The sequence below is a fragment of the Perca flavescens genome, chromosome 3 (assembly GCF_004354835.1).
Source record: "Perca flavescens isolate YP-PL-M2 chromosome 3, PFLA_1.0, whole genome shotgun sequence".
Taxonomy (NCBI): Eukaryota; Metazoa; Chordata; class Actinopteri; order Perciformes; family Percidae; genus Perca; species Perca flavescens.
In genome coordinates, this window is record NC_041333.1 from 34,278,641 (window position 1) to 34,346,393 (window position 67,753).

The window sequence follows — 67,753 nt, forward strand, 5'->3', positions numbered from 1 at the left end:
TCACCAAATGTGGAGAAGATGCAGTACATGGTCAGGAAGGGGATGAACAACTGGACCTCTGAGATGTAGTGGAGTAGAAGTATATAGTAGCATAAAATGGAAGTACCTTCAATTTGAAGTACAGTTGAATATGTAAATGCACTTAATTGCATCCCAGCACCTCCATCATACTGGATCTCTTCAACCAGTTTAATTTTATGATGATACATATTACAGGACACACACAAGCTTAAAGCTTCAGCTTTAATGTTTTAATAACAGATCTCCATATACAAACTGGATACAGTGACGTCACTCTGCCGTTATAACTTCCACCAGAACAGGCGTAACGTGAGTGTAAGCGTGTGTGAGTGTGTGTGTGTGTGTGTGTGTGACACAACAGAGAATGCATATTCTACACACAAACACACAGAAAGAAACGTAAGTAAAGGGTCTTGTTTGAGCCTGAAATGACACATAAATATGAACCACATATTTGGAATGATATTTGTTCCCTTGGTGCTTAACGCTTGAGTTGTGACAGAACGAGGCATTAAGAGCTTGAGGTTTTCATCGTACAGTTGCTATATACTGTGTCAACCGCCTGGACACAGCGACGCACCTTTTGTTCAGTTTCTGTGAGATTTTAAACAGCACACAGCTAGACTTAATCCCAATGCTTCTACAGCCACGTTGCCCCTGACAAAATACACCTGAAATAACTAAATAAGTCAATATAATCACATTCCACGTATCTGGTAATTATTACCTCTCTCAGTTGGCTCTGGCTCGACAGGAATCAGGCTAAATGAGTGCTTCTCTGACAGAATGAAGCACAACATTCACACAAAACGCAGTCGTTTTAAAAGGCGCAGAAAGCAATGTAACTCCTTGGATGACAAACTGAAAGCACTACGGAAGCCCTGAGTGAGAACTCAGTTTTTCTTCTGGTGATCTATTGTCTAAGTCCGATCTCTTCTGTGTTTATGACCTAAGAATATGTGGAAAAAAAGTGTTGGCAGGTGTAAATTCTCTTTTGTCTAATCTGTTGCTGGTATTTTGTTGTTGTTGTTGTTGTAATACTCATTTCGGTCCCCAAGAGTGCACCATTACCCCAATTTCTGTATTTATTATTTTAAAGATTATTTTTTGGACATTTTCGGCCTTAATTTATAAAAGGACAGCTGAAGACATGACAGGGGAGAGAGAGAGAGGGGGAATGATATGCAGCAAAGTGCGGAGTTGAACGTGCGGCCGCTGCGTCGAGGAGTAAACCTCTATATGGGCGCATGATCTTACAGGTGAGCTACCCAGGCGCCCTCATTACCCCAATTATTTTATCACCTGCCAAAACCTTTTCACCTGTTTTCACAGATGAAAAAAAACCCTGTACTGTAGGTACATCGTGAGAAGAATCTAGGGCCACGTTCATGCAACCTGGTATCTTTATTCAAATACGATACATCTGGATTATGTCTAAGACACCTGCATTAAAACGTGCAAATACACATACACACTTAGATGTACTGTAGAGCTAAAGAAGAGGACCGTGAGCAGAAAAACTAGACAAAAAAACTGATGACATGATGAGAGAGAGGGACAATGAGAAGATAAGACAAGATAACTCACTCGGAGTTTGAAAGGTGTTGCATGCTGTATGAATTTTAAATATACCAACTTCAATGCAGCCAGGATCACATTTGCATTCAACCAACAAATGTGGACACATTTATCCGATAAAAACACTCTGAATTAAGCTGCACATACTCAAAAGAAATCTGTTCCTGTTAACTTCGATATTTTTAGGAGAAGGTCGACATTTTGCGGTGAATTATTCCTTTAACAGATCACGTTGTTTTTGCATCATGATAAAGCATTAATTGCCGAGAGCCCATGAGCTCATTCATGACACACTCGGCAGCAGAGATGGGTTGCAACCAGGGCTTGACATTAGCACCCGCCCACTCACCAAATACGGGTAGAATTTGGCAGTGGCGTGTAACTTTGGCGAGTGGCATACAGGCCTTTATAACTAGATTATTCTAACACTGGTCACGGTTACGCTTTTATTCTATTAAAGTTGACTACGGTGTGCTACAATTTACTTGAAGAACTAGATTTACAACTCTTTTAAATGTAAATGTCCACTGTATACTCACTCAAATCAAGGTGTCATCGCTAAGGTTAAAGTTCCTTTTTTTTTAAAGATTTTTTTTTTTTTTGGGGGGGCATTTCTGCCTTTTAATGGATAGGACAGCATGGATATGAAAGGGGAGAGACATGCAGAGATATCACAGGTCGGACTCGGACTGCCAGCTGCTCCACTTGATTGACACGCGAGCTCTTGCTCCAAACCACTTTGAATGAATCTTCTACACCCGTGCACCACTCATGCAATAGCAGTAGGACTCTTTTTATTTAGGCCATAATCAGTTGCATGTTTTCATACAAATGGAGCGTTACATGTGGCCGGGTTAGCTCAGTTGGTAGACCGGGCGCACGTACGTAGAGGGTTATTTCCTCGACGCAGAGGGTTCGAGTCCAACCTGTGATATCTCTGCATGTCTCTCCCCTTTCATATCCATGCTGTCCTATCCAGTAAAAGGCAGAAATGACTTTAACCTTATGACACCTTGATTTGAGTGAGTATACAGTGGACATTTACATTTAAAAGAGTTGTAAATCTAGTTCTTCAAGTAAATTGTAGCACACCATAGTCAACTTTAATAGAATAAAAGCGTAATTTCCCAGATAATTGTGGCTAGCGACAATGCTGAGTGGCTATATAGTAACTTTGGGAAACCACTAGGAGCCAAAAAGTCAACGTGAAGCCCTGGCTGCATCCAGGCCCTCCCACCGGCTCCGACACGGCGCTAGGAAACCTGAAGCTTGTGCTTCCTGCAGGGCTGGAAGTTGCTCTGCTATTTTTTTTAGGATGTAATGTCACACATGTAGCTCTAATCACTCACAACAGGCTGATAAAAACCCTGGCCGCTTGTGGAACTGTGAGCTTCCAACTGAGCGATCACAGTTGTATGTCGGTAATTTGTTAGGGCCCAAAATAAGACAAAAAACAAAAACGGACAGATGTTCAGAAAGCGGGCAGAAGTGAAAAGAAATAGTTTGGAGTGCAGGTTATCAGCGAGGCATCGAGAACTAGTTAACCAAATTATTATCAATCCATTTTTCGTTATTTGGCGTGCTTTTTCAATTCAGCTAATCGATTCCTGAAAATAACACGTGGATCCACAGTGCCATCACATATGCATCATGTTTACAACACGGCAGACAGGAGCGTCACAAAAGACACCCGACTACATTTACCTGAACACTAATATCTCAAAATAGATACGGGTCATGTAAACAGCAGATTTCCGAATTAGGCCTTATTCCAAATGCAGCATTTTATGATTAAGACGTGGGATATGGTGGTATTATTCCGGTTTTAGGGGCATTCTTTGTGTACAGCGCATTTGGAATATGTGTTTTTTACTGCAGTTTGTGACAGTTTACGACCTGTTGCCTCTTTGCGGTCAGCTCTGTGTGCTCTACACAAACCAACAAGCCAACAGTTTGCAAGGCTGTTTACCACGTTCGTCTTAGTTCAGCATGTTAGCATGCTAACATTTGCTTAGTACAACTGAGACCGATACGGAGGTTATTAGTTTTGCAGGTATTTTATCATAAACCAAAAATGTTGAACAAATTATAATTTTGACCTGATGATGAGTAGGATGCCTTCTCTAAGAACCATGACTGTCTGTTCAAACTGACAGACAGTCGCTGAAAACTCTAAAATTGGGAAAGGTGAGAAAAAAAATGAACTGCTCTTATAAACCACCACTGCAGCCACTGTGTGGAGAAAATAAAATAAAAAAGACATGTGACCAGACCAGTCTGAAAAACAACAACACAATGTCCGAATGAGTAATGAAGTTAAAGAGAAAACATTCCGTGTGATTATTAGGCCAGGAAGTAGAAGAGTTTTTTGTTTTTTTATGTCTACCTGTCATGTTTATAATGCCTCAAAATCAGCTAATCTTTGCACGTCAGACTCCAGTCAAAACAAATTTAAAACGGCAAAAACTTATTAAAGAATACTTTTATCTTTATTTTACCTTTTAATCAAAAAATAATCACAAAACACCTTTTTGGCAGGTTTATGGCAGGCAGCCCAGAATCTGCAAACAAAAAAATAAAAAAAAATAGGCGTTTTTTGCGTCAAACATATTTTTGCTTTCTTTTCTTAATGAAATATTTCAGGAATCTGAGCAAAGACTCAATAAGCACTGGAATTCGATAAGCAGAATCAAAAGAAAAAGAAAAGAAATCCAAATCTTGACGTAGAAGATGTACACCTTTTCAATCCTCTGCCACCCAACATATCCAGTGAAAGGAGGGAGCTTTTTCTGCACAGGGCAGTTCAAAATGTACTTTTTCATCCAGCAGCCAAAGGGCTAGTGAATGATTACATTTAACCAGCCACTCAATAGATCACCAGTGTTCTTTTTGATTGGTGGGTAAAGAAAATCTACCAGCCACTTGCATATTTTACCAGCATTTGGCTGGCAAATGGTGCTAATTTTGAACCCTGGGACAGGAGTTAGATCAGACAAGACAATAACATCCCTTAAGTCACTCATCAGGCAGCTAAGGATGGACTGTGGATTTATTGTATGTGCAAATTCTTGCAAGAGGCAATTCAGGTGCAACAGGAATGAAGATACAGTATATGTGATGCTACACCTTGAGGGGAATGTGTGTGTGTGTGTGTGTGTGTGTGTGTGTGTGTGAGAGCCTGCTTTATGTAGGGAATGTGCAACAGTGTGTGTGTGTGTGTGTGTGTGTGAGCCTGCTTTACGTAGGGAATGTGCAAGAGTGTGTGTGTGTATGTGTGTTCGTTATTCATTAAGTCGCTGTTTGTCCAGGAGAATTAACATTATTCAGAGCCATTAACTCGGTCAGTCAGCTGTACAGCCAGCAGCCTCTCTGTGCTCGACTCGTCTCTCTAAAAGGAGTCCCACTGGACCCGAAAATGCTTCCGCCAGCTTGCTTTCAGGGACAAACTGGACACACTAAATAAAAACCCATTGACATCTTCAAGTTCCCTAAAACAGCAGATGTTCACTTTTTTCTTTTTTTTTTTTTTTTTTTTTACTTGTGGTTGCCATGTACAATAGAAGGATCTTCATATATTAATATTCTTCATCTTTCCGTTTTTTTCCCCTTCCTTGTCGTCGAGTCATCATTTCCATACACGTTTGTCCTTTTTCATATTCGTAGAGTATTTTCAGTATTTACATTATAAATTATTACACATTGATAAAATAAATAACTTAAATACAACGGCCGTGGCTTTTGCTGTGTCTTTTGCATGAATGGGACAACGGGAGGGATCAGATGTGAGACGGATGGAGCCTCGCTCCTTGGTGCTTCAGGGCTGCAGACCAGGAGGAGAGACAATCTCCGTTTGTTTGATGCAGGTCTTTCTGCGGAGAATCACGGAGGGGTGAGGTGAGACGGGCAGGGGGGAGGCGAAGCATCAGAGATAAACTTCCCACAAGGTGGGAAAGCCTCCCTAAAGTTTGACGATTCGGGAAGTGTTTCCCACCGAACTGGCCGACATGTGAGCGAAATCCGTAGGGCCAAGGGTGTGGGTGGTGTCGGGTACGGAGGGTTATACTGGCGGTTTAATACTGCAGTGGTAGGTAGGGTACAGTGGCTGGTTGTTGGCCCTTAGCTTGACATATTTCAGGATCGGTGGAGAGATGGAGGGAGGGAGGGAGGGAGGGATGAGTGCAAAGCTTCTCCTCCAGCTATACCACCGTGCCGCTCGGAGAGTTCCCGTTCTGTGCTGTCAAGTTCTGATCAGAGAGACAAAACATGAAAAAGGAAAAGTTAGACACTAGAGACAATCAGACCGAGAAAATATTGATTATGTATTTCTTTTTTCCAACTTTAAATTTTTCTCAATTTCAAATTATGTCCCCAAAAGGAAACTTTGTCAACATCTTTTTAATCTAAAAAGACACATTTCTCTGTTTGTTCATCTCACTTCACTTTTATTGCTGCAAAATTGGATCGTCAAGCAGACAGACTGACCAACACATGTATAATAATAGATCAATACTTGGCGTCTTGTGTATCAATACAGTTTTGCAATTTAAAGTGATATTTTGCCGGCATTCAACCAACTTTGTATCATAACAATGATGGTATGTGTAAATCAACTACGTTACATTTCCCTCCATCTTACCAGCGCCCAGATCTCCTTACTCCCAGGCCAGCAGAAAAACACAGGATGACTCGGAGAGCTGTCGCTCGAACAGATTGTATTTTCGCATACGGACACAAACAGTATAGAAGTGAATCAAGAGAAAGCTGCCTCTCTCTCTCTCTCTCTCTCTCTCTCTGATTTCAATTGTCAAACTAGACAGTGCTGATCAAATATGCACCACGATTTGGTTACTGTATTGCCTACTTCTCGCCTGAAATGTTTTCAGAAACATTTTTGGCTGAAATACGATATCTTGTAAACAGGAAGCAAACTGGAGATACCACAGCCCCTTTTCTCAGTTTTCTCTGGCCATGTAGCTCCAATTTCAAAAATGTTTGCGCCATTCTACTGCATAGACATCCAATTTTTTAAAAAAAAAAAAAAAAAAAAAAGACCCTCTTTCCAGCGGTAAAATACTTCTTTAACTGACTGAACGATAAACCAACGAAAACGAAAAACACCATTATTCTCTAATCATGAATTTAACCATAATAATAAATAATTGTTAGTTGTAGCCAAAGCATTGACGTACTTCCTAATCCAATGTTTTTCTCCTGAAAGGGTTAACTGAAGACTTACCGCCTTCCCCGGCCGCGCCCAGGTGCAGATGAGACCCTCTTGGCAGGCGGTGATGATGCAGTCGTCCATGAACACCAGGACTGTCAGCCTCTCGTGTGCGATCTTCTTGCACACCAGCGGCTCCAGCAGGGGCACCTCGTGCATGCGTGGGCACAGCGTGGTGCCCAGGACCTTGGCGGCGTCCAGCCGGTTGCTCCTCGGCGCCACGTTGATCTTATCGTTGCTTTTGCTGATGTTGCCCAGGCTGTGGTACCTCTTGTGCTCCTTCTCCACCCCGCTGCTGCACCCGGACTTGTCCGACTTGCGCTCCTGGAGGGACAGCGTGGCGAAGCGGCCGATGCTGAACGGGGTGCTGTTTCCTCCTCCGCTGCTCCCCCCGCCTCCCCCGCCTCCCCCGCCGCCCTCCGAGGCGCCCTGGCCCTTGGAGACATTCGCCACGGCAGGGTGGGGCAGAGAGTTGGAGCGGGACAGGGAGCGAGGAAGCGGTAAGGGGAGGGTTGGAGGGTTGGTGGTGCCGGTGTTCGTGTTAGGCGGATGATGGTGCCCCTCAACCGTTGCACCTCCGCCCCCAACTGAGGTACTGTTGACCCCCCCGCTGCCCGAGTTGGACAGCGAGGGCCCAAAAGTGTTAGTAAAGGCGCGGGACAGCGGCAGCCGTGGGTATAAGACGTCATCTGTCAAGTCCCACAGACAGAACTGGGTGTCCTGGCCCACCGAGCCAAAGCGGTACGTGACCGACGCCGAACCGCCACCTTTAGAGCTGTGCCGAGAGAGACGCGACAACGTGCTGCTCGTTCGGACCCGGCCGAAGTGCATGGAGTTGTTTGGCGCTCCCTGGTGGAGGTCCTCCTCGCTGCCGCTGAGCTCCATCGGCTCCTCGTCCTCCAGGGAAGTCGTGAAGGGGTCAAACGCCACCACGTTGACCCAGGACTTGTGGCCGTGACCTCTTGCAACCACGCGGCTCTCTGCAAATGACCAGACAGTAACCAGGTCATCCTCTCCGCCGGTGGCGAGATATTTCCCATCGGGGCTCCAGGACACACACAGCAGCCCGCCGAAGTAGCTCTTCATCACCCCCTGCAGCTCCATCGAGTCAAAGTGGAAGACACGCAGGCAGCCGTCCTGGCCCACGCATGCCACATGCACGCCATCCGGGGAGAAAGCAAACTCGTTGAGGCCTCCGTCGCCCACGGCCCATCGTAACAACGGGTTGCGCGGCGTCTTGGTCTTGCAGGCGTAGACGGTGAAGCCTTCTCCCTGCCGCAGCAGAGAGTACTGCGGGGCCGTGGTGCCACACGAGTGGTCCACGTTGTAGAGGTAGAGGTGGCCGCTGGCATGGGAGGCCAGGAACAGGTTCTCAGACTTGGGAAGCCATTTTAGACATGTGACCTTGGATTTGTCTATCAACCTCTGTAAAACAGGAAGGAGGTGTAGAGAGGAAAGATAAGGAGAGAGATTTCGAGAAACATGGGAAAGCGGCAGCAATGGAAGAGGAGATGAAAGAGTGGAGGAATGGGAAGAGAAGAGTAAAAATTAAGAGATTACAAACACTTGTTTGTGCTTTGATGTGGACACCTCATTGCTAGCAAAATGTGTGACCAAAAAAAAAAAAAAATCTATTGAGAGAAGCAGAGAAACATGGGGAGAGAGAGAAGGTTTGCAGAGATCAAGAAACAAGCTGCAGCAGAGACAGACCAGCGGATGGAAGATGAGAGAAGAAAGATTTAAAAGAAAATCCCACAGAGGTGAACAGATTCAGGAGACACCTAAACACAAAGTCTATCTGCATGCAGTCGTGCACACATACCCCTTTAATCTCCTAATTGAATTGGGAATCCCATTAAAGAGAATCCCATTAAAAAGAAAGAGGCAGTTCAGGAGACGCAGTAAATGAATGTTAAAGGGATAAACGCTGAAGACGTCTAGGCTACATCACAGCATCCAAACTAGGGCAGAAAAGAAATCGATACAAGAATGACAAATGACTTCTGTTGCATTCAAGCAGCAGATTTTAAATCACGACAACACACAGAGCTGCAACCCCCGCGACTTTTTAACAACACAAGAAGAAAACAGACAAATACAATACCTCCTCATTGAAGAGTTTACTGGTCTCCTTCTTGATGGGGTCGAGATACTGGACCTGTCCGGCAGAGAAACCCACGATGAGAGCTACACTCTCCGCTGTGGCAGAGTACTGGTTGAAGTCGTGACATGTTGGCTGAGTCCCCTTGTAGATCCTCTTGTCTATCGGCTTACTGAGGTCTACAGCCTGCAGATGAGACAGATTGGAGAAAGAGAAACTGTGAAGCACGCCGAGAAGAGTCAAGTTATCACAAAGTGGGTTTCAGGGACGTTCAAAAGGTCCTCAAAGGGGTTTTATTTGTTCCACAGGATCCATTTAAAAGCAAGAGTCCACACAACAATTTATCACAGTTACAGACATCTGCTGACAATGTATCTTACATTTCTGGGCCAATTTAGCATTAGGCGATTTCTATTTCGACAAATGATCATCAAGCGTAGATGACAAAAAAAAAAAAAAAATTCCTTTGAGATAAATCCACAGCAGCTAGCTACAGCAAAGTTTTCTCCCGTACAGGGAGAAATCCATCAAACAAGAATCAGAGACCGATGAGGTTTCTATCCACCAAAAAAGACCAGAAAACAACATGGCTGCAGTAGTATTTCCAGAATGAAAACACTCTGATGCTCATGTTGTTGGTGTACCCATAGACAGCCCACCGAAAGGTCTCTGAGGGTTTGTTAAAGTCTATAGTCCTTGCTGCCAAGATTTAAATATACATGGCCTCACAGTGCTGGAAGGGGGTTACAATCAACCACGACACTAAAAAAAGAATCTACTCATCATGCCCTATAAAACACAATTTACTGGCAGAAAAACTGCAACGGCTGAGATCTAAACACTGTCCTCGTCTGTCTTAAAAACAAGGTGCCCATGTGAACATTGAAACAGGTTTTGCTTGTTGTACTCATGCGCTGCACATGTAAGTGATGGGGGACAAAATCCACAGTCCTCGTTCTGCGTGCAAAACAAACACAAAGTGGCAACTTCGATAGCTTCACATGAAATGATTAGATCAAGCTAAAAGTGGTTCAGTGTTTGTCAACACATTCTCACTCCCAACTCATCACATACGACCGCTTGGTCAGGACCCCTTGGCGTCATGTTTTTAGGTTGGCTGGGGTTAGGGTTAGGCAATAAAACAACTTGGTTAGGTTTGGGAAAAGATATTGGTTTGGGTTAAAATAAGTATATTTGTTAGGTAACGAACATACGTGACGTTAATTAAGCATGTAACCTACGTAAGTTAAGATAACATAAGCTAAAATAAGTCAGCGTTGACTTTTGGTTTCACATGAGACACGTACAGCCATCTCCTGGGTGAAGTCCTGTGATTGTTTGACCCATCCATCCACCCTGACCATATGTGGACTCACAGCGCTGCAGCAGAGCAGTTGAAAGCACGGTGCATCTCGGTCTTATAATACATCCATGGTCTTATAGATGCTATTCTGGATCAACGTTAGTACACTTCCAGGATAAAGCCTGACATTGATGCCCCCCGCCTTCCGCTTTCTGTGTATTGCCATTCTCAAAATCCCTTCGCTTCGGGAAGCAACAAACTTCGAGCTAGCAAGCTACATGCTAAAAATGGCAAGTTTTAAAGAAAATTTGGATCGTGCAACCAGGCCGGCCTGCTTGCTTCTTTCGGGGAAGGATTGTCAAGATTTACAAATATGTTTAAGGCATTTACTCTCTAACAAGGACCGGCTGGTGGGATTGCTGTGGACACACAGTACACACGGCTATACACTGGTAAGAGCAGAATATATTTAACCATGTAACCAGGTAATTTAAATAGCTCACGTTACTGTACTGTATGAACGGTTACCTTAATTTAATATTGTGTGGGCCGTTTCCTTTTGCAGTGGGCAAATGTTCCACCAAAACAAGTTTCCTGAGACCATTTAGCAGAGCCACCTTCGCTGAGTCCGGAGCTTAGTGCCGCCCAAGATGATTGGGATTGGTTTAAAGAAATGCAAACAACCCAGAGCATTTTTTACATTTGCATAGTAAATCCACCACTTCTTATACATCACTACATGGCAAATAGAGCTACAAAGAAGTACAAAATTGAGTGAGCTTCTTAAATGTGAATATTTTCTAGTTTCTTCACTTCTCTGTGACAGTAAACTGAATATCTGAGTAGTGGACAAAACAAGACATCTGAGAACGTCTTCTTGGGCTTTGGGAAACACGGATTGACATTTTTCACAATTTTCAGACATTTTATAGACCAAACAACTAATCGATTATTCGAGAAAATATTCAACAGATTAAATCGACAATACAAATAACCCTAGGTTGCAGCCCTAATGGCAGATGTTGGATCTGTACTTTGTATTGGCATCTTGATTTTAGGTATCAGAGTCAGTTGCAGGAGAGGAAAAACATGCTGCATCTGTGCGGATTAAATGTAAATGTGCCGGAGGATGATTTCATAGATAAATCATTAGTACAAACTTAAAAAACTAAATCTCTTCTTAATATTCTTTGACATAAATAAGATTTTGAACCCCTGAATTTTGAGGATATGGAATATAAATTAAATGTTATACTGCATGAATGCTGAATGTACAGTATGGCGATGGTGACATCATGACATGTAGCTTCAGTCTGTTGCATGTGAGCCAACTTAGCCATCTACATGTGTGCATCATCAGTCATAAAGATACAAATTCCTGGCAAATGAAGGCCATTTATTGTACTTTTGAAGTCATTTCATTATGACACAGACAAGATGAAATCATGAACAGTGGGCAGTGAAAGAAAACCCTTGACATTTAAGGAAGGTAGGCAGTTGCAACATTTTCCCTCATTGATCCATGTCACCTTAGAGGAGGAGAAGCTTTTTACATTTGTCCTCCAGTTCCTCTTAAGTGGGTTATTAGTATTCCTCATTAAGAAACAAGTGTTGCAGCTTGCTGCTTGCACTTCCAGCTCTCTAAAAACAATCCTTGGTGAAAGCTAGCAATGCTAAAAACAAGCTGAGTGAGGAGAAACTGGAGGACAAGTAAATATACAACTCCCTGACCTCTGTGAAGGGATGTATCACATCATGTGTGAGAAGTTATTTTTGTAACTCAGTAGGCCTACATTAAAATCATTGGCAATTATACAGATTATTCTAATAGTTTATTTAACGTTCTAAAACCATCCTTCAAATTATAAAAAAATCAATCAAAAATCACCAAATTTTGGAGATGCATGGTTTTTACTTGACAGGAAGGATGTGTAATCTGAAAAGGAACTGTCAGCTGTCAGACAAAAAGTACAATATTTCCCTCTGAGATGTATAATATACAAGTATAAAGTTGCATAAAAATGGAAATACTCAGAAGTCAAATGTACTCTGATACAACCCGCCACTGTTGAGGAGTAACAAATATGTATATTAAACATTCAGAGGAGAATAAACTACTTTTAGTTCACATGGTTTCATTGAGTGGGCTGAAGTCAGTGGCTTCCTGTCTCTGTTTCCTGCTCGTATAGTAACACTGTTGCCCCCCCCCCCCCCCCTGCAGCGTCCATTGAACTGTGCATCCGTGTGCATGATGCACCATTCACTGTTTGTTCACACGCACATTATCATGTCGCATTGCAAAGCAAATAAAGATGTCATATGTGACAAATGCTCGCCTGCCCTGTGCGGCACGAGCAGCCCCAGAACCTCCGTTTGAAAACATGATGAAATGGGAGCATCTAATTTGCGGAGCAGGTTAGCATGCTAAGCTAACCCTGACCATCCAATCTGTCATACAGAGGAGGAGGAAGAGGAGGAGGAGAACAGGCTCACCTTCTTGATGTTGGTGTACGTGTAAAAATACAGCTCCCTGCCGATGTTGAAGCACACCCTCTCCGAGTCCTCGCTCGGGTCTTCGGGCTGCAGCTTGACCATAGAGACCCGGACGGGCGGCAGGAAGCCCGCTGGAGAGGAGTTGGCTGCGGCATTGGAAGAGGAGGAGGCGGCGGCGGCGGCAGCAGCAGCGGCAGCCGCGGCAGCCGCGGCGGCGGCGGCAGCCCCCGGCCCCTGCAGCAGCCCGACCCCTCCGCCGGCTATCGGACCGGGTCCACCTCCAGGGCCCAGCGTGGCTCCAGCGGACGGACCCCGCGGCAGTCCGCCCCGCTGCTGCGAGTCCGAGAGGGTGAGCAGCTTGTAGAAGCCCTCTCTGGTCCGGAACTGGGATTTAATCTCATTGATATCCTTCAGAGTGCCGCCATCTCCGGCCATTTTTTTTAGTACAAACAAGCCGCACAGGAAACTGATTTTTTTTGACCTGGAAATAATAAACGCTACAATCAAAAAGTACTAGAATAAATATGTGAGAGGCGAAGCCGAGCAGCCGAGATCAGCTAGGCCGACCAGCACACCCGGTCTGTTCCAGTGCATTTTACACCAGTACCGGAGCCCAAACTGCTGCTGTCTGGCAAATAAACCCCGAGAGAAAGCCCTTCTGAGCCGGTGTAAGCATCATCATCGAGTCCTCGACCGGGTCTCTGCCTCCGTTCATCCAGTGTGCGTAAAGTAACGTTACGTTCAATAGGTAACGTTACGTGCGATGATGCGTTTACGGCGGCTGCTGTTTGCTGCTGCTGCTGCTGCTGCTGCTGGCCCGGCCTGGCACTGCGCACTCCCACTGATTTGTCGGGGGCAAAGAGAGGGCATCCAGCCCTACATCCATGATCCAGCCCCGGACAGCGTGTATCATTTAACCGCCCAGCAAATATGGAAGAAGCATTGATCCTTTACTTAAGAAAACGTACTAATAACACACTGTAAAAATTGCTCTGTTACAGGTAAATGTCCTGCATTGAAAATGTTTTTTGTATTATGTTTTTTATTTATTATTTTTATAGTAAGAATTTTGTGTCTCTGTTACTGTGATCCTTTTTTGCTGTATGACTGTGCAGCACTTTGGCTCAACTGTTACTTTTAAATGTACTTTAAAAATAAAGTTGGATTGCATTGAAAAGTATCATCAGGAAAATGTACTTAAAGTAATCAATGCAGAAAAATCCTCACCTTTTAGAAACTGGAAACGATCAAAACAGTTCTGTCAATCAAGTAAGTGTTAAATCGGCTAATCATTTCAGCTGTAGGCTACTTGTAGGCCTTCATATTATTGGGTAGTTTAGTTTATAATAAAACATCTTATTTTATAAATTACATGTGTTTTGTGTACCAAAAAAATCTCAATTTGTAAACTGACTAGTAACTAAAGCTGTCAAGATTAATGTAGTGAAGTAAAAAAGTACAATATTTCTCTCTGAACTGCCGTGGAGTAGAATAAGAAAGTGGCATCAAAAGAAAAGACTCAAGTACTTCAAATTTGTACTTATAAGTACAGCACTTGAGTAAATGTACTTAGTTATTCACCACTGCTGCCCAGTGACACCCAACAGGACCACATGATGTATGGTCAAGAAAAACAAGCACAAAACATTTTACTGCACAATGTTAAGTAGGCCTACATTTACAATACTGATATACTTAGCCACTAAGTTTTTGTTGGTACATCTTTAAAATGTAAAATTACTCGAGCATGTTCTTATGAAAAGAGATAAGTGCCACCAGATATGTCTTGATTTGAATTGCAGAAACAGGACATTGTCCTGTTCATATTCATCTGTTAAATATTTAAAAGATATTGCTGCCCCGGAGAAAATTAATTCAAATAAAAACAAATTATGCACAACCTAAAATGGAACGCAATGGCTTGAAATGAGATGCAAATATTATTATAATTTCCAGTATTTGCGTGACAACAAAAAGCAAAGAAAAACGGATTATGTGCGCCTTGAAATAGGATTGGTAACTATTTTTTCCTATTGTTCTGACACCACATGAATACTGCACAAATGCTTTGCAATGTTAACAAAAGTGAAAGGAAATGTGTGTATCTGCCCTGTGACTCAGATCCACTCCAAAATTGAATGGATTCTTCCTCGGCCCATGCTACACCCTTCCACCAAGTTTCATGACAACCAGTCATATAGTTTTTCTGTAATCTTGCTGACAAACTAACAAACAGACAAACCGAGCATATGTCAATAATCATATCCTCCTTAGCGGAGGTAATAACTTTCACCTCTCATTTACCATTTCTGCTCCAAGATCAGTAAAGTTCACTTCATCTTTTGTTAATTCATTTTATTACAGTGTAACGGCAGTGAGAAGTGTGTATATCTGAAATACAGACCTAGGTTACAAACTACACAGGCCATCCAGTCCTTTATGCTTGTATGTGGCATATTCTGGAAGCCACATTTTTCATTCCCTGCAGGCAGCTGCTGTTGCTGTGATCAACTGAGATACTCCTCTTAAGTATGAGAGGAGGACCTTCCTTCACTGTTTGTTTAGGGTTTTCTCATGTGTCTGAATACTGGAGGTTGTTCTGGATCTCACACGTTGAAATCAGCATAAATAAGAGCGGACTTTCCCAGATTGGAAGCAACAACACAACAATCCTCTTGGGTCAGCATGAATTTGCAACATCCTGCACATCACTTCTTTCTGACATACTGTATCTCCTCTTCTCCCATTAGAAAATAAAACACTGTGGCGTCCATGATCCCTCAGAGTTAATGATGGAAGTTCTGCATGGAGGCATTAGTGGGAGTTTCCCATGATGCCCTATGCCAGCAGACATGAGAGTCAGGGCAGCATGACATAGTTCTCAGCAATTTCCAGGACGTACAGGTTGGACAGCCCCACCGGGTCATCGGTCGAACGCGTCTCCAAGACGACCATCCTGCAGTGAGAAAGTTAGGGAGGTCAGAGGATGTCGAGCACTGATACAACCTGCATAAACTTCATGCAAATGTAAGTTATGATTGGATAGGGTGACGTGAATGTTTCTGTCCACGACGCAAATCTAGAATACAGGGTTACCACACATTTTAATGGACAACATTTAAAACCTTTTCATGACTTTTCAAGGACCATTAATACAATTTCCATGACTATTCACAATGGATAACCCAAACAGAACTGTATAGTATAGATTACTCTAAATGTTAATCATTGTGTAAAAATAAATAGCAACCTTAATCAATGTCCAACAGTTGTTAATGGTTGTTAAATTTGAAATGGATTTGATTATAAACTCTTTTCTGGATGCAAGTCTAAAAAACAATGCGGCAACAAGTATGTAGCCTACATACCACATACTATTTCATGGCTCTCTAATGGCCGATACGAGCTAATAAGTCGGCAGTAGCAACGGAAGGCACTGAACAGTAGGGGTGTGAATCTTCACTGGTCTTACGATTCGATTATGATTATCCTGTCAACGCTTCGGTTGACAGGAAGCGTTGATAGCGGTGATATCACGATGCATCCCAATGCGTCACCTTCTCAATATTATTATATATTGCTACACATGGTTTTCATCAACAAATTCAAGCAGTCGTATTTATATGAATTCCCCTTTTTATTGTTTCTGCTCTTAAAAAAGACAATTTCTGAATGTAGCGGAGTCTGAACACAGCAGACAAAAGAAGCAACAACCGGAAAATCAATAAGTAACATCAGTAGGCTGTAATCGATTATGATCTGAATGGGCCACGTCCGCATCGCGATGCATCGATGCAGTGATTCATTTCAACACCCCTAATGAAAAGAAAAATAATCGGTAAACACGAACACCACAGCAAAGAGTGACGAGGTGCCGTACCTGTCGGACTGCACCAGTCGGTAGATCTTTCTGGGGTCGGTGGTTTCCTCCAGCATCTCGGTAAAACTTTGTCTTATCCTCTGCCAGCCGTGACGCCACACTGCCAGCAGCGTCTCCTCAAAATACACTGGACCGGACAGACACACAGTAAATGGTGACTTTTAATCATCTACAATTTTAACCATCACTGGTTTGCAGTGGTGGAAGAAGTATTCAGATCATTCACTTAAGTAAAAGTACCAATACCACACTGTGAAAATACAGCACTACAAGTAAAAGTCTTGCATTCAAAACCTTATTTTACCCTATTATTAGTATTCATTGTGCAGCAGGGCTTTAAATTGACACCCGCCAGCCAACCCGTAACATTGTAAAGTTACTAGCCAATTTGGCTGGTGATCAATGTAGCGAATAACACTGCGTCTGTTTGAATCGGCCCGGTTGCCAGATTGGTCTGTTTTCCGCCAAGAAATTTGGGCGGTTTTGTGTGTATTTGGCTTGGAAACGTAATCTTTATCTGGCAGCACTGCTTGTAGTACTGATCCTACATTTCCCATGAACGCTATGTTGTGACGTTTCGTATAACCGGTGGCTACGTGCCTCGTGTGTGCAGTATTGATTACGAACTACGCTGAACCGGATAAGACTTTAATGTATATCTGCCATCGACCCAAATAAAAAAACAATTGAGAGAAACATGGATGCTTAAATAACTTCAGTGGCACTCATTATCTGGTTTAAATTCCTTGGAATATCTTCAATATGCCCCTAAATAATGGAAGGGAGGATCTGAATTTGGCTAGTGGAGAATCTGAATAGCTGGTAACTTTAAAAATCTACTAGCGATGTTGGCTGGTGATCAAAAAAGCCCTGTTGTGCAGTAAAATGTTCCTTGTTTTCCTATTATATCTGATGTTTGTGGATTAATATTCCTGCTGCATTAATGTGTATGTTGCATTTTATGGCTGTAGATGTTTAAGGTTGTGCTCCTTTATATACTGTTGGGTAGTTTAATCTACAGTAATGCATCATATTCTAAAGGGATCATCATATGTTTGTAGCATCGCTGTCCTGTGAGAACCACGTATCTCTAAAAAGTTTTAAAACTTTTCATGGTGTCAGAAAAACTGTTTTCAGCTTTGTGACGATGCATTTTCCAGCTGATCTGAGAGGCTTTTTAAACACTTTATTTAGATTAAGAAGTAGGAGAACTTTCTCAAAGCGTAAAGGAACACTTCATCCTTTAGTTTATCATAAACATTCAACATCAACAGATCTGGAGATACATGGTTTTCACTGGACAGGAAGGGGATGAAAAACTGTCATCTGTATTTATGAATATCTACCTCTGAGATGTAGTGGAGTAAAGTAGCAGAAATAGTCAGGTAAATTGCCTAAAATGTTAATTACAATTTTTACTTAGGCACTAAGGCCCAGTACTTGAGTAAATGTTACTGCTGGTTTGTCGCTGGATGTTCTCACCTATAGACTCAACATCGTGAGAGAAGGTGGTCTCATGTGTCAGAGGCCTGTTGCTCTTCAGCTCCCCCTCCAGACCGACTATATGTACCGACTCTGTGGAGGAGAGAGGCTTAGTGCTGGAATACCACAGACAGACGGATGCAGTCGAACTAGACAGAACATAATGAAGATTTTACACACGCTACTATAGTCCTATCATCACAGTTATGGGCAGAGCTGAAGGGAGTATTTTCGACACCTTAGCCACAGACGGAAACCCCAAACAATGTTAGGTCTGCTAGGTACAGACTTTAAAAGGAATTACTTACTTTCTATGAGGACGAGCAGGGAGTTGCTGTCCAACTGGTTTACTTGAACTACATTTGGGCAAGGTCTCTCTGCAAGGACACACACACACACACACACACACACACACACACACACACACACACACACACACACACACACAATCCAAAATTGGACCACTTTTACTCTGATTCTGGCTCTGACCATTGATGTTAAACTCAACAAATGAAATTATTTCTGCCGCCTAGAAAGGTTTTAGCTAGGCGTGCTATGTTTACATAGCTAAAACTACAATCTGTTGGTAGATTAGGACAGAATGAAAGCCTCACACTTTAAGGTAAAGAGAGAGAGACATTTAAAGGATTTATTAAATGCGGAACATATGCCGCGAAATTAGATCCTTTTGTTCGTAGCTACTGCACTCTAAAGCCCTTATAATGGACGTAATAATGCAGGATCAACCTACCCAGGCCAGAGTTGGTGAACCAGGACGTGTTGGAGTTCAGGTTGATGTATTCCACAGTGACGGGCACGTTGGGGCTGGACCCCCGAGAGACGCCGATACACACCAGCGGGTACTCCTGCTGGGGCACCACCACCATCTCAAACACCCGCAGAGGGTTGGGCAGGGGGAAGTCAAAATGCTGCAAAGCACAGAAGTCCACAGTTAAATTTCCTTTGGAATATCTTTGTGTGGATTTTATCTCGCATAGGGCAGCAAGCAAAGCAGATTGTTTTGTTTAAACCTGCAATCTTTAAAGATGCAGTAGGTAAGTCTTATAAAAGTAACTTTCTGTCATATTTGCTGAAACTGACCCTATGTTCCAGTAGAACTACATGAATTATGTAATATAAAAAAATCCAGCTCCTCTGGCACCACCTACAGCCTGTAGTGCGATTGGCAAAATCCCACCGCTCCCGGTTGATTTTCTCCAATCAGGGCCACAGGGGGTGTCTGTCTGCCTGTCAATCACTGCTCAGGAACGTACACGCATATAATAGGATTCTCCCCTTCCCCGTGCACGAGCTGCAGAAAAGTTTCCCAAAACTCCGGTGGTGAAGTGGCTTTTCAGAGGTGGCGTGAGCTCCGGGAACGATGCAGACGTGGCCACATTTCTTCTAGACCGGTAACATAATTACCATGAATGATTTATTTTTCACTTGGTTATTAGTAGTCAAAAGTCCACAAAGCTACGTTGGTGAGGATGATAGTAACGTTTGCACAGTGGTCGGTCTGATATGATGCTGAAATGGCTAACAGTAGCCTGATAGTTAGCATTGTTTTACTGTTGGTGAGTAAAGTTAACCTTGTGTTAGTGTTTAGTTATTGAAAATGTTGTCCGACATGCCGGCAGTTCTGTCAAACTCCTTTGTGTGGGAGGGGCTTAGGAGACGGTTTGGACTTTGGTGGGGGGAGGGATTGAGAAGTTGTCGATGTTCAAATTTGTTGGCAAAGTCCTGGATCGTCACAATCCTACCTACAGCAGCTTTAACTGAGGGTCTTTTCTCAAAAGCAAAAGGTCTAAAGCCAACTCTTAAATTTAATAGGAGGCCATAAAATGCTTTATTTCCCTGCCAGCAGTCATTTTATGAGCTAATGTTAGTGTTAACAGCCCAATAAAAATAGTAATAACTCAAAGACAAGGATAAGCTCATGGCATTGCACGATACATTCCAAGCTTTAGTGCTGCAAAACATTTTGAACTTAATAATAATAATAATAATAATAATAATAATAATACAGTCTTTGATTGTAATACAATTATACATGAAAATGCATTTTGACACATCGTACGGAGGCCTTGAGAGCTCAACGTGCTGCAAGTAGCACAACACAACAAAGGAAACTGTTTCCAGGTCCTGGTCTCATGAAATGTCTTCGAAATAACATGCCAATTTAAGCCATTTTGTGCGTTATTACAACACATTTTATGCTTTCCACGTGTCATTCCACGCCATGTAGTCGCACCGGGCTTTCAACTGTAAACACATCTGTGGCAAAATTAGACGGCCAGAGCAACTGACCCGGAAGTGAGGTGAAAAAAAGAGCGAGAAGTCTGCATATAGAGGGAGTCAGGGTGGTGGAAAGGTCCAACCAACACAGGACTTTCACCCAGGAGACCGCTGAACGTGACTTTTTACGTTGGGTACTTCATTTACGTTCGTAACTTAATTTCCTTAACAAACATATTTTTTTTAAACCCAAACCACAATGTTTTCCTAAACCTAACAAAGTAAATTTCTAGCCTAAACATAAGTTTATAAATGTAATAACGTGTTTAAAGCTGCAACGTTAAGGATTCCTGATCAAAGCGTCCTTATGTGACGAGTTGGGAGTGAAAACGAGGCTTTAATGACACGAGAAAAGCTAAACATGTGTCGTGATAACACGCAAAAAGTGCCGTGCTATTAATACGCTTTCCCAAGAGATCATGCTGATCATTGATATATTAATATGTGAGCGGTAATTTAATATTGTCTTTGGTTGAAGTGGAGCTAATTTTAACAACATCCTACTTTTGGTAATTTAATCTGACTCTTTGAGTCACTGTATATTCCTGATATCTATGAAATTATTGTATGTAGAATTGCAATTGAATTGGGACGTTGATTGTCTGGATACGTGTCAAATGCTGCACAAAATTGACTAGTACTGTAGAGAACAGTCATCTTAAAAGAATGTCTGTTCTTGGGCAAAATCACATACACATAGTGATACACACACACAGACACACAGAGCACTGACACTTGAGGGTGTGGAGGCAGTTAGACTGGGTTGAAATAGTTTGAATTCCTCTGTAAAGTAACCTGACACCATCCTTGTAAATGAGTGAACGATACCCGGGGGGGTAGGGAGAGCGGGAAATCTCTTTTCAGGGTGTCGTCCCCTACCATTGGATGGATTGAGTGCCAAGAAGCTGGGACCAGCCTGGGACCAGCCTTTGCACCAACCAGGAAGCGCCAAAGTTTAAACCACGGCAGCCTCCCGCCTTAGTATTAACCAATCACAATAGCATGCACATTTTCATATATTGAGCTGTGACTTTTGAACTGCATTCTTTTTGGGGCGAGAAGAGACAGAGAAACAGCAATCTGCTGACTGTGGATTCTCAAACGGGAAAGATCCTTGTATACAAGTTACTATTATTATTTCAGCTTTAATAAACCACCCTAAATGAGAGAAGTTGTTTGTCTTCTGTCCTAACTGACCAAGTGGACCGCGTCTAAGAGACACGTGTGTTGACTGAGAGATACTCCCAGTGATTGTCTATTGTCCCACACCTGGGAACACAGAATGGGAGGGGCGAAATGTTTTTACGTAAGCCCGGTTGTGTTTGTTGTTGGAAATACTTGATAAAGGTCCGGAGGGACCGAAACGTTAGTTTTTTGTAAATAAACGGTGAAGCTATAGCAAGAGCAAAGTGCGGGATTTGTTCCTTTGTTTCCAAGGTAATTAAATCTGGTACAATGGATTATATTTTATAAACTGATGATATTTTTTCAGTAAAATCTTATTTTGTAATTGAACCATAGCTTATTAAAATAAATGTAGTGAAGTGAACAGTAGAATAAAATGGAAATAGTCAAGTACAAGTACCTCAAAATTATACTAGTTCAGCACTTGAGTAAATGTGTTTGATGTATCCATCATAACATGTATATAGATGTCACCGATTGGCCTAAATGAGCTGGTTCACTTCTACCTTCTTAAAATTTCAGAGCACGGAATGATCTTTTTTAAAAAAAATCCAAGTTTTTTATACACATACCTTAATGAGCATGAACTTGTGCATGGGCTCGTACCACTGCAGCAGCACAACGCTGGACTCCAGACCACAGCACAGGAATACGCAGCCTCGCTGCACGTTTTCTGCTGCAAGAGACAAGTCTTAGTTGGTATATCTCCCCGAACCAATCGACACAGTCTACTGTACAGGAATCTGCCTCGTTTATATAGTTTAAAGCAACACCCAAGCACTTTTCCTCTTCGCCCCCCCCCCTACAGGTTGGAAGTGGAATTGTCCATTACCGCTGTCCGCTACCACTACAGAGCCACAACCCGATCTGGCAAACTTGCATAGCGCGGTTATAGCCGATCGAGGGCCGCAAAGCGAATGCAACAGTGCCATTCATCCTGTTACGAGTTGATGAACCACTGAAACAATTTTGAAAACATTATTTTAAGGTACAAAAGAATCTTTGGTGTTACTTTAAATTCTCAATAATTTATATACCTCAAATGCAGAGGGTACACTTTCTTTAACATTGCGAGACATCGCTGCATTTATGCGGTGTTGGAATAATTGGGAAAAAAATGAATTCCCGACTGGGAAAATTCAAACTGCTATGTGTATTTGGGATCGGCCTTTATTTAACTACTGGCCTTTAATTGAGAAAATACAATAGTTTAAATCAGTGTGCAGCTAATATGTCTCTGCACAGGCATATAAACTATCACACTTTCTTGTTGCTGTGGCCATGATTCAGTATTTTGCCTCACCAACTGCGCAGGTCTTGCAGCCTTTGGTATCAGGTACTTTAGACGTCACTGCACATTTCCTGAAGACAAAATATGTATATAAACATTTATATATAGTGTAGTTTTTACCTGGCATGAGCAAATGTGTTGTTTTTTTTGGGACAAATTGTCTAATTTAACCAGAGAGAGAGAGTTGTGTCACCTTGGTAACAGTCTGTGAGTCGAAACCATCCTCTGGTCTTTCCGAGCCTGATCGTACAACTCCTTCAGCGAATGGGAGTAAAGCTGTGATGATTTACCTGTGAACACAGAGTCAGACGCATTCTTTTAAATGTTCTACAAAAAGGTCTTTTATCTTCTTTCTTTTTTTTCCAGGAAGCTCCCAGAGAACAGAGCCACACAACTAAATGAGGATCCAAGTCTTATTTCTTATTTACCTGACACAGACATGAGGACGTTATGAATGGTGTAGACCCAGGTACACTTCCCTGGATACAACTGAAAGAGAAAAAGAAGACATCCGTTCAGTCATGGCTTCCTTACTTCCTTCTTTCAAAAGCACTTTAATTACTTTTCAAGCTTTTTGTTGCAACAGTTCTCTGAAGTGTGACCTAATTTAATCTGTCAGACCAGTGTCAGAAGAAGTATTCAGATCCTGTACTTAAGAAAAAGGAAGTATTATCAGCAAAATGTACTAAAAGTATTAAAAAGTTAAGGTACTCATTGTGCAGTAAAATGTTCCCCGTTAGTGTTTCCCTGTTATAGCTGATGTTTCTGGATTGATATTCCTGCTGCATTCATGTGTATGTTGCATTTTACTGCTGTAGATGTTTACGGTTGTGCTCATTTTAACTCCTGTATATACTGTTGGGTAGTTTAATCTACAGAAGTGCATAATATTCTATAAGATCATCACATGTTTGTAGCGTCGCTGTCCTGTGAGAACCACGTATCTCTAAAATGTTTTACAACTTTTTACGGTGTCAGAAAAACAGCTCCGTTTTCAGCTTTGTGACGACGCATTTTCCATCTGATCCGAGAGGATTTTTAAAGACTTTATTTAGATTAAGAAGAAGTTAGATTCTCAACACATAAAGGAACACGTCATCCTTCAGTTTATCACAAACATTCAACATCAACATATCTGGAGATACATGGTTTTCACTGGACAGGGAGGGGATACAAAAAACTGTCATCTTAAAGGTAACTAAAGCTGTCGGACAAATGTAGTGGAGTAGAAAGTACAATATTTACCTCTGAGATGTAGTGGAGTACAAGAATAAAGTAGCATAAAATGGAAATGCTCAAGTAAAGTACAAGTACCTTGAATGTGTACTTAAGTTAAGTAGTGTACTTGAAAAAGGAAGAAAAGGTTGGCCACTCAACACTACCAATAACTAATACAGACCCCTTATGACCATCTCTAGACATCCCACCTGCTATTAAGCCAACAGTTAGTAAATCATTGATGTAGCTCTGTGTATTAATTAGATAAAAGTCCTACCAGCTCCATCGTGGCCTCTGAGCCGCTGAGGTTGAGGGTGTAAATCCCTTCCTCTGCCCCCAGGATCAGATGCTGGTCTGAGGGAGAGACAGAGGGGAAACATAGACTGGTCAGACAGATAAAAGACGAGAGAGAGAGAGAGAGAGATAGAGAGAGAGAGCAGAGAATGGACTGTGCACTTCATTCGGTGGCTGATACAACCTTTGGTAGCTGGGTTCTCCCAGGTGGTGGAGCAGTTGATTTTAAGAGGGCAGCCATGGAAGATCTTTTTAAAGTACACCTGGACGGTGAGAGAGAAGAGAATTCAATTATTTATTTTGTCCCCAGTGATACAACTTCATAAAGTCTCAGACCAGAATGATTGTATTTATCTGCTTAATCCTCTCATGAGTCTATATCCACAACGTTCCACTTCCCGGATTTCTCCGGTGCTGCCAGAAATTCTGCCGGATTTCACTCTTTTCGGGCCAGATACCCGTCACCTTCCTCTTTCTTTGTGTTGTAATTCTATCTATCTATCTATCTATCTATCTATCTATCTATCTATCTATCTATCTATCTATGGTGCCTGCTGAGTTTAAATGGTGGATAGTTTCTCTCCACATAAGAAACATCAAACACATCTCAGACACTCAGCTGCGGAGTTGATATGAAGGGAGGACAACTTCTGGAAAAGACACAAAAGAAACTCACAGGACGTTTCTTCATGACGGGGCTGGCGCACTCAGCAGGGTCCTGAGAACAAAAAGGAAGAGCTCATGTTGAGTGTGACAGAGAGAAGATAATCAACGAGGAAATGGAAAGATCTTATTATCTACATTGGAATATAAACTACTGTAAATCTTAACCACAAAATCAAATAATTTACCAAAAACCAAAGAGTAGTTCTGTCAATCGATTCATCGTCTCAGCTGTACATGAAAACATCATATTGTCGAAGTTCTTTGTGTGTTTTGTGTGCAAAAATATGAATCTACAAAGTAACTTCAGCTGTCAGATAAATGTAAGAAAAAAAGTACAATATTTTCCTCTGAGATGTAATGGAGTAGAAGTATAAAGTGCCATGAAAACAAAAGACTCAAGTAAAGTACAAGTGTGTTAAAATTGTACTTGAGTACAGTACTTTGTAAGTAAATGTACTTAGTAGCAGCGTTACCTTTGATGTGGGTTGCCGTCTGCGGATTCCTTTAGGGGGGAGCTCAGGAGGAATCATGTCTGCGGGGTTGTCAGTTAACTGGGCAGGGCAGGACGCAGGGTCTGGATCACACACACACACACACACACACACACACACACACACACACACACACACACACACACACACACACACACACACACACACACACATACACACACAATAAGAAACTGTGTGATAGAATTTGCACTGCTTTGGTGTAGAAACGGACGTGTTTTTTCTGTTGTACAGTATAATAGAAATTAAGAGTGAATACTGGCTTAAATTTACAACGGTGCTCTTATGGCATTTTACCATTACATGGTACCTCCTCACCTCGCTCTACATGTCTTTTTTGGTTTTCTATTATAAAAAAATGTCCCTGGTACCTGCTAAGAGGTACTTTTTTTTAGTATCACCTCCGTGGAGGTTCCAAGCGAGTTGAGGCGATACCAAAAGGTGACGTGAGAACCTGCGGACTGCTGATTGGTTGGAGAGAATCGTCACTGATCACTGCGTCACCGTGCTAGCGAAAGACGGGGGTGTCCTGAACAAAACCGCCATTTTTAAATAGTTTAGCCAGCGGTGGGTTTTTTCGCTGCCTCCAGCTTCTTTTGAAACAAAATTTGTCTTCGAGACTCAAAAACAACACAGCTTCGACGTTCTGTGTGTGTTTGTCGCGTTGGGTCACGACTTGAGCTCTGTTACTACTGGTTTAGGGTGACCAGATGAGAATGGGTAAAATTCGGGACGAGGCACTTGGGGGTTAGGGGGGGTGAACATGAATTTGAAAACTCCGCACCAAAATGATTTATTTTTATTGGCTGCCTGCACGTGCACTTTCCCTGGCCTCATGGCTGCAACTTGCGCTCTCTTCATCTACTCTATAACATCAAAAGGGGACACAAAGGTTGTATTTTTTTGTAATTATATTATTTTGTAGGCCTACTATTATAGTATTTCACCCCAGACTGCTGCGTCCCTCAGCTGTGATGCCACCCCGTTGTCTCCCGACGGGGATGGAGGCTTTTATTTTGGAGACGAGGAGGACTTTCGGAACGCAGGCCTATTGGAAGTGTGTCGCAGGCAGAGTGCCCTGGACCATCTCCCGGACCGGGAGCTGGCCGCAGGACGACTCAATCACCATGAACAGTTTTTAATGTTCTATCAGACTAGAACTACTCGAGAGTCTGCTCTTGAGACTTTGCTCTAATTTTCGGGACAGTTAGGGCAGGATTCGGGATTCGGGACAACTGCTTGGATTTCGTGACTGTCCCGAATTTTTCGGTCACATCTGGTCACCCTATACTGGTTGCACGGTGTTCGTCGTTCGACTGATCATGACGTGTTCTGAAGATGGCGCCTGCCTGTATAAGCGAACGGTACTGTCTTTATAACCTATCTTTTATACGGATAATACTCCTTTAATATTGTATGTGGCGTTTTCTTTTGCGGGGTGCAAATGGTCCACCAAAAGAAGTTCCTTCCCGAGACTATTTTGCAGAGCCACCGTCACTGCGTCCGGAGCTTGAAGACGATTGTGATTGGTTTAAAGAAATTTTATTCTACTATCCAGGAGTGTATGCTTCTGTTGCCAGACCTTTCTCCGCAGGGTTGTGGGGACAGGTCTGGCAATGAGAGACTAATGTGTGCTAGAAAGTTTCCCACTATACTGTGTACGAAGGTGAGGCAGCTCACCTGAGTGCCGTGAGTATCGCGGCTGGGGCGTAGGTCGGACGTGCGTCCCGCTGGAGGTCCTGGTGAGAGGGGTGGGGGCGTACAGGGAGCAGGGTTTCCTCGCCCGGTCGTCTTCCCCAGCTATGCTTTCCTCTGAGCTGGTCCGAGCTTTGGGCTGAACAGACCGAAACATACCCACATGGTTAGTGTCTTTGGCATTTACATTTTCTTATCCTAAACAAGTTAACCCTCCTGCTGTCCTCGGGTCAAATTTGACCCATTTTCAAAGTTTCTATATCATAAATTTTGTTTTCTTTCAACCAAAGTGCCCAAATATAACATGAATGGTTCCAAAAAAATGTAAATGGTTTCACAGTCAGGGGCGTCGGACTGGGGGGAAAAAGGGGACTGAGTACCCAGGGCCCTCATGTGATGCTAGAATGAATAGCTGTGGATGTGGGGAGGGGCCCATAGAAAATGCCTTTCTTGCTACGCCCCTGTTCACAGTAACGTTATACTGACAAAACATTGACATACAGTATACCCGTCTGTGATTATCCACTCACACACATCTTCTGATCTTAACAATTAGTCAAAATAATTCATAATTTCTGCTTTTTTTAAACTCTGAAATTAGGTATAAAAGTTTGTTGACTATTGAATTCCAACAAGAAGTGTAAAACTAGTGTTAACAAGTTGGAATGAAGTTGGATAAGAAGATGTAACGCAGAATTGGGTGATAATTTATACTTTATGTTTCATAAACAGGTAACGTTAAAACAGACGGAGGACAACACAAGGGTTAATACTGTACATGACAGAGCAGGAAGTGGTGTGGTGTGTTCCAGGGAACTAAATGTGTGACCCACAATGCAACCTTTTTTTTCTCTTTTTGTTTAAACAGTCAACCTGTACATAATTGTTTTTGTATTTATTGTTAGTTTCCTTTTAATATGTTTATTAGTGGTATTAGTGGTTTATATGTATCCACCACCCACCAAGGCAAAATCCTTGTAAGTGTTACTTACTTGGCAATAAATTCTTTTCTGGTAACAGTAAATAAAAGGCGTTAAAATTAGCACAACCTTAAACATCTCCAGCAGTAAAATGCAACATTTTACTAAACAATCAGTACTTTTACCTTCATACTTTAAACACATTTTGCTGATAATACTTACATACATGTACTTAGTAAAGGTTTTGGATGCAGGACTTTTACTTGTAGTGCAGTAGTTTACATAGTGTGGTATTAGTACTTTTACTGACGTAAATCCACCACTGTCTATTACTAAAACAACAGAAAAGCTAAAAATTGCATGTAGAATGTCTTCGGCAATAGTTGTTAACACCTTACATTTGAAAGTTCAGCCTTTCCATGAATGCAATGGGTTTTTTTTCAGCCCTGTCGTCATAAACACACATGCATATAAAACCATGTTTTTTGTCGATAATCACCTTTGGAGGAAGTGGAGGCGGAGTTTCATCAGTTGGCATTATGAGTCTGTTGGCAGAGAGAGAGAGAGTCTTCTGTGTTAACGATACAGAAATACACATCAATACACACGTGAGTGTGTGTTTCTTCAGACTAACCTGGTGACTTGCATCGTAGGGCTGAGGAGGACAAAACACAGAGAGGATGTGTCAGTGCAATCTATTGAAGTTATACTGTGTATGATCGATTGGATTTAAGAGAAAAACATGAAGAAGTGACTGCTGGCAAAAAAAAGTCAAAGTCAGTGTTAATTAAAGCTGCAAGCAGCGATGATCGCAGCATGTCCAGGGTATATGCAGGATGCACAACATTTCATGTAAATCGGATGATGTGTGTTGGTTGTGGCTAGAAGGGATACAGCTATGCCGTTTCGGAGATGACAGTTAAGTTTAGGAGCCAAAACGACTAGTTAAGTTTAGGAAAAAGATCTTGGTTTAGATTAAAACTATCCCGAGGAAGGAACATGCATTTCCTGGGTGAAAGTATTAAAAATATGTTGTTGTATAACTGTAAGAGCCAATTAGTGGCCTTGGTATAAATAGGAACCAATCTTTGGTTTAAAAAATACAAAATAAGAACACAATTTACATATAATCATCTGTGCTAGTAAAGTATTCTACTCTAACTCTAACTAAAGACAGCAGGGTTTTAAAATGAAGCCTCATACGCTGTTGTGTTGTGTTGTGTTTTCTTACATATCCACATCGTCATAGTCGTCGTCCGAGTCCGTGTCCTGATCCCTGAGAGAGGAAACAGAAGTTAAATCTCACGATCAGCTATTTAATGTGACGCCACGTCCGTGACATGTGATCCAGTTACCTCGCTGGACTCTTGGTACTGCCGGTGGATCCCAGTGAAGGTCTTAACTGTGAAAAAACACAGGAACTTAGCAATATTTCTAAAAGAAGTTACAGCCAACCAGTACAAACTTATACATGTAGAAAAGTCCTCTATTTGTTGTATTCAATTTATATCCGCTGTTACTTTCTTTGTTGTTTAATATAGGGCCGATCGCCAAGACTTAAGAGAAATAAAAACAATTTCACTATTTGAAAGTGGGGGGGACAAACAGGATTTTGCAAAGTGGGGGGTGGGACATTACGCATATATGTTTGTATATGCACGGGTGTCCGCAACATTGAAAGTGTAATAAACTTACTGTTGTGTTTGGTGATTCTTTCTTCACAGGCCTCCGAGTGTAAATCTGTTCCACTGAGTGACCACAAGCAAAACAATTTAACACAAAGACACTTTCCATATTAACATTTCATTTCACTCTATTCTACATCATAAGGTTGTTCATATAGTTAAAGTGAGAGAGTGAATTCTTACAGCTAATGTCAGAGTTTGTCCTCTCTGCCTGGTTGTGCTTGTTGATAGACTGGATCCTCTTCAAAGATCCCGTCACCTGAAATCAACAAGAAGAAACCCATTATTAATCCGATCAGAGTCTGTGATCTCAGGTAGAAGAGGGAGTGGACACCTGGACCACCTGAATAGGGAAATATTTGAACTAATAGATATCAAAATATATATAACTTCCCCTTGTTGATTAGTTACATTAGGACAATTATTTTTGGTGTTACAAGTTTTCTGAAATGTTATGTTCAAATATGCAAATATGCACTAATAATTTGCATACATTTCGGATAAAGCTATGTTCACAATTCTGGTTTCATTTTGCCGACATATTAGAATCAAAGGTTTTTACTGGGGGAATTCTGGATTTTTTTTTATTATCACTTATAATATAAAAGCATCCAAAGAGCACCATGTCATGGGACCTTTAATAATTAATTTAAAATTAAAAGTCGAGTTGAAAAAAATGATGATCATGATTGGTGAAAATGTTATGAGAGCTTCATCTCAGTTTTTTTTTTTAAATAAAGTCAATAAAGAATGTGGTTAAGACCTCCATCTCGTCGTCCTCCGTCACCAGGCAGGATTTGAGTTTCTCAGGGTGTCGATACTTCTCCAGCAGGTCCAGGGTCAGCTCCTGGTTCAGGCCTTGCTGGGTCAAAAACATGTTCTGCAGAAGAGAGAGGGCGAGGTGTGGAGGAGACACAAAGGATGGAGAAGGAGACAACAGAAACAGTGAGTAGGCTCCAAGTAAAGAAAAAGCGTACAGGAAGCCAAGACTGATGTAGAAGACTGATATCCTCTTTCCTGTTCACGGATTGAGTTGCTATTATTTTACCTGATCGACAACTTTAAGTGTCTCCAGTCTGTCTGCCTTTGCTCTAGTTTAGTATTTAAACAAAGCATTTTTGCATTGATCACTGTGAGTGCGAGCTTTTGTTGGAGCCCGGGTTGTTAGAGCCCAGCTATAGTTTTTATATCAAAAATATATAAACTATAGCTGCTCTTGGATGTGTGATATCTCCCTCAAGACAGTTTGTGTACAAATCAGTGTTGCTACATTTTTAAAGTCATGCCAAAAAATAGTTAGATTTAGGTTGATTTGATTCAGAAATGACACCAAATAAAGCTGAACTGGAGCATATGTGAGCAGTACTGACTGAGAGCATCTTGGAGGCGCTGGGTCTCTTCTTCGGGTTCCTCACCAACATGGCCTTTACAAAGTTATAAAACATGGAGGACCTGCAGACAGGAGATATGTCGGTAGCATCTTGGAACATACAGTAACACACATATATAACAGACGCTTGTATTTAGATCCTAATGATCTGAGTATTAAAACCGCAATATTATTACAAACATCAACACAACTTGTTCAAATGTACATTTGTTGTTGGCCTGTCCAGACTCTGACTTTCTTTATCGGACCGTCTTCTTTCCTTTTTCAGATTACATTTTTTTATAAAGATTCACTGAGAAAACATCTGTTCACGGCTGGAAATATAAACGCAAGACCAACAGCAACAGCTTGATTGATACAATAGGAACCATTCGCTCCCATGATTTAATGGTTAAATATAATGCGTTTTTATTTACCATTTAGATTTGTCCTTCAGTTTAGGAGGCTGGTAGCCGCTCTTGGACATGAGGAACAGGACTCTGCAGGAAGAAACACAGTGTCACATCAGTGAGAATCTGTGAGTGTTTGTGTGCATGAATGTCACATATTTATGCACTGTCCTATAACAGATTCAATATGTAAGATGAACTAATAACTGCAGTGTGTTTTGTTTTACATCAGCAATGTGAAGAGCGGAAAGCTGTCAGACAAATGTAGTGAAGGAAATAAAAAGTCTCTGAGATGTACAGTAGTGGAGTAGAAGTTTAAAGTAGCAGAAAATGTAAAGTACAAGTTGTTCTAATGTGTTCTTAAGTACAGTACTTAAGTAAATGTCCTTATAACATTCAATCACAGGTGTACGTGTGTGTTTACCGCAGCGGGTGGACATCAAACAGGGGCGGCTGTAGTTCTGCCAGCTCGATGGCTGTTATGCCCACAGACCAGATGTCACAGAGTTCATTGTAGCCGCCTTTAATCTCCACTGCTGCCACCTCTGGCGCCATCCTGAGGACAGGAGGGGAACAGCAACAAGTGAAGAACTTTTTGTCAGAATCCACGACGTTCCACTTCCAGGATTGCTTCGGTGCCGACGGAAATTCTGCCGGATGACACTCTTTTTGGCCGGATGTCCGTTACCTTCCGCTTTCTTTGTGTTGGCATTCTAAACTCTGGTGGATTTCTGAGGACTATGGTTAACTGCTCCTCAGATCTCTGCAGGGTAAATCCAGACAGCTAGCTAGACTATCTGTCCAATCGGAGTTTTCTCTTGCACGACCCAAGGCTATTTTGCAGCGGCACCGTGGCTCTGTCCGGCACTTAGTGTGTGGACTAGCCAGACCCTCCAACGCAGCACTGTGGAGGAAGGTCTGGCAATGCAATACTAGAGGCAGATCTACTCTAAAGATAAATTGGGTCGAGTTGAAACCATAGACATAAAATGCCACTCACGCCACAGAAAATACTGAGCACCCACACGTGTCAGACTGCCAGTAGGCTACATTAATTTAAAATAAAACATTGCAGTTGGTGCTGAGTGGTCTGTCATAGTGTGATTGGTTATGTCGCTGTCTACTAGACAGGTGGCATTGATTCTTAATTTCCCACCAAGCTGATCGCGGTTACGTGTCAGTTAAACTTCTCATCTCCAATCCTATCTGTATTTGTGAGAAGTGGCGCTGTCCTGAGTTGAAAGATAGCCTTCTTTACGGCTTTATTATCAAGTTAATAGGCGTGTGTGTTGGTGTGGGCCGCTGTCCATTTTCTAAGGTTCTGAAATGCAAAAAATTTTTGACTACTTTTTTTTAAAAGGGCGTGCGCCCGTGAGCACCCACAGAGGAAAACATAAATCGGCGCCTATGATGGTTAGCATTGCTAAGCCTCTGTCCTGATTGACAGGTCGACGTTTAGCCACGCCCCTAAAACATCCCCTACTTTTTTGTCCATTTTAAAATAAATGGGACCATAATTTACATCATGCTGTATTGAAGAAGACTTCAAACTAGTGATTGAGACCATAAACTCATTATGAAAATGTTTACTGAGTTAATAAATCAAGTGAGAAGTAGGCTCATTTTCTCATTGACTTATATAGAAACTGACTTCTTTTTGGAGCAAGTGGAGTTCCCATCCCCCCTCCCCCCCACACTTCAACATTGGTTTCACTTTTCACACCCAGAAGCTTTGTCCATAAAAGTCCGAGTCACACACTACAGCCCAGTGAGAGGAAGAAGAGGAAGCTCATAATGAAGTGACGCAATTCTGCTTCTGACAACAAAAAAATATTCTAAATCATCTGGGTTAGCTTCAGCAGTAAAACTAATTGCCTCGTAAATGTTGCATAATGTTGTTCATTAGTTCATTTCATGCATGAAAAAGAAAAGTAGTCCTCCCAGCCGCCTGCAGTAATTTTGTCCTTAAATGTCCAGACGGAGGTGTTTTCAGGACCTGTAACATTAAAAGCTGAAGAGAGACTGATCTCTGGGTTTAGATCTCACCAATATGGCGTCCCGATGAAGGACATCCGCCGGGCCAGAGTGGCAGTGATCTGAGCCGAGATCCCAAAGTCAGCTACACAACAGAGGAAACAAAAAAATATAAAGGACAACCACTCATTCAGTTTTACAATATACTTAACAAGACAGATTTCTGCGAGTCTTGAGTGACTCTTTGTAAAAACAATCAAGGCTCTGAATACAAATAAATGTGCTTTGTATTTCTACTATCTACTTTGATTTCAGAATTACTGCACACTGTGACAACACCATCAAGCACGGCAGACATGAGCATTAACCCAATTCAAAAATAAATAAATAAGATTAATTGTTGTGTTTTTAATGCATGAGGGAATATCCAAATAGATTAAGCCTTAAAATCCTATTAGGAAAATGACAATGATAAGACTTCTGCTTGTAAATGAAACAACGTTCTGCAGCCGAATATTAAATGTTAGAATCAGACTAGAGCTGCAAAGATGAATCGATTTTTCTTTTCTTTTTTTAATTTTATTTAGAGTCTAATACGTACAACAAATTAGGAATTACAAAGACAAAACAAGCTTCAAACCCTCCACCCACCCCTACCACTCCCCCATGCATTCATACCACAATCACCACCACAATCAACCCCACATTCATAGTGTTTTTACAAGAAAGCAAAATATAAATAAAAAGAGGCACAAAGCAAACAAAATTAATAACAAAGAGAATGAAAAATTAACATATATCAATCCTCTAATTCAAGTAAACAGACATTCCATTTCTTTTCATGCTCAGTTATTCTGTTGTTATTTGCAGCTATAATTGTTTCTAGCATATGCTGATGATAAACTCTATTCTTAAAGTGTTTTATACATAAATTTGATATAGTTGAAGATGAATCGATTAATTGATTAGTTGTCAACTAATCTCCAACTATTTTGATAATCGATTAATTGGGTTGAGTAATTTTTTGTTATAAAAAAAAAAAAAAAAAAAAGAAAATGTATTGCAGCCTTTTAAGTGTGAATATTTTCTATTTTTTTCACTCCTCTGACAGTAAACTGAATATATTTGAGTTGTGGACAAAACAATACATTTAAAGACGTCATCTTGGGCTTTGGGAAACTGATCAAGATTTTTACCATTTTAAGACAATTTCAGCCCAGTTCAGACCAAATATTCGCGACGAGACCAGTTGAAACTTGAATCTTCTTGCAACGAGCCAGACTGCAGCGTTCTGAAAGCTGCCAGTTCACACCAATGCGATCATCTCATTATATAAACGCCTCGTTGAACTTCCGTTCTAACTTCTGACTTCCAGGCTTTTTTGTAGCTAGAGATATCATTTGTTCCATCTAAATAAGCATGTGGATAACGTTAGCGATAGTGGGAGGCTTGCTACAGTTGCATTTCTAGTGATCAATCGGCGAAAAACACGTTTTATTTCTCGGATTCTCTGCTGTGTTCTAGCGCCGCTGGGCGCTCCCTCTCTTCAGTCACTCTCCATCTCGCTTGGCCATATCACGTTACCATGCTTTCGGGCAGTCGTTGAGGCTTTGTCTAAAACTCTGCCATTTCAACCATCTGTTTGTAACATAAAAATGAAATGGATTATGGATCAATTCCTTTCTATAGTTTATAGCTGACTTTACCAGCTGACTTCTCTATTTGCTGTAGAAACACGAGACGTCTCTTAGATTCTAAAACCAGCCTCTGGAGACTCGACCAGCTGAGTCGCAACGACACCATCATCTGGTTTGAGTCCAGCTGAGACGGGCCGGTTCAGACCTCTGCAACCTTTCTCTGTGACGTTATAAAATGGTTTCGCGAATCTTTGGTCTGAACTGTGCTTTACAGACCAACCGACTAATCGTTTAATCGAGAAAATAATGGACAGGCTAATTGACAATGGAAATAATCTTTGTGGCAGCCCTAATTCAGACCACCACAAAATAGAGAGGACCATTTAAGTCCTTAAGTAAGATCCAAGAGATCATTTTATTGAGCGGTCCGCAAAGGCGTAACTTTGGGTTCAACATTGGGGGGGGATCGAGAATTTTGTAAGTTTTTTTGAACACTTCATTTTCTGCATTCTGGTGAATTTTTTACTTAGGTTTTTGGGGAGGGTTGCACTGGCCAGTTTGGATTATTGCGCCTATGCGTCTTTGATGTCAGTCATGCAGAGAGTGACTCATCTTCCCCACAGCGGTACAGCACAGAGCACACACAGTGCAAACATGCACCTACCCAGCCTGACCTCGCCCTGATCGTTGAGGAGGATGTTGGCACCCTGGAGGCGAGAGAGAGCGAGAGACACATCAACACAAACACAACCAGAGACGCATCTCATCATAAAAAACTCTCCTCTCGGTGATCTTTAACTGAACCCACACAGGATGGAGATCAAAAACCTGTTTACTAGTAGAACTAAAAGATAATTCGATGGACTGATTGTTGTAGTGTGCTAAGTATTTTCTTTCTCTATCTGCTCATTTTTGGCTGCACTACTGTCAGTAAGTATTCAGATCCTCAAGTAAAAAGACCACACTGTGAAAATTCTCCACTACAATTAAATGTCCTGCATTCAAAACCTTGATACTAGTAAATATATTAGGAGCAAAACTCACAGAAAAGTACTCAAAGTACTTATTGTGCAGTAAAATGTTCCCTTTCAGTGTTTTCCTGTTATATCTGATGTTTCTGGATTAATATTCCTGCTGCAATAATGTGTATGTCGCATTTCGCTGCTGTAGATGTTTAAAGCTCATTTACAGTATATACCTTTGGGTAGTTTAATCTACAGCAATATCATATTCTATAATCATCATATGTTTGTAGCATCGCTGTCCTGTGAGAACCACGTATCTCTAAACAGTTTTAAAGGTGCCCTGCCACATGTATTTCATTACTTTGTCGTAATGTCTGAAGTTCTACCATGGACTCTGTAACATTTTTTGTGGAAAAAATGCCTTGGTTACCTTGTTTCAAGCCATTCTAGCGTGGTATAGAAAGCCTGCATTAAGACTCAGCTCAATTTCTGCCAGTTCTCATTAATATTCAACAACCTAAGCTGTTTGAATCTGATTGGCTAACAGCTAGCCAATGAGAGCCTGGCTGTCAGCATCCTTTAAATATATAATCATAACACAAACACATATGGACCTAGCAGATTTAGCACGGTTTTGTGTGGCAGGGCACCTTTAGAACTTTTCATGGTGTCAGAAAAACAGCCCTGTTTTCAGCTTTATGATGATGCATTTTCCAGCAAAATAATTTTCTTCTCTTTCTCAACACATAAAGGAACACTTCATCCTTCAGCTTATCACAAACATTCAACATCAAAACATCTGGATGCATGGTTTTCACTGGACAGGAAGGGGATGAAAAACTGTCATCTGAAAAGTAACTAAAGCTATCAGACAAATGTAGTGTGTAGTTACATAAAATGGAAATACCCAAGTAAAGGACAAGTAGCTTAACTGTTTACTTACGTACAACACTTGAGCAAATGCACAGTGAGTTACATTCCACCGCTGGATTTCCTGTCTCATTTTCTAAATGATTTTTCCATCATAAAGTTATAAGATGAAAAGTCTGAGAGCTTTGACTTTAAAGATACTGGACAATAGAACACAAATATTGCCTATCAGCTGGTTCAATAAAAACATAAAGATGATTAATGTTCTGGATTACAAACAGGACAACCCTTAACCTAGGGCACGGTGTTTGCAATGTTCTTGTTTACATCTTACTATCTGCTGCTGCAGTGACCCACTTCCAACCACCACATTCCAGCAGCAAGCGTTAAGTTTCACAGACTGTAGTCTAACGTGCTTTTACCACAAATAAATAAAAGATACCAGTAAACAAGAATGTAGAATGAAAGTCAGACGTGTTTACCTTGATGTCTCTGTGGATTTTCTTCTGTGCATGCAGGTAGTCGAGGCCCTGGATAATGTAAATAAAAGATTTCACTTATTCATTTCAACTATTAAACCCATTTCAGAAATGAAGAGAAAACAAAGAATAAATGGAACAAAACAGTTGTTGTGCCTTGGACATCATTATCAACAGCTCCTTTAAAGTGAATTAATAAATAATAATTACCTTCAGCATCTCCCTGCAGATGTAGGCGATCTGTGGCTCAGACAGAGGACCAGTCACTGTGGAACACAATTTAATTTTAATAATTCAATACTAATAGTTTACAGCCTCCAGAGTACATTACTGTAAGTGATCAAGGTTCATTCGAAAATTCTCGCTTTGCGAGACCTTCGTCCACAGCGCTGCGTATGACGAGGATGGAAAGCTGAAAGCTGTTGCTCTGGTTTATTGGCATTTCTTTAAACCAATCACCATCATTTTGGGCGGCGCTAAGCACGGTGCTGCTGCAAAATCGCCTCGGGAAGCAACTTGTTTTGGTGGAACATGTATACGTTCAAAAGTAGTTTTAGTTGTGCGAGAGAAAACTCAGATTGGACAGACAGTCTAGCTAGCTGTCTGGATTTACCCTGCAGAGATCTGAGGAGCAGTTAACCATAGTCCTCACAAATCCACCGGAGGTTAGAACGCCAACACAAAGAAAGAGAAAAGTAACGGACATACGGCCAAATTCCCGGCGGCACCTGAACAATCCCAGAAGTGAAAAAGTAACATGTTTTTTTAATGCAATCCCCCTCACCCCAATTTCATAATATTTAATCCCAGGATCCTCCATATGATAGTACTTTTGCTTTTAGATGTTTTATTACAGAAAGAAACCCATGACCAAATAGTCATACATTATGTCATAGTGTTACATGCAGTATGGTTGGAATTATAGTAAAAAAAAAAATAATTCCCCTTTTTGCTGGGGACCACCTCAAGGACCCCTGGGGTCCCCGGACCCCCTTTTGGGAGCCACTGGTGTGAGTGTTTTACAGGGTGATTCGAATGTTGTTAAGCAGATCAGACCCTAAGACTGGAACATTTTAATCCAAACTAAAGATGAAAAGGAGGATTATAGGGCCTTTACTTTTGTAAATTTGGGTATGAAAACATTTGATTGAGCCGCTCTACTGTAGAGAAACAACTCGACTTCACAACTGACTCCACAATGAATAACATCATGAGGTCCAGGTCAACCTAATGATCTTAACATCTGGATTTGAAAACGTGCTTGCACCTGTACTGTACTGTTATAAGTGTCCAGTGAACTGATAATCCCCCTTATAAAACAGTGGTGACTAAAATGTTTTATAACACAAGATGGCACTTTATTTATCACCAGAAAAATTTCAGGAATTGCACCAACATCGATGCCACTGAGTTTCCATCTCTACACGAGACGACAGGAGACGACAGAAGCTATGTCAAACCAGCCAGCAGTTGAACTAGCTCATTGGTTTTGTCAATAGCCCCCTGTAGATATACTATGTGCAATTTATGTTGGAGAGTCACCCAAGTTGTAAATTAGAGGATGGATACCTCTAATTGAACATTGTTGAACATTTTAAATTTAAAAAAGCTTATTATGTAGATGTGCGCCTGTATAAACTGCGCTTGTTGCCCCATGTGCGCTGATGCGCTCATCTGTTGACATTTCTGAATGCCTTCCTACAGTTGCTTGATAAAAGTGGGCTTTCAACACAAACAAACGTAGGCCCCACGTGTCATTAGTGAGCATGAGAAAAAAATGGGATTTTAACGGGCTTGGGTTGGGCTCAGACATAAATGTCTTACTTAATGCCTGTCGATCGCGGGCCGGGCTCGGACGCTTTTGTAAATATGTAAAAATATTCTGTAACACTTTACTTGAAGGTATCTACATAAGAGTGACATGACGCTGTCATGACGCTGTCATGACACAGTCATGAACACATGAACTCTAACCCTAACCCTAACTCTAACCCTAACCCTGTTTCTGTTATGTTATGTTATGTTCTCCCCGTGCTTGCGTGGGTTTCCTCCGGGTGCTCCGGTTTCTTCCCACCATAAAGACATGCATGCAACTAGGCCTACAGTTGAAAATTAGCTGACTGGCTAACACTGGCGTAATGTGCATTGTCCTAATATAAATAAATAAATCTTCTTTCTTCTGTCTTAAGCTCAGTCCAGACTAAAGATTCACGACGAGACAAAACTGTTTAAGAACGTGCCAGGGTAAAGTCGCAAAGGTCTGAACCGGCCCGTCTCAGTCACCTGTGACCTCACCTGTTAACAGCCAATCAGCTCGTAGCAAAGTCAGCTGGTCAAGTCATTTACAAACTGTCAACTGGTCAAAATGGCAGAGTTTAGGACAGAGTGTTTTCCACGTTTCATCACCACTAGAAATGCAGCTGTAGCAAGTATCTCACTATCATTATCTTCATTGCTTTGAAGACACTACAAAGCATATCCAGGTACTACAAAAGCCTGGAAAGTCGGAAGTAAGAACAGAAGTACAGAGTCGTTGCTATCGGTATGATACACCGTCTGCTCTCATCGCATTGGTGTGAACTGGCAGGTTTCAGAACGTTTCAGACCGGCGCGTTGGAAGTAGTTGGGAGTTTCATCTTGTCTCGGAGCAAATCTTGAAATGAGCTTGTAAAGTAGCAGGAAATGGAAATACTCAAGTAAAGTACAAGTACCTCAAAATTGTAAAATAATATAATAGTAATATAATAGACAATAAAAACTCATAAAGACAGATACCTCAAATATTTGCCCAACACACACACACACACACACACACACACACACACACACACACACACACACACACACACACACAGTGCATCTCACTATCTTTGTGGGGACCCGTCATTGAAATAATGCATTCCCTAGCCCCTTACCCTCACCTTAACCATCACAACTAAATGTCTAACCTTAACCATCACAACTAAATGTCTAACCTTAACCATCACAACTAAATGTCTAACCTTAACCCTTACCCTAACCTTAACCATCACAACTAAATGCCTAACCTTAACCCTTACCCTAACCTTAACCATCACAACTTAATGCCTAACCTTAACCCTTACCCTAACATTAACCATCACAACTTAATGCCTAACCTTAACCCTCACCCTCACCCTCACCCTGACCATAACCATAACCTAATTCTATCCGTAATCCTAAAACCAAGTCTTAACCCTCAAACAGCCCTTTAATGTTGTGGGGTCCAGCATTTTGGCCCCACAAAGCTGTCAGGACCCCACAAGTATACTGGACTCCCGGTTTGTGGACCCCACGAATGTAGTTAAACAAGAACACACACACACACACACACACACACACACACACACACACACACACACACACACACACACACACACACACACACACACACACCCTTCTGTCTGAAATATTCCATTTGGAAAAAAGCTCACTCTTTAGAAACTGTTGTTCATACTATAAATACAGCAACTACCAAAATGTACTGGTGATTTTGTATGATTGACATTTGGTATGTCCTTGGGGTGTGTTTTTTTATATATAAGCCATTACGTGTTTCTACCACACCCTTACATTTATTTTATATTTCTTCAACGTGATTTGTATTTATGTGTGTGAAACCAATAAACATAAAACATAAACATGAACTCAATCACTCACTCACTCACCATGGTAGATATCCTGCAGGGAGCCTCCTCCACAGAACTCCATACAGATCCACAGTTTATTGGCTCTGCAGACAAAAGAGGAGTTAACGTCTGTATCTGAGATTAATAAGAGGGGAGGGGGGGCACAGAGACAGACCACTCACCGTATGTAGCTGCCATAATAAGCCACTATGTTGGGATGTTTGCAGCTCCTCACTATGACAATTTCCTGCTGGATGATAGAAAAGTCATCCTCTGTGGAACCAGACAGAAAGAGGGGAAGACATATTTGTTGTTTTAGTCACATTACTTATGAACACAGTTAGTGGGTATATACACGCTACATGCTAACCAAGTCTTTAAGACATCTAGCTCCTTTCCTTTCCTTTCCTCTTATGTAAGCACAGTACTTGAGGAAATGAGTAAATATACTAGGCTGGAAATGTGTTTGTTACCTTTGTGCAGGTGCTTAGGTAGAACATCAAGTCAGAATGCCTCTCTCTTAAAAGGACAAACATTCAAAAATAAATCTCACCTGGTTCCATCTTGATGACCTTAATGGCTGCCAGCTCTCCATTCTGCTTGTTACGTGCCTGTACACAGAAAGACACATAAACCAGTTATTACTTTTACAGGATTCACATCTTGTACTTAAGTAAAAGTAGCAATACTACAGTGTAGAAATACTCTGTTACAAGAAAAAGGCCTGAATTACAAATCTTACTAAAGTACAATAGTATCAGCATCAAAATACACGTAAAGTACTCATCATGCAGAGTGGACCATTTCAGAATCCTATTATATCACTGGATTGTAATTATTTATAGGGCTGGGTACCGAATTCAATACTTTTTAGGCACCGACAGAATTGCCTCCTTAGTATCGAGTATCAGTACACAATTTCAATACTTAAGGGGTAAATCTAATCAGTGACAGTGAGCCAATAAGCATGCAGCATGCTTCTACCAAGATCTAATAATGCTGCTGATTGGCTGTCTACCATGACACGTTGTAGAGACACGCAGGAAAAACTCTACGTTACGCACAGAGACAGGGCTCACATAAGTGGGAGCTTAAAAATAAATCTAAATTTGTGCCCTAATATTGTAACTTACTTTTTGTTTAATAAAATTTGCATTGAAAAAAGTGTTTAGGAACCGGTATCAAAGTCACGGTATTGGTATCGGTACCGGTATTTTTGAACGATACACAGCCCTAATTATTGATGCATTCTTGTGTTCATCATTTTAATGTTACAGCTGGGAAAGGTGGAGCTCATTTATCTACTTCATAAACAGCTGGACAGCTTAACCTATAACAACACATCATCATTTATTAGTTGATTATATTTTGTAATATTGATCTGAATCTGAAAAGTAACTGAAGCTTTGAAATAAATGTAGTGGGGTAAAAGGACCATATTTGTCTCTGAGGTGTGGTGGAGTTGAAGTATAAAGTAACATAAAATAGAAACACTGAAGTACTAGTACGTTTGTACTTCAAACCTGTACTGAAGTACGGGACTTGAGTAAATGTACCTACAGTAGTCGCTGTGAATGTGGTGTGTTTTCTTAAGAGACTGGAACAGTCTTTGGTTCCAACAGAGCTTCATTTGCATGTTTTCTGTCCAGATCAGTGGAGTGCAACAAACATCAGACCACACCATTACAGACACACACACACACACACACACACACGATGACCTTTGAAAGTGTGATAACGGAAAGTGGTCTCACTTCTCTTTGTTAATTCACACATTATTTATAAACAGAAACTGTTTATATATATATATACATGGGCCCACCACCTGTGGGAGGAACCGCTGGGGTCGGGTGCGCTGTCACACGGGTGGCAGTGAAAGTCAGGGGCCTCGACGGACCAGACCCGGGCAGCAGACGCTGGCTCTGGTGACGTGGAACGTCACCTCTCTGTGGGGGAAGGAGCCGGAACTGGTGCGGGAGGTGGAGCGCTTCCGGTTAGATATGGTGGGGCTTACCTCTACGTATGGTCTTGGTTCTGGAACCATACTCCTGGATAGGGGTTGGACTCTTTTCTTCTCCGGAGTTGCCCAGGGTGTGAGGCGCTGGGCGGGTGTGGGATACTCACAAGCCCCGGCTGGCGCCGCCACGTTGGAGTTTACCCCGGTGGACGAGAGGGTCGCCTCCCACGCCTGCGGGTTGTGGGGGGAAAACTCTGACTGTTGTTTGTGCATATGCACCAAGCAGGAGTTCGGAGTATTCGGCCTTCTTGGAGACCTTGACTGGAGTCCTGCATGGGGCTCCAGTGGGGGACTCCATTGTTCTGCTGGGGGACTTCAACGCGCACGTGGGCAATGATGGAGACACATGGAGGCGTGATTGGGAGGAACGGCCTCCCTGATCTAAACCAGAGTGGTTGTTTGTTGTTGGACTTCTGTGCTAGTCATGGATTGTCTATAACAAACACCATGTTCGAACATAGGGATGCTCATAAGTGTACCTGGTACCAGAGCACCCTAGGCCAAAGGTCAATGATCGATTTTATAATCGTTTCATCTGATCTGAGGCCGTGTGTTTTGGACACTCGGGTGAAGAGAGGGGCGGAGCTGTCAACTGATCACCATCTGGTGGTGAGTTGGGTCAGGGGGTGGGGGAAGACTCTGGACAGACCTGGTAAGCCCAAACGTGTAGTGCGGGTAAATTGGGAACGTCTGGAGGAGGCCCCTGTCCGACAGACTTTCAACTCACACCTCCGGAAGAGGCAAAGTTTCCCTTGCTGAAGCTGCGGCTAGGAGCTGTGGTCTTAGGGTCGTAGGTGCCTCAAGGGGCGGTAACCCACGAACACCGTGGTGGACAACGGTGGTCAGGGAAGCCGTCCGACTGAAGGAGTCTTTCCGGGATATGTTATTCCAGAGGACTCCGGAGGCGGTTGCAGGGTACCGAAAGGCCCAAAGGGCTGCAGCCTCTGCCGTGAAAGAGGCAAAGCAGCGGGTGTGGGAGAAGTTTGTAGAAGACATGGAGAAGGACTTTCAGTCGGCACCAAGGTGCTTCTGGAAAACTGTTCACCAACTCAGGAGGGGGAAGCGGGGAACCATCCAAGCTGTGTACAGTAAGGATGGGACACTGTTTACCTCAACTGAGGAGGTAATAGGGCGGTGGAAGGAGCACTTTGAGGAACTCCTGAATCCGACTAATACGCCCTCTATGTTAGAGGCAGAGCTGGAGGATGATGGGGGATCATTGTCAATTTCCCAGGCGGAGGTCATTGATGTAGTCAAACAACTCCACAGTGGCAAAGCCCCGGGGATTGATGAGATCCATCCAGAAATGCTCAAGGCTCTGGGTGTGGAGGGGCTGTCCTGGTTGACACGCCTCTTCAACATTGCGTGGAAGTCTGGGACGGTGCCAAAGGAGTGGCAGACTGGGGTGGTGGTTCCCCTTTTTAAAAAGGGGGACCAAAGGGTGTGTGCCAATTACAGGGGTATCACACTTCTCAGCCTCCCTGGTAAAGTCTAATCCAAGGTGCTGGAAAGGAGGGTTCGGCCGATGCGGATTCCGTCCTGGTCGTGGAACAACGGACCAGATCTTTACTCTCGCAAGGATCCTGGAGGGATCCTGGGAGTATGCCCAACCGGTCTACATGTGTTTTGTGGATCTGGAAAAGGCGTATGACCGGGTCCCCCGGGAGATACTGTGGGAGGTGCTGCAGGAGTATGGGGTGAGGGGGTCTCTTCTCAGGGCCATCCAATCTCTGTACAACCAAAGCGAGAGGTGTGTCCGGGTTCTCGGCAGTAAGTTGGACTCGTTTCAGGTGAGGGTTGGCCTCCGCCAGGGCTGCGCTTTGTCACCAATCCTGTTTGTAACATTTATGGACAGGATATCGAGGCGTAGTTGGGGTGGAGAGGGGTTGCAGTTCGGTGGGCTGGGGATCTCATTGCTGCTCTTTGCAGATGATGTGGTCCTGATGGCATCATCGGCCTGTGACCTTCAGCACTCACTAGATCGGTTTGCAGCCGAGTGTGAAGCAATTGGGATGAGGATCAGCACCTCTAAATCGGAGGCCATGGTTCTCAGCAGGAAACCGATGGAGTGCCTACTCCAGGTAGGGAATGAGTCCTTACCCCAAGTGAAGGAGTTCAAGTACCTTGGGGTTTTGTTCGCGAGTGAGGGGACAATGGAGCGGGAGATTGGTCAGAGAATTGGCGCAGCGGGTGCGGTATTACATTCAATTTATCGCACCATTGTGACGAAAAGAGAGCTGAGCCAGAAGGCAAAGCTCTCGATCTACGGGTCAGTTTTCGTTCCTACCCTCACCTATGGTCATGAAGGCTGGGTCATGACCGAAAGAACGAGATCCAGGGTACAAGCGGCCAAAATGGGTTTCCTCAGGAGGGTGGCTGGCGTCTCCCTTAGAGATAGGGTGAGAAGCTCAGTCATCCGTGAGGAGCTCCGAGTAGAGCCGCTGCTCCTTCGCGTCGAAAGGAGCCAGTTGAGGTGGTTTGGGCATCTGGTAAGGATGCCCCCTGGGCGCCTAACTAGGGAGGTGTTTCAGGCACGTCCAGCTGGGAGGAGGCCTCGGGGAAGACCCAGGACTAGGTGGAGGGATTATATCTCCAACCTGGCCTGGGAACGCCTCGGGATCCCCCAGTCGGAGCTGGTTAATGTTGGTCGGGAATGGGAAGTTTGGGGTCCCCTGCTGGAGCTGCTCCCCGTGCAACCCGATACTGGATAAGCGGACGAAGATGGATGGATATATGCACATTCATATGTTCAAATGGGTCAAAGCTGATTTTCTGTTGCAGCAAGTTATGACTTCTCTGTAACATTGTGATTAAAAGTTATTTTACTGTAAAAGAATAATATAGTGTTAAGCTGAATGACACTTCAGGTCAAACAGAAAGGCTGCAGACAAACAACTAAATGTGCTGCTGTTAAAATAATGAATGTATAATGTTGCAAGTAAAGTACTTTACCCCATCAGAGTTCATATAGTCTGGATCAGCGGAAGTGCATTTCCAGGATATGTCCCTCACGTTTCGCTCTCTGCGTGTTGCCGTTCTCAAGATCTCTAATGCTTCTGGAAACCACAGCAACCTTCGAGCTAGCGAGCTACACGCTGAAAATGTCAAGTTTTAAAGAACATTTGGATCGTGCAACAAGGCAGGCCTGCCCGGTTCTTTAGGGGGAATGATTGTAAAGATTTACACAGAATGTGTTCACGGCATTCACTCTTTAACTGGGACGTTTTTGGGACCGATTGGGGGGGAATAGGTCTTGTGGCTTGTGGCTATGAGTTAGTGTTTGTTTCATAACCACAAGGATGGTGGTTAAATCCCAGGCTTCTCCACCCACATCTCCAATTATTCATGTCTATGCCTACACTATGTCTTTTTCAACATTTTATGTGATTACTTTGGGGTGGTGATGGCGCAGTGGATATGATACATGCCTTTGGTGGGGGAGATCTGGGTTCAATTCTGTATATATATATATATATATATATATATATATATATAGCAATTGTAAGTTGCTTTGGATACAAGCTAGATGATTGTGATTGGTTTAAAAACAACGCAGGCCATTGTTTTCTCCTATCCCAGAATGTATCTGTGATCTAGCCAGACTTTCGGTCTGGCAATGCAAGACTAGACTTCATATATTATTATTTAAGGTTGCCTAGGCTGTGCAATTTTCCAAAATTCCTTGTTATTGATAACAGTGGTGGCAATAAATTAAACTGCAGACATTATCCTGTTGCCCACATGAATCAAATGCCCTAGTTTCCCCCCTCCCCCGACGTCGGTTTTATTTTTTAAATTATTTTTAAACCTTGGACAAGGCATCTCCTATGCCAATCACAACCTCTTAGTTTTTTTTTTAATTATTATTTTATTTATTTTTATTTATAACCTATCCGGTATATCTTCTAACCATAATTTTACCTTTATTGAATCCCCTTGTCCAGGGCATTGTGTTTTAACCCAACCCTAACCCTAACCATAACTTGTCATGACAAAAACCTAATGACACTAAAAGAAGCGTTATGTCATAAACGTTTATGACTTGTTTATAATGTTTATGACACGTTCATTACCGTGTCATGTCACTCTCATGTAGATACCTTCAAGTAAAGTGTAACCGAATGTTAACTACTACTACTTATTTTAGTATGATGAACACATTAACGCATCAATATTTATAATTCAGCAACATAATATATATTATTATGAAATGGGCCATTCTGCCTACCAAGTATTGGCATTGATAGCCTTAAGAAAAAGATCTGAATACTTCTTCCACCATTGCATATACCAGACAGTAGTTTAGACATGACTGGCCACCTACTCATTCACATTCTGTCACTCATGAAATACAAAACAGTCAGAAGTGTACTCGGTCAGCAAGGGCAGGACAGGTACACAGACAACGGAAACTCCACTGCCTCAGAGAGGGATTTTTTTTAAAACATGACACATTGGTTATTTGCGCACCAAAAGTTCAAATCCTTTCAGCCGGAGAGTAGTATGACTACAATCGAAAGATAAAATGCTTCGTAATTCGTATTCCAAACATTGTATTTACAGTGACACTTGTCTTCCCCTGTCGTCACTGAACCGTTATAACAAAACAAGTTAATTGACATATATTTCATGAAATGAGCAGGACGTTGTTAGCATTCGTGTTAGGATGCTAATCGAATGACAAAAAAACATTTTCCCTTCAAAAAAAAGAAAAACAGAGACAACTTTTTCGAGACACGACTAGAAGGCAGGCGGTGGCCACCTCCGCTGTCGAGCCACTGCTTTCATTTTGTCGGAAAAAATCCTATGATAAACTGTAATGGAAGCTGACACTTCACAGTTGGACGTATGTTGATGACGCTGAAATGGCACAGTGGAAAGTCGGGGTGTTGTGGTCGCGGTGGAGGACGGTTGGTCATAAACAATTGGCTTACATTTATCACAGACATCTCTCTCTCTCTCTCTCTCTCTCTCTCTATATATATATATATATATATATATATATAAACCATTTCACAATTGTCAACAAATGGTTAAGTATAATGGCGTAAGTTTATATATATATATATATATATATATATATATATATATATATATATATATATATATATAATATACATACATACATCTTTATGTTTATATATATATTTATATATAGTTAAATTACCGGCCTGTTTTCATGATTAGCTCTAGTGGTACGTGGCTATAAAGTTAATAGTATGGGCTCACTCAAAACGCAGAGAAATGAATTGAATGCAAACGAAAGCAGTTAAAAAGCTTGGTGTTCATTTTCAAATATGCCCACTTTACAAAACGGTATTGTAACAGTGTTGACAGAACGTGAAGATCAGCAGAAGCTGTTCGCCGCACAGCTCTTCTGATGTATCTGAGAAATGTGTTTCTGAGAAAGTTTAGTCATGTTTATTGTGAGAGAGCAGGTCGCATGTACCAGTAAAGTACCTTGTTGAACGCGTTATTACACAACGGTTCTAATTTAAACCGAGCAATTCGTAGCAGGGGAATCACTTCTTGTGGGAAGCAGCAGAACCTGTGTACAGTAGTCAGACATGTGGAGTACAGTCAAGACAAACTAAAGCATTTAGTGGCAACAATGACAACGGAAACTCCACTCAATCGAAGGAGTGTGTGTGTTAGTGTCAGTCAGTGTGTGTGACATCAGAGAGGTCACTGGGAGGAAAGACCGCACAAGAAAACAAGTACTACAAGTAAACAACCAATACACACACCCACACACGCACACACGCGCGCGCGCGCGCACACACACAACTGGACGTCACAGCAGAAGTCGCAGCAACTTTCCACCTTGAAGTGTGTGTTTACTAGTTTCAGGGGTCTTTCCTTTCTCTGACCTCTGTGATACGCACACACACACACACACACACACACACACACACACACACACACACACACACACACACACACACACACACACACATAGAAAGAAAATCGGGGTTTGTGTTCCGTTCTTGTCCCGTGTGTCACTAAAACGTACATCTTTAACCCCACCCACCGTCTTTTCCTAATCCTAACTAAGTGGTTTTACCTTGCACATCGAAAAATGATTCTAAGGGGATACCCAGAGAGTCGGAAAGTGACGCCGATGGGTCCTGACCAAGCGTCAGTATGTTGTCGAGTTGGCAGTGAGAACGTTGGGTTAAGGGGAGCGAGGAGTCAGCAGTCAATGACATATAAAAACATTCAACAGATTTTTCTTAGAGTTGTCAATCACTGCAACAACGCGGGGTTCTTAAACACCACGTGTAGCTGCAAGTTGGGTGGGGCTCAAGTATGTCATGGCTAAGCAATCGGTGCATTACCAACAGGCATGTTTTCAACCGGCACAGCACTAGTCGACTGTAAATTTAGAATTTGAACAGATCGTTACAGTTTGAATATTAACTACGCTCGAATGAACGTTCGAATTTCTAACAACAAGTGACAGCCCTTATCTTGATTAGATCACACAAAGATTTGTTTTTTAGTTGTTAGACTGGGAGTTCTTTCAGCACAGAGGACAATTCAGCTTTGTATTTAGGAAGTTCAGGAACATCCAATCATTGATTAGTTCATGTTAGCTTTGTTAGATTTGTTTGATGTTCTCTGCATTAGAAATGATCTCTCTTCCTCTTTTTTTGGGTTAAAGATAAATCAACCCTAACCAGAAAGTGAAGCACATTTAATTGTAAAACACAGATGTACACAGACACAAACACACACACAGACACAGACACACACACACACACACACACACACACACACACACACACACACACACACACACACACACACACACACACACACACACACACACACACGAACACATACACACACACACACACACACCAGTTATGGGATGGAGTTTGGATGCATTTGTTTGATGTTCTCGGCATTATAAATTATCTCTCTTCCTCTTTTTTGGGTTAAAGATAAATCAACCCTAACCAGAAAGTGAAGCACATTTAATTGTAAAACACAGATACACACACACACACACACACACACACACACACACACACACACACACACACTGTTTCAGCAGAAACCTGAGACAGTTAACTTGACTCTGCTTCTCTATGTAGTCCGCTGCTCTTTCGTCTCACTTCTTTAATTTTTTTTTTTTTTTTTTTTTTGCGTCTGAGGTAGCACACTCAACACAGGTGCAGCCCACAGCTTCTGTGACGCCTGAAACAAGAGTTGCACCACGTTGAACAGCAACTCTGACTGCAGCTTAGTAGCACAAGCCACATCTGATAAGGAGAGTCAGGTGTTTTACTGTAAGAGGACGAAAGATCCTGACATGATCGGATGCAGAGTTGCAGTCAGCTAAGTCAAGTCTGAGTCAGTTCCCAAAGCCCTGCACCAAAGTTACACTTATTTCATACAGGTAAAATCCCTTATAGTAAACTGTGTGCCCAGATGAGAAGGAAACATTCATCATCAAACAAACATTTATATTTCAAATCTATAGATGGGAAGGAACATTTCTGGGTCCAGAACTAGTGCGCGAAATAAGATCTGAGTCGAAATAGGCACAACTGAAAAGACTTTGTTGATCATGTCAGAAAAGTGACTAAAGAGTGATGCTCGAGTCCTCTGAACGTGATCATATGTGAATGAAAAACACGCAGTGGAAACCCACCAGATCATATCTCTGCAGACACTGCTGCTTGTGTTCAAAAGTTTGGAATCAGCTGTTATACTGATGTTCTTCTTCTTTCCTTCAATAATAACTATTTTAACAGATTAAAAACACTATAATTCAGAAATCAAATTTTTTATTTACATGTGAAATAGTTTTTGCTCCAAAAGAATAAAAATTAAATGATTCAAACCTGCAACGGTGCAACTGGGCTCTATATATTGAGTTGTTGTGGGTTTTTTGGGGCCCTTTGCCGTCTGCTCAGTGGTTAGATTGAAGCGGTTTAAACTAGGGCTGCACAATTAATTGTGCAATTTTGGCCTACAAATCCTATCCTACAGACTAGAGAAAAAAATCCAATTGTTTGGTACAGTCATCAGATCCTCGCACAAATCACACAATCATTTTAATTTGAATATTTTTCAATGAGAATGATGCAAAAGTGATCATTCCCTCCAAAATCGTGAATCATATCGCAATTTAATATCAATCAAATAATTGAAATTTGATATTGTCCTCATATTGTGCAGCCCTAGTTTAAACTGTGATTTATCAGTCCACAGTATGTTCAGCTGATATTCCAACAATGCTAACCTTAGACTAACCTGTTTTTATCGTGAAGTTTGAAGATGATCTGCTAAATGTTAATTCCGGCTTGTTATAGGCTGCATCATTGTGCACCAGCCACTTAAACAGGAAGCTGTTCCTATTTAACTCTGCACACATGTTGATGCTAAGCTTCCAGTTTATTTTAACAATGACTGCTGACATACAGTATTCCCTTCTCTTTCTAAGTGTATTCACATTGTCAAACGCTTGGCTGAATATGATAAACCTGTTCTGTTCTTTGCTGAGGTGTTGTTGTTGTTGTCTAACAGGTAAAACCTGCACACCGGCGGACAGTTAGACAAAAGAAGTGTGTGCTGTGTGCCTCAGCAGGCAGAAATGTTGCCTGGGTGCATGCCACCAAGTCTGCCATGCTGATGATTCTGTTTTCACACAGTCAATTTAACGCAACTGTTACACTGAACTACTTGATATGGGCAATTCATACTGTTTCTCTTTTTTTTTTTCTCTGTAATATACAATTTCTTAATTGCTTTTTTAATTCCATTACTTTTTGTATAATCTTGTGTTGCTTAAAAACTTTAACTTCAGGTTTTGATCAAGAGTTGTCTGACGCTGTCGGAACCACTCCATAGTGTGCATATATATATATATATATATGACGATGTGTTGCTGGCTGAGATGATCATTATTTTTTAATTAATGAAAGTTTGGACATCTGTTGATCTAGACTAGGGCTGAACGATTTGGGGGGGGCAGATATTGCGATTACGATTCGATTTGCGAATTTGTCTTAAAAGTTTAGCTAAAGTTCAATATTCACTGTTTAACAAATAAAACATGTGATGGAGCATTATGACATGAGACACCATCAAACTGCTCTGTACTCTTATGCAAGGATGAGAACATGGATACTAATTGCCGGCGAGAAGCCTCTGATTAGACCTGAGTTGTTATCTCGAGCAGTGAAAATCACCGTAAATCAATTCTCACGGTTTAGGATGAACCAAACACGAGAGCACAGACTCCACAGACAACAGCAAAAATGCAGCCAGTTGTACTATGCAAATCTGACTCGTGCAGTGCAGTCACCACATCCACATCCTTCTCTCTGACTGTCCTCATGTCAGTGTCCACTCCTCTAACTGATCCTCTTAATAAAAGGAGCTGTGTGTGATCACTCTTTTTACGATTGTGTTGCTTTTTCCTCACGTTATGCTTGCTTTTTATTTAACGTTTTTAGCATTTTTTTTTTTCATTAACACCAGTATATTCACCACTAGACCTATTTATTTGCACTAGTTTTACACTTATTTTTTTGGAATTCATGGTCAATAAACTCATTTATATGAAATCTTCTAATTTTTGTGTAAGAAAAAAGCTGAAATGATGAAAGAGATTGATTAATGGTTAAGATCAGAGAAATGAAGGTAATGGATAATCACAGATCTGTCAAAGTTGAGTCAGGATAATGCTGTAAAATTGAATACCCAAAATTCTATGAATCTTGGGTGGAATGATCCTTAATTTCCTTTGTGAAGAGCATCTTATGGAACCATTCATGTTATTTTGGGGCAATTTTGTTAAAAGAAACCCACATTTTTTAATATAGAAACTTTGAAAATGGGTCAGATTTGATCCGAGGACCCAGGATAGTTAAGGCTAAAAAACATCCTCCTGCTGCTGCACCACTATACACAGACATTCTGGTATAAATAAGGTCATCTCCATCAGTGGGGGAAGTATTCAGATCCTTTACTTCAGTTAAAGTACCAATACCACACGGTGAAAATACTCCACTACAAGTAAAAGTCCTGCATTAAAAACCTTACTTAAGTATTAAGTATTATCAGAAAATGTACTCAAAGTAAAAGTACTAATTTTGCAGGAAAATGTTCACTGTCACTGTTTTATTATTATTACATCTGATGTTTCTGGATTAATATTCCTGCTGCATTAATGTGTATGTTGCATTATATGGCTGTAGATGTGGTTGTGCTCATTTATATACTGTTGTGTAGTTTAATCTACAGCAGTGCATCATATTCTATAATCATCATATGTTTGTAGCGTGGCTGTCCTCGACGTATCTCTAAAAAGTGTTACACCTTTTCATGGTGTCAGAAAAACAGCCCTGTGTTCAGCTTGGTGACGACGCATTTTCTATCTGATCTGAGAGGCTTTTATTAGATTACGAAGGAGGAGACACGTCATCCTTCAGTTTATCACAAACATTCAACATCAACACATCTGTAGATGCATGGTTTTCACTTAACAGGAAGGGAATGAAAAACTGTCATCTGAAAAGTAATCTATATCCACGACGTTCCACTCCCAGGATTGCTCCGTTGCCGACGGAAATTCAACCGGATTTCACTCATTTAGGCTTTTAGATATCCGTTGCCTATGGTTAACTGCTCCTGAGATCTCTGCAGGGTAAATCCAGACAGCTAGCTAGACTATCTGCCCAATCGGAGTTTTCTGTTGCACGACTAAAACTACTTTCAAACGTACACATGTTCCACCAAAACAAGTTCCTTCCCAAGGCAATTTTGCAGAGGCACCGTTGTTATCGGTTCAAAGAAATGCCAATAAACCAGAGCACGTTTTTCTCCCATCCCGGAATGATGTGTGGACTAGCCAGACCTTCCTCCGCAGCGCTGTGGAGGAAGGTCTGGCAAAGCGAGACTATGGGAAAAGTAACTAAAGCTGATAGACAAATGTAGTGGAGAAAGTTCATCATTTACCTCTGAGATGTAGTGGAGTAAAAGTATAAAGTAGCACAAAATAGAAAGACTCAAGTAAAGTAAAAGTACCTTAAAATCTGTACTTAAGTATGGTACTTGAGTAACTGTACTTTGTTACATTCTACCCCTGATCTCTATAGTGGTCTACTTTCTCTCCTTTCTTACTAAAAGGTACGTTATACTGTGATTGTGGCAACATGTAACCGAAAACATGTACTTGAGTGCACATGCATGTTTGATTATATCTATACGTGTGTGTGTGTGTGTGTGTGTGTGTGTGTGTGTGTGTGTGTGTGTGTGTGTGTGTGTGTGTGTGTGTGTGTGTGTGTGTGTGTGTGCGGCCATGTGTTGAGAATGAGTAATTATGCAAATGTCCCTTTCTGTAAAACAGAACAAATCAACTGACCTGTTTAGGGGAAGTGTGCTCCCTCTACAGCTAACCTGCTTTGCATCAGCAACATTTACTGCACTTCATTGTTGAACAGTTTAAACACAGGAGACATTAGTTTATGGTACATGCCTCCGTAAAGCCTGATATTCAAAATATCATGTCATAATATCCACAGACGCGCTGCAAACAAGCCGCTCAAAAGTAAATTACAAGCTCAAACTAAAGTCCAAATCTACTATGGCATTATTCTTAATACTATTGAAATCCAGCTCAATCCCTTTTGAATTTGGAAAATGGAATACTTAACTTAAATACCTCAGTTCAGTCTGGAGAGTTAAAGCACTGAATCAAAGCAACTTTCTAGAGAATAAATCAAAATTTCTGACCCAAATTATCATAAATAAATACCAACCAGTCTAAGAGAGTATTGGCAAATGAATGAGACTAAATTCCGTCAGCCATGTTCGCATGTTAACATTAGTAGTATTATTAGTATGTTAGCATGCTATTAGCGTTAACTAAGGATGGTGGGAATTTAAACATTAGTTTTGTAGGTATTCTATTATCAACTGTCAAGGACATTCAATGTCAGGACCGAGTTTTACCAGTATCATGTATATGCACTATATCATAAATAAACAGCAGAGTAAACAGAGGAAAAGGTGTTTCTTAACTTCCATGTTTTGAAAACGAGATGGTGCATCCCAAGGGTGAAGTGAGCGTGGCTTTTTCTGAGTCTTTACATACCAGAAACGTGTCTGACGCAGCGCTGCTGCTGCTAGCCTTGTCTGGACACATGGATGTTTCCCATTGATAAAATGAAATACCATGTTAAACATAAATATATACTGATCTGATTACAGCAAAGACAACATCGGCAGTATTGAGGGCAAAATAGGCTACAGAATATTTTGTTCTGTATTGACAGGTGCAATATTAGAAAATCAATTTGTTTTTTATTACATTTATATCTGCATTTACATCAAAACCTCGAGACTTTCAAACATCAACATGTCATTTATTAATATGTATTTGTGTCAAAATGACATATAAACATCCTTTCCTATTCTATTTTGCCTGGAAACTATTCCCACACGCTTGCTTGTCGCGTGAAAAATAGGCGTCGGTTCTATTTCTAGCATGCACGCGTTTTCGGTGCGCCTGAGAAGTGCGTGTCACGCAGGCAGTGTGTAAGCTCTAACCTGTTAACATGGGAGCCGAAATATGAATCGACACGCCACACAGCTGACACGCTCACGCCACGCAGCCAGTACATAGCCAGCCTAACAGGTAGCATGCAGCTAAAGACTCAGCATGAAATCTTAGCTTATCGGTAGCCTGCAGCTACACTTTTCCAGACAGCACGGAGAAACAACAGAACTGGAAACCGGCTTACTTGCAGTTTAGTGTCCCAAATTATTTTCCAGAAACTGATGAGGGTCTTATTTGAGACAGGTTAGGGTTAGGGTTAGGGTAGCACAAGTGGTTTTGCCAGTTCATAATGAATTAAGGATATTGGGACACTAAACTGCACGTATACCATTTCTGTTGAATGTATATTTTCATTGTAGATGCAGCATAAAAGCAACAACACGTTCAAGGTGCTGCTCATTCAACATCCAGACACAGAAGCTCAAAGTCAACATCTTTTAAATCTTCAATCAGCTCCATCACATTTTGCTAGTTATTAAAAGTTTTAAATTGCAATTAAAAGTCTATTTTTCAATAAATACCGTGACACACAAAAACCCCAGCTGTGCTCAACATAAGAGAGGAAACATTTACTAAAATACAAATAAATCAAATCACATGAAAAGGGAAAACGTGAGAAAGAGCAGTGAGACACCCAATCAGGGTCAATGGTCAAGTCACATTTCATCTTAGCACACCTGCAAAGAAAACTCCCGTCTTAACTTGCAAAATATATATATGAAGTTAAATCTTTTTGCCAATTTTGACCTGCTTGTCCCCCTCTGACGAACCTGTCTCACGTTGTAGTAAAGTATTTTTCTGTACTTTCTTAGCACAGCTGAAAGTTTTTGACTCCTTATTGAAGCTGAATCATCCTATAGAAAGTCTCTGGCTTTCAAATAATGTGTTTAACTTTTGTTTAGAACTTGAGGTCCTAAAATAGTTTTTAAACAAGTGAAAATATGAAATCAGCACCTGAAGAGACGACCAACAAGACACTGACGTAGTTTGACTACAACCCAGAGTTTAGACTGACTTCTCCTGTTTCAGTTGGGGTAAAATTGTCAAAAGAAGTAGAATACTTTCACTTTGTGTAAAACCACTTCCTCCAGCAGGGCCCGAGCCTGCACTCGAGTTGTGACTGCAATCAACCAATGAAACTGAAATCAATCACACCTATATTTCCTTTCAAAGACATTTCCAGTGAGAAGGACACAATCTATTCAACCCTGAGGAAGTGAAAATCTAATCGTATAGTAAATATGTACTATTTACTAGTACGGTACTCACAGTAAGTACAATTTTGAGTTACTTGTAAGCCGAAAAGCCGCATAGGGAGATTGGTTGGGGTGGTGGGTGGATCAAACAACACAGGACTTTCACCCAGGAGACCCGGGATCGTGTCCCGCGTGTCACGTTTCCTGAACCCAACCGTGCCGTTCTTCTTTTCCTGAACCCAACCGTGCCGTTCTTCTTTCCCTAAACCCAATTGTCCCATTCTTGTCCCATGTGTCATGGAAACGTAAGCCCACCCACAACCTTTTCCTTAACCTAACTGTGTCAAAAGTGAAGCCAATAGACTTTTAGCGTCAATAACAATGCCAAATGCACCTGACTGACCAAGTGTATTTTAGGCGATGGGAGTGAGAATGTGTTATTCCATTTTATGCTCCTTTCTACTTCTACTCCACTATATCTCAGAGAGATATATTGTACTTTTTACACCACTACATTTGCCTGCTAACTTTAGTTTCTTTCCAGATTCAGATTATTAATACAAAATATAAATCCACTAATAAATGATGAGGTATTTTTGCAAGTCAGGCCAGTGGTTCCTAAACTTTGACATGTCAAGGACCCCTAAACTGACACAAATTAGAGAACGGACCCCCATTTGATAAGATTTCGTCCCAGGGTTTCCCATCTGATAAGATTTTCAAAATCTCTAGGGTCCTATCTTGCACCCGGCGCAGCGCAAAGCCGGACGCAAGTGTCTTTGCTAGTTTAAGACCGACGCAGTTGTCAATTTCCCGTCCAATGCCCGCGTCGTTTAAATAGCAAATGCACCTGCGCATATCTTTGCGCCCATGGGTGTGCTGGTCTTACAGGGAAGTGTGTTCAGTTGAGTTCTTGGCGTATTTCTATCTTGAGGCTGTGGGAAGTGTTCGTGCCATTGACCAACAAAAACCTGGTCTAAAGTCAGCATTTCATTGTTATTTTAACGCCTGTTTCACCTCGTGGAGTTTTGGTGGCCTATCGTGCCATTTATGATCTGCTCGCACGCTTTCACTTCATGCACGAGCAGATCAGTTTCTTCTTGTGAAATCTCTCTTTCCTGCTTTGCAAATCCGCCATCATTTTAGCAATGTGCCAAGGTCCAAACGCGCCTGGCTTTTAAAAGGAATGGGAGATGATCTCTGATTGGTTGATTGCATGTTACGCCCAAAACACACCTCTGATTAATGAAGACCCTAAGTACAACCCTTTAGAACCATGCACCCGTTAAACTAGCAAAAGTGCGTGGCAGGTTTGGTTTAGTGGTATAGCAGGCGCACATATACTGAAATGTTCATGCCTCGACGCAGAGGTCCAGGGTTCGAATCTGACCTGTGACGATTTCCTGCATGTCTTCTCCCTCTCTTTCCCCTTTCTCACCTAGCTGTCATGTCAAATTAAAGGCGGAAAAGTCACAAAAAAAAATAAAACTAGCATTTGGATTCGTACACGCCCTAAACGCACCTGCGTCAGGCGCTTCACGCGCTCGCTTAGATCGTTAAAATAGGGCCCAAAATGTTTCATCACAGAAAGTATATGAAACCCGTGATCAAAACAGTCATACATTCTGTCATACAGATGGAATTATGATGAAAAAGTGTTTCCTCTTTTTGCTGGGAAACCCCTAGAACCCCCTCAAGGACCCACTTTGGGAACCTCTAGGCTAGGCTACCAAGCAGTATAGACGTTAAAGTAATTAACACATTAATGCGTTATAATATGATAATATTATATACATTATTATAAAAATTGGCCATTCTGCATAATGAGCACTTATTATTACTTTAAAGATATTTTGATGCTAGTACTTTTGTACTTTTGCTAAAGCAAGATTTAGAAGACAGGACTTTTACTTGTAACAGAGTATTTCTACACTGTAGTAATGTTACTTTTACTTGGGTTAAAAACCTGAATACTTGCAGTTTTAGGTATACAGAAAACTGAACCAAAGTAGGCGGAAGTAAGACACGCTTGACTTGAGACGCCAGCAGTCAGCGTGACAAACATCCCCCTTCGTACTAACGAATTTACTCAGCCATACATTTCTATTTGATCTTAAAATAAAACACAGTATCGTCTTTCAGTCTCTTTCAATGAGCCCTTCTTCCTCATACGTTTAAATTCCTTTCTGGTTTGCTGATCAGTGGCAGCAGCAGTACTACCACAGTAGTAAAAAAGTAAAAGTAGCAGCTGAAGGCTCTGACCTTAAAAACTTCTCCATAGGTTCCTCCTCCGACTCTCAGCAGGAGCTCAAAATCATCCTGAGGGTTCCTGGTGGAGATATCCAGAGCTGCCCTGTGATGGGAATCCATGTTGATGCTCATGTTGCTAATATTCCTCTTCAGGCATGTCACACACACAGACACAGACACACTCTCTCTCTCTCCCTCTCTCTCCCTCACATACTCTCACACACACTCAGCACATCTACAGGCAACAAAACGGATAAACTCCCAGAAGAAGTGAGTTGCTGAGAAAAGGGACTTTGCCTGTCGTGTGTCGTTCAGCTGCCGTCATACACACACACATGCACACACATTCACACCTTCCTGTTTCTGTTTCTCAGCCTGTTATCGATCCTCCCTACCTCTGTCACTCCCTCCCTCTCACACCTTCCTCTCTTCTCTCTCAATTTTTTTTTCTCAGCTCATTTACATAATCCAATTTTCCTTCCTGTTGGGTGTGTGCATGAGTGAGAGACAGCCTTTTATGTCAGTGTGTTACAGATTTGTGTGTGTTTGTTTTAATAGTGTTCGTGTTCTTGTGTTTCTGTGCTTGTGGGGACCAACATTAAACACAGTTCAAGATGAAGAAATGGTGCAACTTTTTAAAGAGCTAATGTGGGCAGAGTTAAGATTAGAATTAAAGGTTAAGATCCCCCAGAGAGAGAGAGAAAGAGAGAGAGAAAGAGAGAGAGAGAGAGAGAGAGAGAGAGAGAGAGAGAGAGAGAGAGAGAGTGTGTGTGTGTGTGTGTGTGTGTGTGTGTGTGTGTGTGGCTTGTAGCTGATTAGTTGCAGTTGTGCTGTTTGGGGTTTTCAGCGTAAGTTTCAGTCTCAGCTTCACGCCTACTGAAATGTGTCTGTTTGTGTGTGTGTGTGTGTGTGTGTGTGTGTTGCAGCTCTGCAAGAACAGTCACTCGTGCTTGGAGCTCCCTGTCAGCTTCCTGCTCAGCATTTCCCTGCCGATAAATAAGGGCACCCGTCGCATCTTGATAACAAGTTAAAATCACTTTATCAGCTGTGTATCTGGTGTGAATATTCTTTAAAGGTTACATACTGGCATTCATAGTTATCTGTAGCATCTTACAGCACTGCAGCATGCTCATTTACTAACCTGTTATCTGTTGTCCCTGTCCAGATGTTAAGCGATACCCTAAACATATAATTAAATGAAATTTGTTGCAGACACATACAACATTTTCATTTACTATCTGAGTGAGCAGGAAACAGTATGCATCAGCAGAGCACACAGACAGATATTTATAAAAGAGACATAAAAAGCCTGACACACGACAATGCAAGGTGAAATTAAGAGATTTGAGTCCCATATATAGAGGTTTGCTTCTCGACGCAGAGGGTTCGACTCCGACCTGCGGCCCTTTGCTGCGTGTTGTTCCCCCTCTCTCTCCCCCCTTTCATTTCTTCAGCTGTCCTGTCAATAAAGGCCTAAAAATGCCCAAACAATCTTAAAAATGCATGATCGGGCATCATGTATAAGCTTGCATTATTAAGATAAAATATACATTTTAAAGGAACACGCCGACTTATTGGGAATTTAGCTTATTCACCGTAACCCCCAGAGTTAGATAAGTTGATACATACCCTTCTCATCTCCGTGCGTGCTGTAATGCTGTCTGACGGTTCCTGCGGCATCAGGCCAGCACAGAACATGCAGGTGAATGGTTCCAGTAATCCTACTGCTCCGAATAAGTGACAAAATAACACCAACATGTTCCTATTTATATGTTGTGATTTGTATAGTCACAGCGTGTACAAAAAACAACGTAACATGAGACACAGCCATCTTCTAACTGTAAACAAACCGGGAACTATATTCTCAAGCGGAAGAATATAGTACTTGGGCAGAGTGATATGCTCGCAGCAAGCCTGTCTGAGAATATAGTTCCCGGTTTGTTTACTGTTATGGTGCGTTCTTTTTGTCCACCGAAGTCGATTTACGAGTTGTTTTCCGGAGTTACGAACCGGAAGTTGCAAAAAGAACGCCACCGAGGTCGTATATACGACTCGTCAAGTCGTCTGAACTCAGAGGACCCCGAGTTCACTTTCAAAGATGGCTACGTCGTGCATCACACGTAGTAAACATTGTGGTTTTCTACAATTTTAAGCACTTTTGTCTTTGTTGTAACCAAATGAAGAAGTCGTACACATAGCACTGTATACTGCTACCTATAGGCATGTCTCTACATTCTAATTAGGAGTTAAACATAGTGCTGTATACTGCTACCTATAGACATGTCGCTACAGTCTTATTAGGAGTTAAACATAGTGCTGTATACTACTACCTATAGACATGTCGCTACAGTCTTATTAGGAGTTAAACATAGCGCTGTATACTGCTACCTATAGGCATGTCGCTACAGTCTTATTAGGAGTTAAACATAGTGCTGTATACTGCTACCTATAGGCATGTCGCTACAGTCTTATTAGGAGTTAAATACCACCTGATTAGTTATTTTGTAGCTTGTGCAGCTGAGACGCTCGGTTGCTATATGACAACAACGGCTTTAGCCGAGCCTTGAGCAGAAAGCAGAGCAGTAGCCTAACGTTAACGTTAATCAAAACGTAATTTTCATTTATCAAACTGTGAAATATATTCGGACACAGCACCTCCATTTGTCAGAAAGGTGTGGAGGGAGGCGGTTTCCGAAGCTGTTACACCATCCGACAAGCAGTTCTGAAGAAGCAAACTGGCAGCTTCAGGCACTGCTTTTTACTGTTGCTAACATTTGTTAATTAGCACCAAACACAAAGTACAGCTTAGGCTGATGGGAAAGTAGTTACTTTTGCAGGTATTTGGTCATAAAACAAAGTATTGAACAAATTGAAATGTTAACCCGGTGGTGACGCTAGATGAGCAGTCAGAGGATACCAGGGTTTTTATTAATAACTGTTGAGATATTTTGGAGCAAAGTGGCGGACAGACCGAGCTACAGACACATCAACACTGCCATTCATAAGGCCATGCTCGTGTGGATATAAATATGTTAAAGCAAATTAATGAGAAGAAAGAAAAGTAAGAAAAATATTGATCAGTTTCACATTAAAATAAGCAAATATATTAATCAAATTTTCTCAATGTCTTACTTTAATTTCTTTTAAAAATTACTAATTAAAGTACTTTACTCGTGTAATGAACCCACTTAGGGAAAAGGAGGACAAAGATAGAGTATACAAAGAAAAAACTAAAATGAATAGCCGTGGATGAGGGGAGGGGCCCAAACAGAATGCCTATATATCAGTGGTTCTCAACCTTTTTTGGGCCAGTGCCCCCCTATCCATAATCCAGGTCCCTTACCGCGCACCCATCAAATAAGATGTAGGCTAGTTGCCCTGAATATTAATAATTAGGCCCTATTATTGTTATGATGATTATTATTGTTGTTTCTATTGTTATCAAAAAATCATATAATTGAATGAAAAATGTTCAACGGCTATGTTCATAGACTTATTAAAGATAAATTATGTTAATGTTTGATGGAAACTTTAAAGACTTCTGTCATTAAGTGTCATTCGGTTTTTGTCATGACAAGTTGACATTGTTTGGGTTGTCTTGATTATGACAACTTTACATTGATCAAAGTGACATTACCAGAAGTTGTCTTGGTCATGACAACTTGACATAATGTCATCCTGGTTAATGTCAAGTTGTCATTACAAAGACATCCCAAACAAATTGAATGTCAACTTGTCATGACCAAGACAACTTCTGGTAATGTCACTTTGATTAATGCCAAGTTGTCATAATCAAGACAACCCAAACAATGTCAACTTGTCATGACAAAAACCGAATGCCACTTAATAACAGAAGTCATAAACGTTCATGACTTGTATTTAATGTTTTTGACAAGTTCACGACAGTGTCATGTCGTAGTTATTACAGTGTCATGTCACGATTATGTCGATACCTTCAAGTAAAGTGTTACCTCATAGGGTAGTGAATCGTGAACTCGCCTTAAACCAAAAGCCCCCCCAAGTGCACCTCAAAGCCCCCCTTTCCAAAATATTGCTTCCAGCGCCCCCCGTCATCCTCTGAACGCCCCCTGGGGGGCTGTACCTCCCCCGTTGAGAAGCACTGCTATATCTGTACAGGGTCCAGAAGTTTGAACCCACTCATCTAAAAGAGCCTCTCTTATTACGAGGCATTATGAAGATTAAAAGGACAACCAAGCAAGCAGCTGAAGTGTGTTACTCATTAAAAGGTTAAGTTATAAAACACATTGAAAGATAGACATCACATAATGATACCATCTTCATCGTTTGACATTTATCTTCCGTCTGCTCTGTCTGAAGGCTGCCTGCCCACAGTCTCATTTCTGTCCCAGCTCACAAACACCCACATGTAACAGACACATAAAACAGGCCACTTAACCACAAATAACTGCCTGAACCTCAACTCAGCCTAGAGAGCAGGATTGATGCTATATATAAATATGGATTAAACAACTATAGATTTGACTTCCAAGTGGGGGATGATTCACAGGCAGTTTGCAGATTCTGTTAGTGTGAAATACGTGCACATCACGCGGATCTACATGCACGTAGAAGATATGCAGCCTGGTTCTTGTTTTACGGCCATTGGAGTCATGGTCTGCAAGCAAAATGAGACAAGACAGAGAAATGTGCTAAAGCGAGCAACTGAGCCAGTTCGTTATATGCAACTTCTTCACTTGCATTCAGTCATTCTCATTGGCCAGTTGGTTTTGTTTCAACTTCTTGTAGAGTTAAAAAGAAAACATTTAAATGAAGATCTCTATGAGGATTGTAAACAGTAAGACAATAGGGAAATGTAAAAGGGCAAATAGTGCTGGAATAAATAAAGAATTATTAATATAAACTAGGGCTGTCAATCGATTAAAAAAAATTAACTAATTAATTGCACAATTTGCTGTAATTAATCGCGATTAATCGCTTTTTTAAATATTTAGATATTTAAATGCTAAATCACTTAACTTTGCAAATATGAAGAAAAAACCAAACAAGGAAAGGTTCTGCTAAGTTCAGAATGTTTAATATCTTTCAGAACAACAGCAGCAACAATTTGGCTTATTTAGTCCTGCTGAAGGCTGCTGGAAACGGCTAGAACATGCAGAGCAGATTTTTGTCACCGTCCCCGGCTGCTGTCGCCTGCTCTCGTCTACTTTACAGGCGAGGCGCAGTTCATCTCCAACGAGCCGAGAGTTCAGTCGGCGGCAGGGCAGTGTCAGTACCCGATCCGTTCCAACTGCACAATCCGTTCTGCGCATGCGCAAGATGTTCGCGCATGCGGTGTGGTACGATGATTTACGACACTACCCGATCTGTTCCCACACTAGCCTCCACCGGGAAGCTAACGTTAGTTTAGCTAATAGCTAATTCACGTTAGTTTAGCTAATAGCTAATTCACGTTAGTTTAGCTAATAGCTAATTCACGTTAGTTTAGCTAATAGCTAATTCGGGCGGACCGCTAGGTGATTATAGCGGTCTGCCGTTAGCCTCCACTGGGAAGCTAACGTTACTTTAGCTAACAGTTCATTTGGCTAACCGCTAGCTGATTGTAGCGGTCTGCCGTCCGTCAGCCTCCACAGTTAAGCTAATGTTAGTTTAGCTAACAGCTAATTCGGCTAACCGGTAGCTGAGACAGCATGCAAACTTTTAAAAGACCCTCAAAATAAAACTTCAAAACAAACGTTAACATATATAACAGCTGTTACGTCAGTTCTGCTTTACTTGTGCTCATTTAAAACACAATCACTCAATACTCGTCTTTATTGTTACTGTAAAGTCTTAATTTTGCTGTAGCCTGCTTTTCCCATTATGTTTGACTTAACGTTATTTTAGACTGAATCTAGCTGTCCGTTCTGCCTGCACAATCCGTTCTGCGTTATTTGTCGGCTAGCGGTTAGCCGAATTAGCTGTTAGCTAAATTAACGTTAGCTTGGGTGGAGGCTAGCGTGGAACAGATCGGGCAGGTTGTAAAACGGTATTATCATCTGCGCATGCGTGAACATCTTGCGAATGCGCAGAACGGATTGTGCAGTTGGAACGGATCGGGTACTGACAGGCAGTCGGGAATCACCCGGAAATGGCGAGCGGAGTGAGGTGACGTGACTAGTCTCTCAAAATCTGACGAAAATCTTCTAAACTGACCTTTGTTGAGCTGAAATGAAGACAGATTCAGCAACTGCATGGCCTATTTCTCGCTTAAAATGTTTTCAGAAACATGTTTCAGTGAACTATCTTAGTACAATATGAGATCGTATTCTGAATGGCCGCCATGACAGTCTGGCTCTCAATATCCGGAGAAAACAAACCCATGTGACGCGTTCGTCCAATCAGCTGCCGGTTTTCATTACTTGGGCAACAATACAAAGTAGCGCCGCCTGCTGTTATGGAGACGTATTACGTTTCTCAGCCGCCACATGAAGTAAACAAACACAGCTGCGTTAATTTTGTTAATTTTTTTTAACGAGTTAAATATTAAAAAATTTACGCAAAAATGAATGCGTTAATTTTGACAGCCCTAATATAAACTGAACAAAATAATAAACGCAACACTTTGGTTTTTGCCCCCATTTTTCATGAGCTGAACTCAAAGATCTAAGACTTTTTCTATGTATACAAAAGGCCTATTTTTCTCAAATATTGTTCACAAATCTGTCTAAATCTGTGTTAAGCCTGCTTCACACGGGACGATTTTAAAATTGTCGGCCGATTTTCCAATCCTGAGAGACCCCACACACGGTGATAAAAAATCACGGGTTCAACCGTTTTGGTGGTACAGTGTGTGGTGCGCAGCACACGGCAAAATCAACACATCACACACAAACCGATTTGACTCCCGAGCATTCCCAGGTCAGACGGGAAATCTCGCAAAATCCCTCGAGATCAAACGTGACTTCAGAGTAAACAATCATTGCGGACGAAGTGGATGCAGTGGCGATAGTTTGTAGTTTGTTTTTAACCGAAAAAAAAACGTTATCAAAAGAAAAGGCGATGGTCAAAGAAGACAACGCTAGCATGGACTATACTTACTACATCATGATATGGAGGTGATTTGATTTTTCTCATAGAAATGTTGTTACGTATTACACAGATTAATTACCGTTGAAATAAACGTTCGTATATTCGTTTCCATGTACTCTGGTGGACTGCAGTTGTGGATGTAGTTATGCCCATCGACTTTATTTATTTTACACAGTCTGCGTGCTTGTTTGTCCCCCGGGGGGACACCACACACGAGGAGAAATCGGGCCAAAAAAATCCAACATGTTGGATATCCCCGATGTGAGATCGGAGCGGTCCCGACGTCCTTCCGAGCAGACGAGAGCAGTCTTAACACACCACACACGGCAGGAATATCTGATCAGATTATTTTACGATAATCGGAGCATCTTTAGGATTGTGTGGCATATCAAGAAGCGGATTAGACAGCAGGATTATTGCTCAGGTGTGCCTTAGGCTGGACACAATAAAAGGCTACTCTAAAATGTGCAGTTTTACTGTATTGGAGGGGTCTGGGGGGGATCCTAAAATCAGTCAGTATCTGGTGTTAGGGTTAGGATTAGGAATTGGGTTCGATTATCTCAGCAAATGAGAAGTGCTCACTAACACAGATTTAGACAGATTTGTGAGATATTTGAGAGAAATAGGCCTTTTGTGTACATAGAAAAAGTCTTAGATCTTTGAGTTCACCTCATGAAAAATGGGGGCAAAAACAAGTGTTGCGATTATAATTTTGTTCAGTATAATATATATATATAATAATAATAATATATAGTGTTACGATTCAGGGAATTAAAGGACCCAAATGCAGGGAGCGGCAGGCAGGCAGGAGAAGGTTTGAGCTGAAGGATTTATTAATCAGAACACAAAAATGAACCAAGGGAGTCTTGAGAGAAGCAGCAGGCAAAAAATCAATCCCAAAGGCATCCAAAAAAAACCAAGGGAGTACAAAAACAGGAATAACAGGAAGCCCAGAAACCGATGAGAGCTGACACTGGGAGACACGACAGGAATCAACACAAACACACACACAAACTGATGGGGCAAGCACACAAACAAGCTGACAAGAGACAAAGGGAACACTGAGGCTAAATACATGAGGTAACGAGCAAATGAGGGACAAGTGATACAACAGGTGAAATACATCAGGGTGGGGCCGGACAATCAGACTAGACGAGACAAGACAGAAAACTCTAAATCAAAATAGAACAGGAAACAGAAATATACACAACAGTGAACAGAAATATAAACAATCCCAACAGAAATGTCCAATACCACGACAATAAAGGTTGCTTATATATCTGAGCTAAGTGGATATGACAGTATATATTTGACAGATATTTACATGTATACAGTCTATCTTCTATAATAACTGTTTATCATTATAAAATATATTATTTACTTGAAAGGTGGATGCTTGGTGTTACAGGGTTATTGCACAGGGATTGATCCTGACGCTATGGACTCAAAGTCTTCTCTTTACAGTTGAAACT

The 67,753-nt window shown here is 41.6% G+C and overlaps 2 protein-coding genes across 2 annotated transcripts; both read right to left on the reverse strand.

Annotated features, from left to right (window-relative positions):
* Nucleotides 1-2,737: 2,737 nt before the first annotated feature.
* On the reverse strand, nt 2,738-13,484 carry zmp:0000000529 (WD repeat-containing protein 20). Its single transcript, XM_028573885.1, has 5 exons — nt 13,029-13,484; nt 12,718-12,863; nt 8,925-9,107; nt 6,836-8,245; nt 2,738-5,843 (listed from the first exon to the last, which is right to left on the reverse strand). The coding sequence occupies exons 1-5, from the start codon at nt 13,150-13,152 to the stop codon at nt 5,796-5,798; spliced, it is 1,911 nt and encodes a 636-aa protein (XP_028429686.1). The 5' UTR covers nt 13,153-13,484; the 3' UTR covers nt 2,738-5,795.
* A 1,608-nt stretch (nt 13,485-15,092) lies between these two features.
* On the reverse strand, nt 15,093-59,609 carry map4k1 (mitogen-activated protein kinase kinase kinase kinase 1). The gene is made up of 32 exons (XM_028574024.1): nt 59,244-59,609; nt 41,745-41,802; nt 41,374-41,464; nt 41,231-41,295; nt 37,755-37,810; nt 37,548-37,595; nt 35,895-35,937; nt 33,666-33,738; nt 32,044-32,175; nt 31,647-31,709; nt 31,211-31,292; nt 30,604-30,720; nt 30,024-30,099; nt 29,851-29,903; nt 29,511-29,557; nt 29,387-29,431; nt 28,790-28,810; nt 28,655-28,700; nt 27,221-27,374; nt 25,505-25,605; nt 24,979-25,083; nt 24,550-24,652; nt 24,349-24,425; nt 23,282-23,342; nt 23,047-23,143; nt 22,866-22,924; nt 22,135-22,238; nt 18,831-19,008; nt 18,388-18,456; nt 18,080-18,172; nt 16,598-16,724; nt 15,093-15,673 (listed from the first exon to the last, which is right to left on the reverse strand). The coding sequence occupies exons 1-32, from the start codon at nt 59,361-59,363 to the stop codon at nt 15,577-15,579; spliced, it is 2,661 nt and encodes an 886-aa protein (XP_028429825.1). The 5' UTR covers nt 59,364-59,609; the 3' UTR covers nt 15,093-15,576.
* Between the last annotated feature and the right edge of the window lie 8,144 nt (nt 59,610-67,753).

What these genes read in the sequence shown, in the direction of transcription:
- zmp:0000000529 (XM_028573885.1), bottom strand. Translation starts at nt 13,152, where the DNA reads ATGGCCGGAGATGGCGGCACTCTGAAGGATATCAATGAGATTAAATCC. An exon ending in CGTACACCAACATCAAGAAG is followed by an intron (nt 9,108 to 12,717) that starts GTGAGCCTGTTC and finishes TCTCATCTGCAG; the next exon opens with GCTGTAGACCTCAGTAAGCC. An exon ending in GGGCGCGGCCGGGGAAGGCG is followed by an intron (nt 5,844 to 6,835) that starts GTAAGTCTTCAG and finishes CTCTCTGATCAG; the next exon opens with AACTTGACAGCACAGAACGG.
- map4k1 (XM_028574024.1), bottom strand. Translation starts at nt 59,363, where the DNA reads ATGAGCATCAACATGGATTCCCATCACAGGGCAGCTCTGGATATCTCC. An exon ending in GCGCCTCCAAGATGCTCTCA is followed by an intron (nt 30,721 to 31,210) that starts GTCAGTACTGCT and finishes TCTCTTCTGCAG; the next exon opens with AACATGTTTTTGACCCAGCA. An exon ending in CGGAGGACGACGAGATGGAG is followed by an intron (nt 30,100 to 30,603) that starts GTCTTAACCACA and finishes TGTTGATTTCAG; the next exon opens with GTGACGGGATCTTTGAAGAG.